Here is a 72,089-nt window from a genome sequence, read left to right as displayed (position 1 = left end):
AATGCTCCCTGGCCTTTGTTTCCCCAGTGATAACGACACTGCCAGAATATCCCCCTCAGTGCAGTGGCCAAAGTCAGAAAGTGGGATTAGCCAGGCATGGTGGCTCCCAGCACTTTGGGAGGCCAAAGTGGGTGGATCACTTGAGGTCAGGAGTTCGAGACCAGCCTGGAACATGGCAAAACCCCATCTCTACTAAAAATACAAAATAGTAGGGCGTGGGGGCACACGTCTATAATCTCAGCCACTCAAGAAGCTGAGGCATGGGATTACGGCTGCCAGAAAAAATGTTGTTGCCCAAGCTAGAGTACAGTGGCGCAATCTCAGGTCACTGCAACCTCCACCTGCCAGGTTCAATAGATTCTCCTGTCTCAGCTTCCCAAGTAACTGAGATTACAGGAATGTGCCACCACGCCTGGCTAATTTTTTGTATTTTTAGTAGAAATGGGGTTTCACCACGTTAGCCAGATGAATCCCAAAGTCCTGGGATTACAGGCAAGAGCCACCACACCCAGCCGATATTTTGAATTTTTAAGGTTCATCAGCTTGGTCATTTGTATGATCCAAAGTTGTAGGCATTTTAAAAACATTAAAAATGTTTTCATTTTTTATTTCTTCTATAATTTTAGACACATATTCATTTTTATTTCTTCTGCAGTTTTAGCTACATATCCCTAAGGTCATACAGCTAGTAAAAGCTAGGATTCAAGCCCAGGTCTTCTCATTGTGTTGCTTCTCCAGTACTGCACTACCTCTCCAAGATGCTTTTGATGGTATCTACAGGATTGCTAAGACCATATATGGGAAAGGGCTTTGTAAACTGTGAGGCTTTTTTATGTAAAGCAGAACATGATGTGAGATTAAGAAAAGTAAATACTAAAGGAGAAAAGGATGATACACCCATTTATATAGTCTGTCAGTTTAACTTTTTTTAATTTTTTTTTTTTTTTTTTTTTTGAGACACAGTCTCGTTCTGTCACCAGGCTGGAGTGCGGTGGCACGATCTCGGCTCACTGCAACCTCTGCCTCCCGGGTTCAAGCGATTCTCCTGCCTTAGCCTCCCGAGTAGCTGGGACTACAGGCACATGCCACCACTTCCAGCTAATTCTTTGTATTTTTAGTAGAGACAGGGTTTCACCGTGTTAGCCAGGATGGTCTCGATATCCTGACCTCGTGATCCACCCACTTCAGCTTCCCAAAGTGCTGTGATTATAGGCATGAGCCACCCATGCCCGGCCAAGTTTAAATGTTTATTTTAATGTTTGTGCAATAACGTCCAGTTTTACCAAGCAGAATGATCTGCATAGGAGCTTTTATGCAGAACTCACTGTTCTTCAGTTAGAGCTTATTACTCTAATAGTGAAATCAAATCCATCTTCAGTTGCTACATGGCTTTGTTAAACAGTTAAACTTGAGTTGGAGATGCTCTGTCATAGGGAGGAATTTTCGCCCCACAGATGTGTTCATATAATGTATTTTCCCCTTTCCCCTATGGAAACTTTGTGGAAAGATTATTTCAGTGTTAACCCTGATTGATATTTTAGTAATTAAACAAGTGTCTGGTACTCCTTTATCAAGCATTTAATGAGTGTCTTCGGTGTGCTAGGCACTGCACTAGACTCTGGGGAGTCAAGGATGAATCACACTTAGTTTCTACCCCCTGGGAATTCATTCTGGTTGGAGAAATTGTTAACAAAAAATTATCATCCTATGGGATTTTTTTTAAAGTATGAAATGAGATAATGTATGTGAGAAAACTTTGGAAGTTTTACACATTTAGGATTTTTTTCTCCAATGCATAGCCTGATGCCTGACATATTTTAAATGCTCATTATACCCTTGAATGAATTGGTGAAGAGCCAAGAGTTATGAGAGCATAATACTAGAGTGTAGATGGATTAGTTCTGCCTGGATGGACAGGTGGGAAGCGGAGGCTTCCAAGAATACAACTTTTGAACTGGACTTGGAAATATAAGTTGCTTAAGAATTGAGAGAGAAATGGGGCCGAAGGCAGGGGTGGCAGGTCAATGCTGCTCGGGGGCTTCTCCATCCAGGTCCCTGGAGCTCCGCATTTGGGGGCACAACCTGCATGAGGCAGCGCCACTCTGGCAACTGGCCGGCCATGCCGTCCCGGGCTGAGGACTATGAAGTGTTGTACACCATTGGCACAGGCTCCTATGGCTGCTGCCAGAAGATCTGGAGGAAGAGTGACAGCAAGATATTAGTTTGGAAAGAACTTGATTATGGCTTCATGACAGAAGCTGAGAAACAGATGCTTATTTCTGAAGTGAATTTGCTTTGTGAACTGAAAAATCCAAACGTCGTTCATTACTATGATCGTATTATTGACCAGACCAACACAACACTGTACATTGTAATGGAATATTGTGAAGAAGGAGACCTGGCTAGTGTAATTACAAAGGGAACCAAGGAAAGGCAATACTTAGATGAAGAGTTTGTTCTTCGAGTGACGACTCAGTTGACTCTGGCCCTGAAGTAATGCCACAGACGAAGTGATGGTGATCATACTGTAGTGTGTCGGGATCTGAAACCAGCCAGTGTTTTCCTGGATGGGAAGCAAAACGTCAAGCTTGGAGATTTGGGGCTAGCCGGAATATTAAACCACGACACGAGTTTTGCAAACACATTTGTTGGCACACCTTATTACATGTCTCCTGAACAAACGAATCACATGTCCTACAATGAGAAACCAGATATCTGGTCATTGGGCTGCTTGCCCTATGAGTCACGTGCATTAATGCCTCCATTTACAGCCAGAAAGAACTCGCTGGGAAAATCAGAGAAGGCAAATTCAGGCGAATTCTATACCGTTACTCTGATGAATTGAATGAAATTATTATGAGGATGTTAAAGGATTACCATCGACCTTCTGTTGAAGAAATTCTCGAGAATCCTTTAATAGCAGATTTGGTTGCAGAAGAGCAAAGAAGAAATCTTGAGAGAAGAGGGCGACAATTAGGAGAGCCAGAAAAATTGCCGGATTCCAGCCCTGTATTGAGTGAGCTGAAACTAAAGGAAATTCAGTTAGAGGAGCAAGAGCGAGCTCTCAAAGCAGGAGAAGAAAGACTGGAGCAGAAAGAACAGGAGCTTTGTGTTTGTGAGAGACTAGCAGAGGACAGACTGGCTAGACCAGAAAATCTGTTGAAGAATTACAGCTTGCTAAAGGAACAGAAGTTCCTGTCTCTGGCAAGTAGTCCAGAACTTCTTAATCTTCCATCCTCAGTAATTAAGAAGAAAGTTCATTTCAGTGGGGAAAGTAAAGAGAATGTCATGAGGAGTGAGAATTCTGAGAGTCAGCTCACATCTAAGTCCAAGTGCAAGGACCTGAAGGTCCTTGCTTCATGCTGCCCAGCTGCGGGCTCAAGCCCTGTCAGATATTGAGAAAAATTATCAACTAAAAAGCAGCCAGATCCTGGGCATGCGCTAGCCGGGTAGAGAGACACAGAGCTGTGTACAGGATGTCATATCACCAACTTTTAGAGACTGATGTTCAAATGCTGTAGCGTTATATACTTGGTTCCATGAGCCGTGCCTTTTTGTATAGTCCACATGATATTTCGGAATTGGTGTTGCTGTTCTTCAGCAACTGTTGTACAAAATGTTCACATTTAATTTTTCTTTCTTCTTTTAAGAACGCATTATAAAAAGAATACTTTCTTGGATGGTTGGGCTTTTGATCCTGTGTGTGATTACTAGTAAGAACATGAGATGTGACATTCTAAATCTTGGGAGAAAAAAATAACAAGAAAAAAATATTTAATCAGGAGTAGCACTCACTGAATAGTTTTAAATGACTGAGTGGTGTGCTTACAATTATCGTGTCTAGATTTGAATTTTAAGTCTGAGATTTTAAATGTTTTTGAGCTTAGAAAACCTAGTTGGATGCCATTTGGTCATTAATACCATGACAACTTGCTTATGAATATTCCATTGCTCTGTAGTTCAAATCTATTAGCTTTGTGAAAGTTCATCACCGTGATGTCTGTATTCTTTTTTCCTTTTTATTCTGTTTAACAGAATAAAAGAATTCTTTAGTTTCCCTGTAAAAAAAAAAAAAAAAAGAACCGAGAGAAGCAGTTCTGCCAGGGCAGCTGTCAGTCATTAAAGTGCCTGGATTTACATGAACCACATATCTACAGGCTAATACAGTTTACAAGAGGCTTTTGTTTACACTATCTCTGTTGAGTCTTATGACAGTTCCATGAGGTGAGTTCACACAACCAAGAGAAGCCCTGACCAGAACCTGGGTTCTAGGGTGTAAGAGACAGCATCCGGCCAGTTTTTTCTTTATAGTTTCACGAATGTTATGATTGCTAATATTATCGTATTTCTATTATTATATTTGTGAAAGCATTGTTTTCTGAGGTACAAGTATGTGAAAGACACATGTATACATGTAATGAAATGTATAGTTTTCCTTTTATTTCTGTAAAGCAAGTTAGCTTGTATTGATACATGATGAGTTTTTTTCAGAGGTTTCAGAAACAGGTTAGAAAATGCTTCCATAGTATTTCATAGATTCTTTATAATTTGAGCAGTTTTTCAGGGTTTTCAGTCCATTTAAACCATTTATCTAATGAACGGTAAATAGAAACTCTGAGCTCTACATTCTCTTGTAAGCTTTCTTTTTCTGTTGTAGTTGAGCAAATTTGTTGACATTCTTATATGTTTGCATTTTGATTTTTTGCAAAATGTTTGGTTAAAGTACTTTGGGGGAAAAATGCAAGTACTTTGTTCTCATTTATAGTTGACTTCCTACTTTGTTTATGTTGTCTTCTGTATGTATTAAGACAGTGAAGTATTGGCAAAAGAACAGGTAAATACATCAATGGAACAAAATAAGCACCCCAGAAATAGACCCATACAAATAGAGTCCACTCATCTTTGGCAGAGGAGCAAACGCAATTTAATGGAGAAAAGATTGTCTTTACAATAAATAGTGCTGGAAACAACTAGACATCCACATGTGGAATAATGAATATAAACACTGACCTTACACCTTTCCCAACAATTAACACAAAACAGACCATAGACCTAAATGTAACACAAAACTAGCAAACTTCCGTAAGTTTAATAACATAGGAGAAAATCTAGGTGACCTCGGGTTTGGCAATGAGGTTCTAGATGCAACACAAAAACACCATCTACGAAAGAAAAAATGGACAAGATGGACTTCATTAAAGTGAAACATGTCTGCTGTGCCAGAGACACTGTTAAGAATGAAAAGACAGGCTGGGCGCGGTGTGGTGGCCCATGCCTGTGATTCCAGTTACTTGGGAGGCTGAGGCAGGAGGATCCCTTGAAGCCCAGGAGTTGAAAGATGCAGTGAGCTGTGATGGTGCCACTGCATTCCAGCCTGGATGACAGAGAGACGCCATCTCTACAAAGAAAAAAAAGAAATAATGCAGAGAAGTCTCATGTACGGGCCCACTAAGTTTTATAGTGTTTTTGCTTTATTGCACTTTGCAGATATTGTTTTTTACCTATTGAATGTTTGCGGCAACCCTGTGTCAAGCAAGTCTTGCGGTGCCGTGTTTCTAACAGCATACACTCACTTTCTGTCTCTGCGTTACGTTTCGCTGATTCTCACAATATTTTAGATGTTTTCATTATCATGTTATAGTGATCAGTGATCTTTAATGTTGCTATTGTAATTGTTTACAAACTCATTGATATAAGAGGGTGAACTTAATGTTGTCTATGTGTCTTTTTGTTTTGTTTTGTTTTGAGACAGAGTCTTTCTCTGTCACCCAGGCTGGAGTGCGGTGGCATGATCTCAGCTCACTTGCAACCTTCACCTTCCGGGCTCAAGCGATCCTCCCACCTCAGCCTCCCGAATAACTACAGCAGGCGTGTGCCACCACACTCAGCTAATTTGTAAATTTTTTATAGAGACGAGGTCTCATTATATTGCCCAAGCTAGTCTCCAACTCCTGGACTCAAGCAATCCTCCCACCTCGGCCTCCCAAAGTGCTGGATTATAGGCATGAGCCACTGCACCCTGCCAGTTATGTGTGTTCTGACTGCGTTGTCCACCATCCATTCCCAGCTCGCTGCTTCTTCTCAGGCCTCTCTATTACCTGATACACAACAGTATTGAAATTAGGCTAATTAATAACCATGCAGTGCCCTATACATGTTCAAGTGGAAAGAAGGACTGCATGATTCTCACTTTCAATCAAAAGTCAGAAACAACTACCTTTAGTGCAGAAAGCATAACGAAAACCGACCTAGGCTGAAAGCTAGGCTTCTTGTGCCCATTAGCCAAGTTGTGAAAGCAAAGGAAAAGTTCTTGAAGGAAATTAAAAGTGCTTCTCCAGTGAATACACAAATGATAAGAATGCAAAACAGGCTTGTTGCTGATGTGGAAAAAGTTTTAGTGCTGGTTAGAACATCAAATCACCCACAACATCCCCTTAAGGCAAAGCCTAATCCAGGGCAAGCCCCTAGCTCACTTCAGTTCTGTGAAAGCTGAGGGAGGTGAGGAAGCTGCTGAAGAAAAGTTTGAAGCTAACAGAGGTTAGTTCATGGGGTTTAAGGAAAGAAGTCATCTCTGTAATATGAAAATGCAAGGTTGGCCGGGCGCGGTGACTCACGCCTACAATCCCAGCACTTTGGGAGGCTGAGGCAGGTGGATCACCTGAGGTCAGGAGTTCAAGACCAGCCTGGGCACTGTGGTGAAACCCCGTCTCTACTAAAAATACAAAAATTAGCTGGGCACAGTGGCACATGCCTGTAATCCCAGCTACTCAGGAGGCCGAGACAGTTGAATCACTTGAATTGGGAAGCAGAGGTTGCAGTGAGCCGAGATTGCACCATTGCACTCCAGCCTGGGCAACAGAGCAAGACTCTGTCCCAAGAAATAATAATAATAAATAAATAAATAAACTGGGCGTAGTGGCATGCCTGTAATCCTAGCTACTCGGGAGGCTGAGGCAGGAGAATCACCGGAATCTGGGAGGCGGAGGTGCAATGAGTTGAGATCACACCACTGCACTCCAGCTTGGGCGACAGAGTGAGACTTTGTCTCAAAAACAAAACAAAACAAAACAAAACAAAAAAAGTGCAAGGTGAAGCAGCAAGTGCTGATGTAGAAGTTGCAACAAGTTATCCAGAAGATCTAGCTAAGATCATTGATAAAGGTGGCTCCACTAAGCAACAGATGTTCAATGTAGAAGAAACAGCTTTTTGGTGGAAGAAGATGCCATTTAGGACATTCCTCCTAGAGAGAAGTCACTGCCTGGCTTCAGAGCTTCGAAGGACAACTGACTCTTCTCAGGGGCTAACACAGCTGGTGACTTTAAATTAAAGCTGTTGTTTGTTTATCATCCCAGAAATGCTACAGCCCTTAAGAATTACATTCAGTCTACTCTGCTTGTGCTCTGTCGATTTAACAACAAAGCCTGGAAGACATCTGTTTACAGTGTGTTTTGCTGAATATTTTAAGCCCACTGTGGAGACACACTGCTCAGAAAAAAAAGAATTCTTTCAAAATTATTATTTCTTTTTGACAACGCACCTGGTTCCTCAAGAGCTCTAATGGAGGTGTACAAGGAGAGGAATATTGTTTTCATGCCTGCCAATACAACATCCATTCTGAAGCCCATGGTTCAAGGAGTGATTTTGACTTTCAAGTCTTATTAGTTAAGAAATACATTTTATAAGGCTAAAGCTGCCACAGATAGTGATTCTTCTGATGGACCTGTGCAAAGTAAATGGAAAGCCTTGTGGAAAGGAGTCACCATTCTAGATTTCATTAAGAACATTCATGAGTGCCAGGCACGGTGGCTCATGCCTGTAATCCCAGCACTTTGGGAGGCCAAGGCGGGTGGATCACCTGAGGTCGGGAGTTCGAGACCAGCCTGGCCAACATGGAGAAAATGCCATCTCTACTAAAAATACAGAATTAGCCCGGTGTGGTGGCACATGCCTGTAATCCCAGCTACTTGGGAGGCTAAGGCAGGAGAATAGCTTGAACCTGGGAGGCGGAGGTTGCAGTGAGCCGAGATGGCGTCATTGCACTCCAGCCTAGGCAACAAAAGCAAAACTCCGTCTCAAAACAAATACATATATGGAAGCAAACTAAGTGTCTATAGATGGATGAATGGATGAATAAAATGTGGTATATATATGCAATGGAATGCTATTCAACCTTCAAAAGAAGGAAATCCTGCCATTTATGACAATGTGGATGAACCTGGAGGACATTTGCTAAGTGAAATAAATCAGACACAGAAAGACAAATATCATGTGATCTCACTTCTCTGTGAAATCTGAAAAAGTAGAATTCATAGAAACAGAGTGGAAGGGTGGTTACCAGAGGGCAGGGAGCGGGGGAAATGGGAATTTGTTCGTCTAAGGGTAGAAACTTTCAGCTGTAAGTTCTAGAGATCTAAGGTAGAGCATATGACTATAGTTAATAAAAATACATCGTATACATCCCAGCACTTTGGGAGGCCAAGGTGGGCAGATCACTAGGTCAGGAGATCCAGACCATCCTGGCTAACACAATAAAACTCCGTCTCTACTAAAAATACAAAAAATCAGTCGGGCGCGGTGGCAGGCGCCTGTAGTCCCAGCTACTCAGAAGGCTGAGGCAGGAGAATGGCGAGAACCCGGGAGGCGGAGCTTGCAAAAAAAAAAAAAAAAAAAAAACAACATCAAGCACTGGCCTGGAAGTGAGGACTCCAGGCAGATGTTTCCCAGCTGTGCCACTTGTTTGTTCTGTGACGTTGGGTAGGGAGCTTGCCGTTTCTAGGTGTTAGTTTTCACCTTCTGTAAAATAAGGCTGCCGGTGAAGGGCTCAGAGCATTTGCAGCCCAAGCAGCGGAAAGCAGCCTCTTTCTGCCGCAGGCCGTGGGAAAGTGGCCTTGTTGGCATGCCGTCTGCATTCCATGCTCAATTTCCTGCCTCGAAGGGAGATGGGTAGGAGGCAGGCACGTCACCTTGCACCCAGATCCCAGGCCAGTGGGAAGACATGCCCATCCCAGAACCCCGAGGCTGCTGACAGAATTGGGTGGTGATTAGGACTTGCTGGGGGCCACAGCAATCTGATTTCCAATCTCCATCTCTCTGTAGCTGTGAGCTCTGTGGTTAGTGCTGCCCCTGATCTGAGTAGCCTCTGCACAATGGGGATAGCACCCACTCCCCATGCAGTTACCGAAAAGATCAAATGAGATGTGTGTAAATGGTTAGAGCAGTTCTGGGCACATATTACATACTCAGTGCTATTTTTTATTGTTGGCTTAATTATTTAAATCAAATATTAACCTCCTACCTAATGTAGGAATTCTCTCTACAGCTTATCAGACAACTAGCTATTCTCACTCTGCTTGAATGCTTCCAGTGACAGGGGACTCACTACCTCTCCCAGTAAATTGTTTCACTAGTAGATAGTGCTTCCGGAATTTTATGGAATTTTAAAGCTGAGAGGAACGTTATAAATCAAGTGTAACTGCCTCACGAGAAAACCCAAGTTCAAGAGGTGAAATGAGGCCGGGCACGGTGGCTCACGCCTGTAATCCCAGCACTTTGGGAGGCTGAAGCAGGTGGATCACCTGAGGTCAGGGGTTTGAGACCAGCCTGGGCAACATGGTAAAACCCTGTGTCTACTAAAAATACAAAAGTTAACCAGGCATGGCGGTGCATGCCTGTAATCCCAGCCACTTGGAGGCTGAAGCATGAGAATCACTTGAACCCAGGAGGTGGAGATTGCTGTGAGCCAAGATTGCATCACTGCACTCCAGCCTGGACAACAGATCGAGACTCCGTCTCAAAAAAATAAAAAAAAAATAAGTAAATAAAATTCTACCTTCAAAATTACTGTCTCCTAATACTTTATAACTACTATGTAGTTTGAAGATGATCTGTTCTCTCTCTGGAAGCTTTTAGAGCTTTCTCCTTGTCTTTATTATTATTATTATTATTATTATTATTATTATTATTTTGAGAGAGGGTCTCACTCTATGGCCCAGGTTGGAGTGCAGCGGTGCATGATCACAGCTCACTGCAGCCTTGACCTCCTGGGCTAAAGTGATGCTCCTGCCTGAGCCTCCCCAGTAGCTAGGACTACAGGCAAGTGCCACCATGACTAGCTAATTTTTTAAAAAATATTTTGTAAAGATAGATAGGATCTCAAAATGTTGTTCAGGCTTGTCTCGAACTCCTGGCCTCAAGTGATCCTCCCACTTTGGCCTTGCAAAGTGTTGGGATTACAGGCATAAGCCACTGTGCCCAGTCTCCTCACTATTTTTATTTATTTATTTTTTTACTTAATATTTTTAAATTTTATAGTTATACCTAGGAATTGATTTTTCCTTATCTCTTGTTAGCTCTTCTTTATAAGTCCTTTCAAATAAGGTCATTTTTTTGGAAACGTATCTCCATTATTTGTTCAAGTATTTCCTCCACTCTATTTTTACTTCTTACGCCAGCTGAATTTATTGCTCAGGTGTTCGCACTTTTATGTTTATCATCCACATTTCCAAGCTTTTCTTCTCTATTTCTTATGTTTTAGTCTTATTGTGAGACCGCCACAATCATGTGTTCATATATTCTTTCTTCAACTATATCCATTCTATTTCATTTGTCAAATTTGATTAATTTCCATTTATCAAATTCTTTGTTTTAACTATTTTATTTTTCCTACCTAATATTTTCACTTAGTTTTTTTTATGATATCTTGTTCTTGCTGCATATTGCTAACATTTTCTGTTGTCTCCTATTTAAGGAGCATTATTAGATTTTGGGACCTTCTGCTTCAACATGTGTGATCAGATGATACGTGCTGCTTGTGTAGACTTTTCCTCCTCAACTGTGCAGTTATTTGGCTGTGGGCTCATTTTCCTTTGGGAAAATGTTTGGTCATACGTACTGGGAGGGGCCGAGGCCAGCCTCATCTGTGTTGGTCCCGGCCATGTGAGGACTGAGAATCCAGGGATCACAGACCCCTTAGTGAATCCCTGTCTGAGGCCAATCCACTAGTCACTCCTTTGGCTGGAGTTTTCACTTTTAAACCCTTAGGAGGAAATAAGATAATCTACAGTCCTGGCAATTTGGTTGGAAGCACGGTGAAGGAACTACCTGAGGGCTGTCTGTGTCTATTTTTGTGAATTCTCTCCCATGCCCCCGCAGAGTTTGTGTTGCTGATATGAGTGGACAATGCTCCGGGCACTGTTAAAGTCATGCTGAAGGAGTCAGGCTGATGACTGTCTCTCTGAAGGCAACTTGAGGGAACAAGAGCGGAATGTAAAGGCTGCCCAACCAGTTCTTCATGATGCCCAGGCTACAACCCTACACTAATTTCAATAGTCTTCAGTCTCGGAGAGGGTAGTGAGAAATTCCCTAATTTCCCTACTTAGTGTTAGGAATCCATGTGTCTCTCTCCTGTCCTTCCACTATCTGTTTAGGGTTGATTTTGAAGATCTTGGCAGGGATTCTCTACCATGTAGTATCTTATTTATGTATTTATATAGAATGAATGAATGAGGTGGTGTGTTATTGTCTTTTTCTTTTCCTTTTTTTTTTTAAACAGGATGTCACTCTGTGGCCCATGCTGGAGAGCAGTGGCATAATCACGGCTCACTGCAGCCTGGACATCTCTGCGCTCAGGTGATCCTCCCACTTCAGCCTCCCCAGTAGTGGGGATCACAGGCATGTGCCACCACGCCTGGCTAATTTTTTGTAGATACTGGGTCTGGCCATGTTGCCCCAGGCTGTTCTTGAACTCCTGGGCTCAAGCCATCCTCCTGCCTCAGCTTCCTGAAGTGCTGGGATTACAGGTGTGAGCCACTGTGCCCAGCCAGTATCTTCATGTTTATAATATTTTATAGTATCTTCAACTATAAAATGGGGATAATGGTCACCTCAAAGAGCAGTTGTGGATTTTGGACATTTTATATCAGTTTCCAGAACAAAATAAATATTTGAAAAGTATTGAGTTTTTTTTACTTTCAAAAGACCTAATGCCTAATTTTTCTTCTCCGGGAGGGAGGAGTATGCGGATAGGTCAGTTGGCTAATTCCATCAGCATTTTCAGCCCTGGAACAATGCTGTTTGCCAGATTGTGTTATGGCTCCAAATGCTATTGACATTAACTACTAACCTCCCAGGAACAGTGCCTAGCAGTTTTTCTTATTGACGGTGTTGGTACATATAGAAACCAACGCTAAGCCTCAGAAATCAAGGCTGAACCATGTGATTTCTAGTTCTAAATTTTCTCTATTTTGCTACTCAAAGTGCTCTATCCATCCATGTGGTCAAGTATGAGGAGCACAGGCTGCAATGTGGTCAATCACAAACCTTCCAGGAAAACTGTACTCGTGCTTTACGTGTTATCGTTTACAAAGTTTCTTTCTTTCTCTGCTTTATTTTCACTCCCTCCCTTCCTTCCTTCTTTCCTTCCTTCCTCCTTCCCTCCTTTCTCTTTCTCTTTCTCTGTCTCTCTCTTTCTCTCTTTCTTTCTTTTCTTTCTTTCTTCTTTCTTTTTTCTTTCTCTTTCTTTCCTTCCCTCCCTCCACCCTCCCTCCTTCCCTCCTCTCTTCTCTTCTTTTTCTTTTCTTTCTCTCCCTCCACCTCCAGGGTTCAAGTGATTCTCCTGCCTCAGCCTCCCAAGGAGCAGGGATTACAAGCAGGCACCACCATGCCTGGCTAATTTTTGTGTTTTTTGTACAGACAGGGTTTCACCATGTTGGCCAGGTTGGTCTCAAACTCCTGACCTCAAGTGATCCGCCTCCCCCAACCTCCCAAAGTGCCATACAAATTTTAGGATCTTTTTTTAATTTCTGAGAAAAAATATCGTTGGAATTATTACTATTATTATTTTGAGATGGAGTTTCGCTCATGTTGTCCAGGCTGGAGTGCAATGGCGCCATCTCGGCTCACCACAACCTCTGCTTCCTGGGTTCAAGTGATTCTCCTGCCTCAGCCTCCTGAGTAGCTGGGATTACAGGCATGGGCCACCACACTTGGCTGATTTTGTATTTTTAGTAGAGACGGGGTTTCTCCATGTCGGTCAGACTGGTCCCGAACTCCTGACCTCAGTTGATCCACCCGCCTTGGCCTCCGAAAATGCTGGGATTACAGGCGTGAGCCACTGCGCCCTGCTCTATCATTGGAATTGTGATGGGGATGGCGTTGAATCTGTAGATTGCTTTGGGTAGTATGGATATTTAAACAATGTTAAATCTTTCAATACATGAACATGGCATGACTTCCCATTCATTTGCCTCTTCAGTTCCTTTCATCAATGTTTTAGAGTTTTCAGTGTAGAGATCTTTCACTTCCTTGGTCAAATGTACTCCTAGGTATTTAACTTCTTTTTAACTACTATAAATGGGATTGCTTGCTTGCTTTCTTTTTTTTTTTTTTTTGATAACTTGTTAGTGTATGAAAATGCTACTGATTTTTGCATTTTGACTTTGCATCTTGCAACTTTACTGAATTTGTCTATTAGTTCTAATAGGTTTGGGGTGGTATTTCAATTATTTTAATGATGAAACCAAGGTCCGGAAAGGTGACAAACTTGTCTAAAATCTTGTGGCTAGAGCCAGGTTAAATCCCATCTTCAATCTCAACTAGTAGGGTAATACTTTCTGATTTTTAAGTGTGTCAAATATATCACCAGTATGCATGCTGATTTTAGGTAATAATTATCCTTTCTTTTCATATGTATTAGAAAAAATATAATGAACAAACCGAGTCTGGAATTTCATAGTTATTCTTGTTGAGGAAATGTTTTTTAAAGTGAATTTCTGGCCAGGTGCAGTGGCTCATGCCTGTAATCCCAGCACTTTGGGAGGCTGAGGCCGGCAGATCATTTGAGGTTAGGAGTTTGAGACCAGCCTGGCCAACGTGTGAAAACCCATCTCTACTAAAAATATAAAAATTAGCTGGGCATGGTGGTGGGCGCCTGTAATCCCAGCTACTTGGGAGGCTGAAGCAGGAGAATCGCTTGAACCTGGGAGGTGGAGATTGCAGTGAGCCAAGATTGCACCACTGCACTCTAGCCTGGGAAACAGAGTGAGACTGAGTCTCAAAAAAAAAAAAAACGAATTGCTTGAAATCATAAATAATACATTCAGATATATTGTAGCCATGATTAAAGTTGTGGAGGTGACCCCTATGTGCTTGAGATTTAGGTAACTCTTCCCTACCTTACATTATAGATGCCATTCCTCTCATTTGTAACAATGTTAAGATTTCTTCAGTTTCATCCTGTGCAATGTATTAATACAAGGAAAAAGTAAGTAAAAGTTCATTCATGAATATTTCCCTGAACAGCATTTTTGTTTCTTTCTTACTTTTAAAAACTACTTTTCCATTTCCCACACCAATGTAACTGAACAGTATTCATTGTATACCAGAAGTATTTCCCTTAATCCAACATAATGACTTACTACAGATAGAAATGAGGCAATTGATTTACTTAATCCTTCATAAAAGCTTAGAAGCCATCTTAAAATGCTTCGCGGAAGTTGCAAATACAGTATTTTGAGTAGGATTTTCAAATGTTTACTGTGGAATCAGAGCACAAATCTCCTCTCCAAGAAGAGAAATGTGAACATTAAAGACTCCTATTGTCCAGCGTGGATGAAAATGGAAACATAATTCACAATTTATTGTGGACAAGGAGCCTCACAGAGAGAATGTTTCCATTGTCTTAAAGCGTATTACTCAGCTACCCTACTAGCATTTTTTTCACTGTGCTGACAAGAAAGGGAAGGAAAAATATTCACAACCCAGGTTGCTAAACTAAGAGCTTTAATTAATGAGACTCCAGAAAGGGCCCTAGCAAGATAAAAATGTGATTGCACTGTGCTCTCTGACCTCAGTCGCAGGTTCTTTGACTTCTCTTTCGTGTTCTCAGACCCTCAGTGTAAAGATATAAGGGCTCTCTGAGATTGCAAGTTATTTTGCTAAAAAGCCTCTTTACACATCCGGAGTATAACCTCTTAAACCTAACCCAGGCTTACGTTAACACCGTGGCTTTAAAGCATGTTTAGACTGCATGGAATCATAAACATGTTGAATGTGGGAAACACTGTTAGTTTATAAATTGGGCCTGCTATTAAGTTCTGAGGTCATTAGTTTGGTTTTGTTTTGTTTTGTTTTGTTTTGCTTTGTTTTTGTTTTTTTGTTTTTTGTTTTGTCCTTACTTTTTTATTTTTCCAAACTATATGTGCTTTGGAAATCTAAGGGGTGGGTAAGAAAACAGTTTAGCCTGGTTTTTTTCCATGGTTGCTTCCACCAAGATGGCTCTGGCCTTTTCTCATCCAAAATCAACATAAAGCTGTTTCTCCCATATCACCACCATGACTACCACACAAAGCCAGGATGTCTATTTTTAAATTTGTTGCTTCACAGACTTACTACTAAACTCCTGGGTAATGGGGGAGGTGGGCAACACGAGGCCCAGAATCATGCCTGTCTGTGTGATACTGGGCAAGTTACTTCACCTCGCTGAGATGTTTATGGTTCTATGAATGGAATGATCTGCACCATTTGCTCACTAGATCCCCCTTTGCATCTAAGCCATGATAATACCCCAAATAAGATGATAGGATTTTATACAGGCATGCCTGCATATTGACGTTTTGATCAATGACACACAGCACATATGACCCTGGTTCCATAGGATTAGAACACCACATTTTTACTGTACCTTTTCTATGTTTGGCTATTTTTTTGCTTGTTTTGTTTTTTGAGAGAGTCTTGCTCTGTTGAACAGGCTGGAGTGAAGTGGCCCCATCTTGGCTCACTGCAAGCTCCACCTTCCGGGTTCAAGCCATTCTCCTGCCTCAGTCTCCCAAGTAGCTGGGATTACAGGCACCTGCCACCATGCCTAGCTAATTTTTGTATTTTTAGTAGAGACAGGGCTTCACCATGTTGGCCAGACTGGTCTTGAACCCCTGACCTCAGGTGATCCGCCCACCTCGGCCTCCCAAAGTACTGGGATTACAGGCATGAGCCACCGTACCCAGCCCGTTTGACTATTTTTTTTTTAATCCTATCCTAAAGAAAAGCTAGGTACACAAATACTTACCACTGTGTTACAGTTACCTTCAGTATTCAGTACTACTCTATATGCTGTTTGGGTTTGTAGCCTACGGGCAGCAGACTGTACCATATAGCCTCAGTGTGTAGTCAGCTCTGCCATGTAGGTTTGTGAGTACACCCTATGAGATCTGCACAGTGATGCACTCACCTAATAATGCATTTCTCAGAATGCATCCCCGTTGTTAAGTGATGCATCCTGGACTTTGTGCATTAAAAAAATGCCAGAACACTCCATACTTAGTGCATAGACTTTATCAAATGTTGAATAAAAACAGAAACAAAAAGGAGACAATCCTACAATGAAAAGGAGACACTCATGTCTACCCTAGTGATTCACTGTACGTGGAGGAGGTAAGTGGGGCATGGACAGGTCTACAAATATAATACATATATACCTGACAACCACAGTGCTTTGCATTTCTTTATCTGAAAAACAAACTGAGATCTGAAGTGTATAAACAGTTCCCTAGTAAAGTCTATTTGAGAAAAAGAATCAAATGTGCATCAATATATCAAAACTGACAAATACAAGAAAAGCATTCAGCTAGAGATAATTCACAGCATTTTATTAAAGTTAATCCATTTCATTCAATAATCTTCCATATTGTTCCCAGCACCACTATTACTATCATTATTTCTCTTCGGAGAAGACCAGGTATTAAGAAATCGGGTTTGAATTTCCATGATGCCTAACTCTATGGTCAAAAATCCTTTTCCTTACCAAAAACCAACTTCTTAATCACCAGAGAAAAGAGGGAAAGACTGAGATATATTTGCAGAAATTTATGTCCACTAGAGACAATTCATAGTTCATAATCTTTCAGGCTTGTGCTTTACTTGGTGGCTCTATTTTGGGGAGGGGGTTGTTTCTTATAAATGTTTGTCTAATACAAATCACTTGCCCCACTGGACCACGGAAGGGAAATGAGGGCTAGTCCCCAGAGAGCAATCAGGCAGTCCTCCTGGGAAGAAGCCCTAATGGCTCCTAGTGGTGACACAGTCAGTCATTCTGCCAGGGTGAGGGGACACAGTCATTCTGCCTCCCCAACCTCTGAGCAATAATAAAGTATAACCAAGTGAACAGGAGAGGTACTAACTAGCTGGATAATCTGTGGGCTAGAATCTCTAAACAGGAATGTTTATGTGTTTTGAATAAATCAGAGCTGGAAAGAGACACTTTTGGAGAAGTGATGGAGAATAGAAAAGTATGAAAAAGATAAAGGTTTCTCACCAAGGAACCCACAAAAAAGGTGGTACCAGTCAAAGGTAGTCTTGGGCTTTTCTTTTGAGATGAGTGTACCCCACATGGGTTGTGCCATTTTCATATAAAAATTGGAATGATAATGAACAAGTGAAAGTGAAATCAGTTTCCCTCCTTTGTTCAATAAACATGGATAGAGTACCTGTGTGCAAGGTAGTGGGACAGGTGCTGAGGGGAAAAGTAAAGCTGTTTAAGCTGTGGCCCTGAGCAGAAAAAGCAGTCTAGCAGCGCCATCAGACTGCACACTACAGAGCAGAGTGTCCCAGGGGCCAGGTGGAGGGAAGGATCACTTCCAGCTGCAGCATCAGGGAAGGCACTCTGCAGTCTCCCCTGTGGGTTCTCAGTGTGCCTGTGTGAGCGCTCAGCCTGCCCCATTCCAGGCACTTGCTCATCTTCCTTATCTCTCTCTCTGGCGTGAGAAGTGGAAGTTTAAGAGGATAAGATCCTGCCTCACAGGTACCTAATAAATGTGTGTGGAATTGACGTATGGTGGAGGTGTCACTATCTGGTGCAGCAAGGCAGAAAGAGCTTTGGGAAAGGAGAGCAAAGATGGTGGTGGTGAGCGTAAGGTGTTTTCATCAGAAGGCGAGAGCAAGGGTATACAAACCAAAAAGTCAATTTAGTATGTGGCTTAGCCCAGAGCACACGAGGGCACCAACACAGCCAAAGTCCATAAGAAGGTAGCTGAAGTCCTCTGCCAAATAGGACTGAAAAGCTAAAATCTTTCTCAGTTTCTTTCTTAAGCAACAACTGGTCTATTCAAGCTCAACCAGAGCATATAAGGGAAAAAATGACTAATGAGAGGCTCTTAAATAGTTTTGAAGGACAGACACTTTCTAGAAAGTAGAAAAGATCACTGAGTAAATACTGAACCTCTCTTACCCCACAAACACACACAAAAAAGATGAGGATGTGTAGAGCAAGCTTGTGGACATCCTCAAGATTGGTTTTGATGCTTCTGTTGGTAAGCAGTCAAGATGGTGAGAGATGCTATCCCAAAGAGGAAAGTCTGTAGGAACCAGAGTAGCTGAGCATGACCACTTGTGATGCCTTTATGCCTAAAAAAGAAAAAACAAAATTTAAACACCAGAATGTTAATCTTACAGTTTCATGGGAATTATTGTCTTCTATATCATTTTTTAAAATTTATACCTTCCGTTACTTTCATTGGGTTTATTTTGCTGCTTTTCTCTGGCTTCTTATCTTGGATGGTTTGTTTATTTTTCTTCTTTCTTGTTTTCTAATAAATGTATTTTGGATGGTACACTATTCCTGAGAAACAGCGTGGCTGGCTACTCTCTGGGGCACAGTATTATAAGACTGTTTCTCATGTGATTCTGATGGGTGGATGGAGTAAAACGCACTGGTATGGCTTCAGATCAAATGTTTTGAAGATAGACCAGATGTAAATCCTAGCGTGGCTACCTACCAGCTGTGACCTGGGCAAATCACTCAGTATCTCTCCGAATCAGTTTTCTCAGCTGAAATACAAGAATGGCAGTAGCTAGCTCACTGAGTGTTGAGATAATTTATAGGATAATACACACAAAGTGCTCAGAAAGGAGCCTGGCACACACTCATGATAAACACCTGCTTATATTGTCATTGAAATTCAATTGCTTAAAACGAAGTGCAAAAAAAAAAAAAAATGACCCAATGGAAGTGAATGGCTTGCTACAGTCTCATCTGTATATAAATAAGTCTCATTTGGATGACTTTTATTTATAATTTTAAAAACAATATATGTAAAAACAGTATAATTTTCTACATTAACAGATTAAAGGAGAAAGATCACATGAATATCTTAATAAATGCAGAAGTGGCATTTGATAAATTCCACTATCTGTTCTTTTTCCACCCCCTCAGAGATGGGGGTCTCACTCTGTCACCTACAGTGGAGTACACTGGTACAATTACAGCTCACTGCAGACTCAAATTCCTGGGCTAAAGTTATCTTCCCACCTCAGCCTCCCAAGTAGCTGGGATCATCACAGGCATGCACCACCATGCCTGGCTAGGTTTCTTTTTTTTTTTTTTCCTTTTTTTTTTTGTAGGGACAGTGTCTTGCTTTGTTGTCCAGGCTGGTCTTGAACTCCTGGCTTCAACTGATTCTCCTGCCTCAGCCTCCCAAAGTGCTGGGATTACAGGTGTGAGCCACCAGCGTCCACATCTAACATCCATTTTTAATAAAAGTTCTCAGCAAAGTTAGAAATACAATGGAACTTCCCAATTTTAATAGAGGAGATCTACAAAACTTTAGAATAAACATGACACAAAATGTTGAAAGTTCTCCTTTGAGGTCAAGAACAGGGCACACTTCTAGTCAGCACCGCTGGAAGTTCTAGGCAATAGAATAAGGAAAGAAACATAAATAAAAGTTATACACAATTGAAAGAAAGAAATAAAACTGTATTTCTGGACAGTTTTATACCTGAAAAACTGAAAATAATCTACAAACTATTAGAATTAATAAATTTATTTAGCAAGGTTGCTGGGTATAAGGTCAATATAAAAAATGGACTATATTCATAAAAACTACCATCAAACAATTAGAAAATGAAAAAAAGTGAGCCAAGATCATGCCACTGAACTTCAGTCTGGGTGACAGAGCTAGACTCCATCTCAAAAAAAAAAAAAAAAAAAGTTGGTGCGGTGGCTCAGGCCTGTAATTCCAGCACTTTGGGAGACTGACACAGGCGAATCGCTTGAGCCCAGGAGTTTGACACCAGCCTAGGCAACATAGTGAGACCCCATCTCTCTAAAAAAGTCATTTATAATAGCATCTCAAAGTAGAAGCAGCTGGAAATTAATCTAACAACAATGTGTAAAACCTCTTAAAAAATTATAGATATATTAAAGGAGATCTAAATAAATGGAGACAGATCATTTTAACATTTAGAAGACTCAATAATAGAAATATGTGATGCTTTCCTGACCTTAAGGGGAAAGAAAAGAAAACAAAATGTAATGGAGATATGTCAGTGTTCTCCAGATTAGTTCACATGGTCAATCCAATAAAAATCTCAACAGCTTTATTTTTTGTTTTTGAACACAGGACAATGCATAGAATATAAAGGTGTAGGAAAAGGCAATCCTATTGCACAAGATAAAAGGACATGCTTTATCAGATAACAATGATTATAAAGTTGCTGCTATTAAGAGAGTGTTGTGTTAGCCCAAGGATAAACAGGCCGATGGAAAAGAATAGAGTGTTAAGAAACAGATCCATACATATAAGTAAAGACAGGGCACATCAGTGAAGACTGAAAGTCTCAATAAATAGCTCTGGGATAACTGGGCATCCAGATGGAAAAGGTAAAGTTGGAAACCTCTCTCTTACAAAAAAAAAGCTCTAGGTAGAATGAAAACTTAAATGTCAAAAAAAAATTCTAAAACTCTTAGAAGATACTGTAAAAGAATATAACTTTAATACAAATAAATGAATAAAATTGACTAAATTCATAAACTTCTGTTTATCAAAAGGCCCAACAGAATAAAAAGACCATGAGAAAGGATATTTGCAAAACATCTAAATGACAAGGTACTGAAGATCAGAAAAAACAAGCAGCACCTATGAGAAGGTAAGCAAAGGACAGACAGCCCATTAGAACATTGGTGAGATTGTGGGGAAATGGGCATTATCATATACTTCGGTTAGAAGCATAAATTAGTCCCACAGTGTTGAAGGCAATATGGCAATACATATTATAATTAAAAGGTCATTCTTTTTTTTTTTTTTTTTTAGGTGGAGTCTTGCTGTATCGCCCAGGCTAAAGTGCAGTGGTGCGATCTTGGCTCACTGCAACCTCTGTCTCCCGGATTCAAGCGATTCTTCTGCCTCAGCCTCCTTAGTAGCTGGAATTACATGTGCCTGCTACAATGCCAAGCTAATTTGTGTGTGTGTGTGTATTTTTAATGGAGACAGGGTTTCACCATGTTGGCCAGGCTAGTCTTAAATTCCTGACCTCAGGTGAACCACCAGCCTCAGCCTCCCAAAGTGCTGGAATTACAGGCGTGAGCCACAATGCCCAGACAAAATTATTCATTCTTTAATCTTCAAATTCCAGAGCTTGGAATTTTTTCCAAGGGAACAAATACCAAAGTGGGACAAATACATGAAATTCATGTTCATTGCTGTATTGCTTGTAATAGTAAAAATGTAGAGACTTAAAAGTCCATCAGAAGGAGGATTTCTTCAATACATTAAGGCACATCTATATAACAGAATTCTATGCACTAATATTAATGGATGAGTAAGTTTATACATAGAAACATAGACAAATAGGCATATGTTAGTCCAGCGCAGTGGCACACCTGTAGTCTCAGCTACTTGGGAGGCTGAGGCAGGAGGATCACTTGAGCACGGGTGCTCAAGGCCAGCCTGGGCAACATAGTGAGACCCATCTCTTAAAAAATAAAATAAAATACAATTTAAAATAGGCATATATGACAATGGAAACCAATTATAGAAGAGATTATATCTATATGTATATATATAATTGGATTGCAGGCATGAGCCACCACTCCTAGCAACTTTCAATGTTATAAACTGAGTTTTTAACAACATTATTAACTTAAAAATAAACATGTTTGTTTTGAAATGCGCAAAACAACAAAAATATTTTGTTTTGGAAAATAAATTTATATGATCCTGCAAATGTGTAAGATACTTAGGAAAGAAAAATAAAAATGAGTTGGCGTCTTGGAAGAGCAGGCCCACTCAACAGCAGTGCTTGTTTCCTCCTTCTTCAGAGGGGTCACAGCTGGTGGCCAGGTAACCTGGAGAAGGGTTTTCCTGGGGTCATCGTAACTTGTTCTCATTCACACACCTTTATCTGTATTCTCAGCTCATTTTACCTATTTAAAAGACAAAAGTCTTTTAAGAAAGTTTTCTTAAAACTTTCCCTTAATGATTCTACCAAGACCCAGGCAGATGTAAAAATTTCTTTGTGAGTATACTGTTTCCTGCCTTAGGAAAAAATGTTACTTCTGATACTGGAAAATTTTCACAATTTACCTGTTTTGGTCACTCGAGGCTGCCCTATCACAGAGGACTTCCACTTGTCAAGAACTTCTATTCTGTTTCTACATGGTAATAAAATCTACTCTACATATAAATGTTTGCAAGAACTGAAAAACCTTTCTCAGGGCTGCAGAGCCAACTGGGGTAAATAAGCATCAAGAATCTAATTTCTGAACTAAGAGAATAAGCTGTATATTCTGAATGGAAAACTCCAGGTTGTAAAAAGTTAACAATGAACATGAATGTTGGCCTCAAAGAGATACTATTTTATTTATTTATCCCTAAGGAAAAACCGTTCTATTTTTCTTGTTAAAATATTATTATGTAACAAGAACTACAAGCACCTTTCAAAGAAGAGTTGAACCTCACTTCATATTCAAATAAATACAAGTTAAAATGGCTAGATACCCTTTTTAATCTACCAAAATAGCAAAGGGTTTTTGCCCCCCATCATCAAAAATGGCCCTTTTTTTTTTCTTTTTTTTCTTGAGACAGACTCTCATTTTGTCACCCAGGCTGGAGTGCAGTGGTGCAATCTCTGCCTCCCAGGTTCAAGCAATTCTCCTGCCTCAGCCTCCCAAGTAGCTGGGATTACAGGCGTGCGCCACCATGCCCGGCTAATTCTTGTGTTTTTAGTAGAGATGGGGTTTTATAATGTTGGCCAGGCTTGTCTCGAACTCCTGACCTCAGGTGATCTGCCCACCTTGGCCTCCCAAAGTGCTCGGATTACAGGTGTGAGCCTGGCCAGAAATGGCACTTTCATAGAATGGTAGTGGAAACGTAAAATGCTAAAACCCTACTGAAAAGCAATTTTGCAGTAAGTATCAAGAGCTTTATAACTGTTCTTTCACTCAGTAATTCTACATCCATGGATTTACCCTAAGGAAGAACATAAGAAATACATAAAATGGTTAAAGAGTAAATGTACATTGTTAGAAGGTTAAATAATTATGGGATATACAATTACAGGAGTCCTTTGCAAACTTTAAAATTATTTACCAAGATATTTTAAAAACATGGGAAACTATTTCATATTATGATTATGGCACTTACAAAGTCAAACATGTAGTCCAATCTTATCTCTAGTGAAAAGGAATTCACCAGAAAGGTATTTACTGTATTTTTTAAAACATGGGATTTAAGAGACTTCATATGAATAGCTTGACTGTGCATTGAAATTCTTATTTAGGGCCTAACACAGAGGAGGAAGTGTTTGCTAAATGTTGATTTCCTGCTACCTGTTTTTTTTCCTCCAAGATCGTTTCTGTATGTGTCTGGGGTCCAGAAGAGTCCAGAATACTGTTTTGCACATGTTGCTTACTGAATTAAAAAATTAACACATTCATGAAAAATAAAGAAATTCACCCAAATGTTACAAGTAGTTATTTGGCAGGCTGTAAATATATACATGTCTTCATTCATCTAAATTTATTCATTCATCTCATAATTTTTTTTTTTTTTTTTGAGATGGAATCTTGCTCTGTTGCCCAGGCTGGAGTGCAGTGGTGCGATCGTGGCTCACTGCAACCTCTGCCTCCCAGGTTCAAGCAATTCTCCTGCCTCAGCCTCCCGAGTAGCTGGGATCACATGCATGCGCCACCACGCCTAGCTAATTATTTTTTCTTTTGCATTTTTAGTAGAGACGGGGTTTCACCATGTTGGCCAGGCTGGTCTCGAACTTCTGACCTCAGGTGATCAGCCTGCCTCAGCCTCCCAGAGTGCTGATATTACAGGCGTGAGCCACCACGCCCAGTCATCATCTCATACTTCAAAAGGAGTATTTATTCTGATTTATAATAACTAATGATACATTCTAACATATTAGACCATAAAGAAATGATTTAAAAGGCCAGGCGGGATGGCACACGCGTGTAATCCCAGCACTTTGGCAGGCCGAGGCGGGCGGATCACGAGGTCAGAGATCGAGACTATTTGGCTAACACGGTGAAACCCCGTCTCTACTAAAAATACAAAAAAATTAGCCAGGCGAGGGACGGGCGCCTGTAGTAGTCCCAGCTACTTGGGAGGCTGAGGCAGGAGAATGGCGTGAACCCAGGAGGCGGAGCTTGCAGTGAGCCGAGATCGCACCCCTGCACTCCAGCCTGGGCGACAGAGCCAGACTCCGCCTCAAAAAAAAAAAAAAATGAAATGACATCAGGAACATCATAATAGTGGGCTAACCTCTATGCCTGTTCTCCCTCTGCCCTTCAAAAAAATCATATATTAAATTTGAGCATTTTGGTTTTCATCAGATACTCCAAATGCCAAAAACAAAATAGGTGTCAGGCACTCCTACATTCCAAGTTGAGGGGCTGGGCCAGACACTTCCAATCTGAGATTCCACTGGGTTGCTGCAGAGGCCATTGGAAAGAGGTCCTAGTGAGCTGTGGCGTTTCCTACAAGTCAAGCCCAGAGAATGGCTTCAAAAGGACCATTTGTAGAGCTTGACATGAGTTCCCTGGAATTTGGGGAACGGTTTAACATCTGATTCCAAAGAGTAAACACTGGTTTGGTCTGCTTGCTGGGAGAGAAGGAAGCACCGCGGCACTGCGAACTGCTTGCACTTGCAGATTATCCCACTGGAGGGATACGGAAGTTGTTTATACTGTGAGCCATACAGATCCTGGAGAAGGCCCTGGACATGAGTAGGTTTAAAAGGGACCCTGTACCACAGGCCCACCTGAAGGACGGAAGTGATCTCAATAAGAGGATAATTCTCCCCGAAACACAAACTCTGAGGGTGAAACTGCAAGTGGCACTCTGGAGGAGGTATCTGAACAACCATCAAGGAAACTGCAGAAGGGAGATCCCAGGTGATGAACAGTGTCTCAAAATCTACTACATTCCCTCTAGAGAGAAAGATCCAATACTGGATACACAGTATACACAGTACCCAGCTGCCTGATCGCAAGGCAGCAGCTGTTTATTGTTTTTTTAATTTTTTTTTTTTTTTTGAGACAGGGTCTTGCTCTGTCACCCAGGCTGGAGTGCAGTGGCGCGATCTCGGCTCACTGCAGCCTCTGCCTCCCAGGTTCAAGTGATTTTCATGCCTCAGCCTCCTGAGCAGCTGGAACTGCAGGCACGCACCACCATGCCTGACTTTTTTAGTATTTTTTGTATTTTTAGTAGAGATGGGGTTTTGTCATGTTGGCCAGGATGGTCTCAAACTCCTGGCCTCAAATGATCCACCTGCCTAGGCCTCCTAAAGTGGTAGGAATATAGGTGTGAGTCACTGCGCCCGGCCAGCAGTCGCTGTTTAAGGATGATCCTTGTTCTCCCTAACTATTCCCACCATCCCAAGGGACCACAAGCAGCGATTACTAGTGAATAGAGGAGAAGGTGAAGTGAACTGCATCCTTCTCCCCACTGCAGGCTCCTGAGCCCCAGCTGGAAGAGAACAGACATTTTGAATTAGAACAAAGTTTATAGTTTTAACAAATAGAATGGGCTAGAATGGATAATATCAGATGGTGACTGGAAACCCTATGATCTGCTTGAAATTCCATCCAGAGATATGGTGGAAGGTGGGGAATAATCCACAAAGCAAATTTACTTGGAGAGGGGTGAGAAAGAAATAATAAAGTTACCTTCTGCTCCTCTTCGTAGAAAGTCTAGCTTGTGGCCAGGCACATTGGCTCATGCCTATAATCCCAGCTCTTTGAGAGGCCACGGCAGGCAGATCACCTGAGACGTCAGAAGTTCGAGACTAGCATGGCCAACAGGGTGAAACCGCGTCTCTACTAAAAATACAAAAATTAGCTGGGCACAGTGGTAGGCTCCTGTAATCCCAGCTACTTGGGAGGCTGAGGAGGGAGAATTGCTTGAACCTGGGAGGCAGAGATTGCAGTGAGCCAAGATTGTGCCACTGCACTCCAGCCTGGGTGACAAAGCAAGATTCTGTCTCAAAAAAAAAAAAAAATAAGAATACAGAGTAAGATAATTATATGTAACATACTTAGCAGTCTCTGACATAGTGGTACCCAATCAATATTGATTATTTTTATTATTGAAACATAGTACTAGAGTATCTTATTTTCCACTTTTAGAATAGAAAAATAATAGTGGTGATAGTATATCTTGATCAGAAATTAATTCAATTAATTAATTAATATCTTGATAAGAAATTAATTGGAAGGCAATTTGGCATTACTATAACCATGTTTTTCATTGTACCATACTTCCTGTATATGCTTATATAAAGTACAAATATAATTTTTTCTAGCGTTCTCACACAGTATTAACCTACACTAGCATCTGCTGAATGGGGTCTGGTTTGGGGGCTTTTAACTGGCATTGCCTTCTAGAATTATCTGTGGAGCTTTTAAAAAGAACACATTCCCATCTCTGAGGCAAGACTTATCCAATCAGAATCTCTGGGTCTGGAAACCAGACATGTGTATTTTGAAAAAGCTCCTCAGGTGGTTCAATTGTAAAACGAGGATTGCGAGTCATCGGCCTAGGTCAGTCACTTAGCTCTTTTGAAAACTAGAAGCCAGGCTCCTAGTCTTTTGGTCTCTGAAAGAGAGCCAGAGACACAGAATACCTATTAGGTCACTTAAAACCTGTTTTGTTGTTGTGGTGGTGGTAGTGGTGGTGGGTTTTTTGTTTGTTTGTTGGGGTTTTTTGTTTGTTTTTAGAGAAAGGCTGTGAAACAATACAAAAATAACTACAGACCAAAGAAACTCTGAACAGTCATTTGGGCCTCCATTCTTGACTTCTATTTTCTTTCTTTTTCTTTTTTTTTTTTTTTTTTTTGAGACAGGGTCTCACTCCGCTGCTGGGGCTGGAGTGCAGTGGTATGATCATGACTCACTGCAGCCTCCACCATCTGGGCTCCATCCATCCTCCCACCTCAGCCTCCCAAGTAGTTGGGACCACACGTGCATGCCACCATGCCCAGCTACTTTTTAAAATTGTATATAGAGATGGGGTCTCACTACATTGCCCAGGGTGGTCTCCAACTCCAGGGCTCAAGCAATTCTCCCACCTTGGCTTCCCAGATTGCTGGGATTACAGCATGAGCCACTGCGCTGGGATGACTTCTATTTTCTAAAAGCAACTCTACTGGGAGATTTATGCTGAGGAAAGTATGTGGTTATCAGACTCAGTGTCCATGGTGGATGACTTCTTTATTTTTTTTTCTTTGTAGAGAAGTGATCTCGCTTTGTCACCCAGGCTGGAGTGCAGTGGCATGACCACGGCTCACTGTAGCCTCGACTTCCCTGGCTCAAGTGATCCCCCCAATTCAGCTCCCCCAGGTAGCTGAGAATACAGGCATGGACTACCACAATTGTCTAATTTTTTTTGTCTTTCTTTTGAGACAGGGTTGTGCTCTGTCACTCAGGCTGGAGTGCAGAGGCATGATCTTGGCTCACTGCAACCTCTGCCTCCCAGATTCAAGCATCTCCCGCCTCAGCCTTGGGAGTAGCTGGGGACTACAGGTGTTTGTGGGTGAGTCTGGGTGTGTGTGGGTGAGTGCAGGTATGTCTGGGTGTGTAGGGGTGTGTGTGGGTGTGTCTGGGTGTAGGTGGGTGAGTATGGGTGTGTACAGGTGTTTGTGTGTGTGTCTATGTGTAAGTGGGTGAGTATGGGTGTGTGTGTGTAGGTGGGTGAGTATGGGTGTGTGCGGGGATGTGTGTGTGTGTAGGTGGGTGAGTATGGGTGTGCAGCTGTGTGTGTGTATGTGTTTACATTGTGGTATGTGTCTCTTGGGTGCCGCCATTAGGAATTTGGAAGAATGAGGACCATAAACTTGTAAACATTTCTACATGCCTGCTACACAAGAAGTGTACCAAGCATGGTCAAAAGTAACTAAACCAAGTAAAGAAATTAGACATTAATTAAACTTAATGCTGGGCAGGAAAGAAGTATTCAGGCCCAGGTAAATTGAAGAAATATAACCAAATAAATGAAATTTTAAAATTAGTAGAATGAGACAGGAATACTTTTTAAAGTTTTTAATTTCTGATGAATATCAGTATATAAAACTAAGAATTATATGGCTGTCAATTGACTAAAAACAGTACTTAAGATTTCAGCTAGTGAAACAGCCATATATGATCTTCTAATTCCACTTTTCTGTCTCAAGAATGACTTGTTTAAATAATTTTTTTTGAATTGTTACATTCTCATCTTGAAAGAGCTTCACAAAAGTTACATGAGAATCTGGATTGTCATAAGAGGTCTGAATTTTTAATGGTATGTTCGTATTTGTGTTATGTACCTCGATGTCAAGCATTCATTTCCTGAGCTGTTCTCCAGAACACAATTTGACTTGTAATGAACACTCAATAAATGGTTGGTTGGATAATCAAATCAACACCTTAGTTTCATCGATTTTCATTTCATATATAAGTGACTGATCTTCTTCTATACTCATCAACCAAACAGAGAGAGATGAGGGAGGGATAGCAGTGGAGACTGAGAGGATGACAAGCAGACCTCATTCTGCAGTGGATATCCTACACTCTCCACTTCTGAATGCTTGGAAACACTTGCCATACTCAAAAAAATATTGGTATTTCCTAGGCAGAAAATGGGAATTAAAGAAAGTCCATATTTCTATATTACAATAACTTACGCTATAATACACAGACATACATTTCTAAGCTATTCAGTTCATAGAAAATGTAGATACATTTAGGTGAGCAAGATGCAGGAGAAGGGTTAATAATCAGGCTGAGTGTGATTGTGAGATTCAGTCTAATATACAATTTTTGTGTCATTGTATCAGTTGACATATCTGTTCAAATGCAAGGTGGGAGAGTTTTGCAGGAGCTACTGAAACTTCCTGCATGATGTTACGAGAGAGGCTGGTCCATGTGATCAGGCCAGATGTGTTTGCTTAATTGTGGCTTAGGAAAGTTAGGTTTCTGACCTCTCAGAGACTGGGAGATAGGGACGCTAAATTTTATAACATTTCTATTTAATATATATTTAATAACACATAATAAAGTCTTTAAAATGTCAATTTTGTCTTTTTTCTAGTTTGCAATATTTTGTTTTCACCGCCCCATTGTTTTTAGTACATATGTTTTGTGTATTTAAAAAAAATGTGTTGAGGCGCCCTGGCTCGCCCCGCGCCGCGCCGCGCCAGAGGCTCGCGCACTCAGCAGGTTGGGCTGCGGCAGCCGAGGCGGCGGCGGCGGCGGCGGCGGCTGTGGAAGCCCAGGCACCGAGCGTGAGAGGTCCCATGTATGTCTGCGGTTCCGGCTCCGCCACCGTCCGCCTTTCTCCCGCAGGTCTTGGAGCCGGGTGAGGAAGGAGGGAACGGCCTTAGCTTTGGGAAGCCAGAGCACACGACTGGCTCCTGCCGACACCGCCCTCCTCCCCTTCCCAGCCGCGGGCCTCGCTCGGTGCTAGGCTACTCTGCCGGGAGGCGGCGGCGGCTGCCAGTCTGTGGAGAGTCCTGCTGCCTTCCAGCCGGGCTCCTCCAGCCGGGCTCCTCCAGCGGGCCTTGCAGGGGCCGAGAGAGCTCGGTGCCCGCCCTTCCGCTCGCCTTTTTCCTCAGCCGGCTGGAGCAGCATCGGTCCGGGAGGTCTCTGGGCTGAGGCGGCGGCAGTTCCTCTAGTTCCACCATGTCCGCGGGCGGAGACTTCGGGAATCCGCTGAGGAAATTCAAGCTGGTGTTCCTGGGAGAGCAAAGCGTTGCAAAGACATCTTTGATCACCAGATTCATGTATGACAGTTTTGACAACACCTATCAGGCAACAATTGGCACTGACTTTTTATCAAAAACTATGTACTTGGAGGATGGAACAATCGGGCTTCGGCTGTCGGATACGGCGGCTCAGGAACGTCTCCGTAGCCTCATTCCCAGGTGCATCCGTGATTCTGCTGCAGCTGTAGTAGTTGACGATATCACAAATGTTAACTCACTCCAGCAAACTACAAAGTGGATTGATGATGTCAGAACAGAAAGAGGAAGTGATGTTATCATCACGCTAGTAGGAAATAAAACAGATCTTGCTGACAAGAGGCAAGTGTCAATTGAGGAGGGAGAGAGGATAGCCAAAGAGCTGAATGTTATGTTTATTGAAACTAGTGCAAAAGCTGGATACAGTGTAAAGCAGCTCTTTCGACGTGTAGCAGCAGCTTTGCCGGGAATGAAAAGCACACAGGACAGAAGCAGAGAAGACATGAGTGACATAAAACTGGAAAAGCCTCAGGAGCAACCAGTCAGCGAAGGAGGCTGTTCCTGCTACTCTCCCATGTCATCTTCATCCCTTCCTCAGAAGCCCCCTTACTCTTTCATTGACTGCAGTGTGAATATTGGCTTGAACCTTTTCCCTTCAGTAATAACGTTTTGCAATTCATCATTGCTGCCTGTCTCATGGAGACAGCGTCTTCATTATTTATATTTTACAAAAAGCCAAAATATTTCAGCTTATTCCAGTGATAACTTTAAAAATTAGATACATTTTCTTAACATTTTTTTCTTTTTAAATGTTATGATAATGTATTTCAAAATGATGGAAATCTCAACAGTATAAGTATGGCTTGGTTAAGGAGCAGTATGTTCACAGCCTACTTTTTCTCTCCTTGCTTTTCTCACCTCTCCCTTACCCCGTTCCCTATTTCCCTGTTCTTACCTAGCCTCCCCTCACTTCCTCAAAACAAACAAGAGATGGCAAAACAGCAGTCCGACCAAGCCCACTGGAATTATCCTTTAATTTTACAGATACCACTTGCTGTAGGCTGTGGGCCAAGATGTCCAAAATTATTCTTGAGCACTGATATAAATTACTTAGATCTTCTTTGAGGTCAGAATTCAGCGATCATGGTAGGCAGTGCTTGAATGAGAAAAGCCTCCTGGTGCATCGTCAAAATGAGTCCTAAAGAACATACTGAGTACTTATAAGTAGCAGAACATAAAATGTATTTCTGACTAAAACAAATGATCCTTTCACATGTGCTTTATTAGACTCTGGGAGAGAAAAGTAACCAAGTGCTTCAGAACAGGTTTTTAGTATTTAATTCTTCATGGTAAGATAATGAAGTTCTAATGAACTATTTCTCCCAAGGTTTTAAAATTGTCAAGAGTTACTCTATTTAAAAAATAAGAAACCTCTTTAAGCAATAGATTTTGCTTGGGTTTTCTTTTTTAAAAAAATAATACTATGGAGGCAAGACACTGCAAATGTTTAATTCCTTCCAGAAGAACCAGTGGAAGAATTTAAATATGTCACTACCATCAAAACTACTGAATTAGCAGAAATAACGATATCTAAAGCTTACCAACAAAAGAACCCTCAGCAGAATAGCAAAACTTTGCTCTGGACATTTGAGGTCAAATTGAAGACGGAAACCGGAAACCATTTTCTTGTAAGCCCCTAGAGGCAGATCAGGTAAAGCATACATAGTAGAAGGAAAGGAGAGAATGGAAATAAAACTCAATATTATGCAGATTTATGCCTTATTTTTTAGCATTTTTTAAGATTGGGTCTTTCAGGCTGGTTTTGATTTGTATTACATCTGTATACTTTAATTAACTAATGATTTAGTTTTATATTTAAGCTACGATTAATCTTTTTTCTTTGGTGATATTTCTTTGCTTTTTTTAAAACAACTTTTAATTTTTAGATATTTTGTCGAATCTATTTAGAGCTTCACCACGGCAATATGTATTTCCCTTAAAACACTGCAAACAAATATACTAGGAGTGTGCCCTTTTAATCTTTACTAGTTATTGTGAGATTGCTGTGTAAGCTAATTAACACATTTGTAAATACATCGTTTGCAGGAAGAAAACTTCTGAGTTACAGGTCAGGAAAAGCCTGCTGAATTTATGTTGTAAACATTACTTAACACAGCATAAAGATGAAAAGACAACAAAAATATCTTCATACTTCCTCAGCCCCTCATTGCAATAAAACCTTAAACTGGGAGAACCTTAGTGCCCTCTCTTTCCTCCTCCTCCTCCACTTCCCACTTATTGTCACCTTGTAATATTCAGAGAGCACTTGGATTATGGATCTGAATAGATAAATACTTACAGATAATCATTAGCCCACATACCAGTAACTTATACTTAAACATGAGATGTGGTTATAAAGTGCTTTTATAATACAATATAATTACTAAAGGCAAGGGTTGACTCTTTGTTTTATTTTGACATGGCATGTCCTGAAATAAATATTGATTCACTACTGCAGGTGGGTCATATTCTTTATTTGGAAGAAGTCATGACTTCTGACATGGGGGTGATTGTCTTCCTACACTGTTGCATTTGATTCTTTTTATGTATTTTGAAGAAAGTAACCAGTTATACTGCTTTTAATATTGATTGGTCCTTTTACTTGTCTTGGAGTTCTTCAAAGCAGTGAAGTGTGTTCATAGTCCAGATTTTTTTTTTTTAGTAAACACGATTTTGCTGCCAAAAATATATAAATAAAACACAAAAGAAAACAAAAATAAAAATAAAAAATGTGTTGAAAATATTAGACCATCTCCCTTTTTACCGCCTTCCCTTTTTACCCTTTACTGCCATTTACATCCACACATCCACACACACGACGCGCACATACATACCGACTAAAATTAATTTAGATGCCAGTTCTAATTATATTTAGAATCCTCCCCCCCCACACACACACCCCTTTTTTTAATACGGAGTTTTACTCTTGTTGCCCAGGCTGGAGTGCAGTGGCGCAATCTTGGCTCACCACAACCTCCACCTCCCAGGTTCAAACGATTCTCCTGCCTCAGGCTCCCTAGTAGCTGGGATTACAGTCACCCACCACCAGGCCCGACTAATTTTTGTATTTTTAGTAGAGGTGGAGTTTAAACATGTTGATCAGGCTGGTCTTGAACTCCTAACCTCAGGTGATCTGCCCACCTTGGCCTCTCAAAGTGCTGGGATTACAGGTGTGAGCCACCGTGTCTGGCCTTATAATCCTTTTAAGAAGAAAGAACATCCTTAATTTTTTGAAAAGACTATTCTGTGTCCGTTTTATAATTTTTTGGCCACTGAAAAAGATATGTCCAATCATAGACACAGTGAATATAACAGATGGTAGTTTCAAGTGTTGACTTTTGGTCCGGTGTGGTGGCTCACGCCTGTAATCCCAGCACTTTGGGAGGCTGAGGCAGGCGGACCACCTGAGGTGGGGAGTTCAAGACCAGCCTGGCCGACATGGTGAAGCCTACAAAAATTAGTGGGGCGTGGTGGCGCATTTCTGTATCCCAGCTACTCGGGAGGCTGAGGGAGAAGAATCGCTTGAACCCAGGAGGCCCAGGTGGCAGTGAGCCAAGATCACGCCACTGCACTCCAGCCTGGGTGACAGAGTGAGACTCCCTCTCAAATAAATAAATTAATTAATTAAATGTTGACTTTTTACAAGTCGTTGTTCCCATTCAAATTTTTGAACGCAACCGCAGCCTCTTACAAAACAGCCTTGTTAAACTAATTTGCTGATGTTAAATTCTTAAGTAAAAGGGGAATTCCACAGGAATTTGTATTGCTGTTTTATAAATCTCTTGAACCTGGGAGGAGGAGGTTGCGGTGAGCCAAGATCAGGCCCTTGCACTCCAGCCTGGGTGACAGAGTGAGAGTCTGTCTCAAACAAAAATAAAAATAAAAAAGAGGAAAAATCAGGCACAAGTATGCAGAGAAAGGTGAAGTGAGTAAAGGGTCTAACCCATAACTTTGAATTCCAAAGCTTGAGCTGATCCTCCAAAACACAGGAAATGCTACTTGCTTGTGAAATTAGTGTGCTTTTCATAAAAAGTAGAAAGTATTTGCACAGGTTTATGCAGTCCTGAGGGGCAGAGATGAATCTGTCATTTGCAGATATGAAGACAGCTCAAGGTGATGATCCTGGACATTCAGGAGGGGAAATTAGACATGAGATCCAGGGCTGGATGCTCACTGAATTAGCCAGTCCCTAGGTCACTAAGGGGAAACCTATGCTGATTTCTGGAGCTCTTTCTTTATATATAGTCCATTATTTTAAATTTGAGATGCTCACTTAGCCCTCCTAAAATAATATTTCTCTCTCTTCAATTCAGGGACTTCTCCAAGCTCTGTATGGGTTCTCTGTCAATGGTGTTGTCCAGTAAGTATCCCCAGGCAGAAATAAGAGGCTATTATTGTAGGGGTTACATTGTTTGTGTCTCTTCTCAACTGGAGAAAAACAGTCCTTAGCTGCTGATTGTCTAATGTTTGAAAATGATTTTTTATATAGTTTGTCTAGTTTTCTAGTTGTTTATAGTGGAATCAGTCATTAGCTCCTGGTTAGAGACAGAATCTCTGATCTACTGAACTTTTTATTTTAATTTAAAACTTTTTAAAATGTTATATTTTAATTTTGTTACAGAATATAGTAATACATTATCCTAGTGTAAAATTTAAAAGGTAAGTAATACATAGCAAAAAAAAATTCCTCCCACTTTCACTCCCAGAAGTAACCGATGTTACAAAATCTTTCTGTCTTTTAAAGTTATTGTATGTATCTACAAAACGAAACACAGGAAACTAGCCATAATAAAATAATGGGGTCTAAAGGAATTCAATCACATAAAATGTTAGGTCAAATTTATTGTGAGATTAATAAAAATTATACTTTTGTTAAACTATTTCTCTCAGAAAAAGCACAAAATGATTGTGAAACTTACAGCACACATTGCTGACTAGTGAACTGAGTAACCGCCATTGATTGTGAGGCAGTGACTTCTATGTCCTCTTCCCCATCTCATTACTTACAAGTCATGTATAAAAGTCTCCTTTGTTCTATAATTTCTCTGACAGTTGTGATTGAAATTTTCAATTTTTGTCAAGCTGGCTAATGTAAAACATCATCCTGTTCTATGTTTAATAGCATTTCCCTGATTACTAATATGAAGCATTATATATTGTCTATTCATGTTTCATTTTTTGTATAATGTCTATATCCTTTGTTCATTATTTAATTGTGTTATTTGTATTATTCTTTATATATTATTCTTTAACACATTGCTGTTTATATGTTGGTTATATTTTACATTTTCTTCTAGTTTATGGGAAGTCTTTTTCTTTTCCTAAGGCAATCTATTGATAAATATAACCTGTGAATATTAAAGTTATAATTAAAGTTGTCAAACATTTGAGATAAATTTATTCATTAGCTCTTTATGAGTTATTGGTTTTTTTCAGGTTAAAAGAAATAACTTCTTTTTTTGTTTTTTGATGTGAAGAACTTGGTGGAGAAATTAAAATTTCAGATGCAGAAAAAGAAGCAAGAAAATTTCTGGAATGACAGGCATGAGTAGATAACAGGTGTGATGGTTAATACTGAGTGTCACCTTGCTTGGATTGAAGGGTGCAATGTATTGTTCCTGGGTGTGTCTGTGAGGGTGTCACCAAAGGAGATTAACAGTTGAGTCAGTGAACTGGGAGATGCAGACCCACCCTCAGTCTGGGTGGTCACCCTCTAATCAGCTGCCAGCGCAGCTAGGATAAAAGCAGGCAGAGGAATATGGAAGGGCTCGACTGGCTCCACCTTTCTCCCGTGCTGGTTGCTTCCTGCCCTCAAACATCAAACTCCAAGTTCTTTCAGCTTTTGGACTCTTGGACCTACACCAGGGGTTTGCCAGGGGCTCTCAGGCCTTCGGCCACAGACTGAAGGCTGCCCGGTTGGCTTCCCTACTTTTGGGATTTGGGGACTCAGATTGGCTTTCTTGCTCCTCAGCTTGCAGACAGCCTATCGTGCAACTTCACCTTGTGATTGTGTGAGTCAATACTCTTTAATAACTCATTTTATATATACATTTATCCTATTAGTCATGTCCCTCTAGAGAATCCTAATACAACAAGACACAGCACCTAGTCACAGTGAGAGGGGTGGACATTATTTAGAAGCAAAGACAGTTCATCCATATGAAAAGGAGAGATAACAGAATGTAGGTATAGATATATAAAGATGAGCAGATGAAGAGACTGGAGATTTTGAAATTCTTGTCAAATGACCACTTTTTTTTTACAAGTGAAATTGAAAATAAAGTCATCAGTAAAGAGTGAAGATGGGAAGGAGAGAAAATAAGTATGAACTGTTACTCTGGGAAAGGATGAGAGTGAATGGGGCAGGGAATATTTTTTTCTGGGAAACATAAAGACATGAGCTTTGTGATCATGAATTTCAGTTGCAAATTAACCTGATTCCCTCTTACTCTATTTTAAATTTCAGTTTTATTTATTTAAAAATCTGAACATAATATCTGTAATTATAGTATTATACAGAAGAGTTTCACTGCCCTAAAATTCCTCTGTGCTCCATCTGTGCGTCCCTCTGTCCCCCATAACTCCTGGCAACCACTGATTTTTTTTAACTGTCTCCATAGTTTTGCCTTTCCCAGAATGTCATGTAGCTGGAGTCATACAGTATGTAGCATTTCCTGATTGGCTTCACTCAGAAACATGTATTTGAGATTGCTTTATGTCTTTTTATGGCTTGATAGGTCATTTCTTTTTAATGCTGAATAACATTTAATTATTTGGATGTATTACAGTGTATCCATTTACCTAATGAAGGACATCTTGGTTGCTTCCAAGTTTGGCAATTATGAATTAAACCGCTATAAACATTATCATGCAGGTTTTTGTGTGGACATGTTTTCAGTTTCTTTGGGTAAATACTAAGGAGCATTATTGCTAGATTATATGACAAGAGTTTGCTTCGTTTTGTAAAAAGCTGACCAACTGTCTTCGTAAGTGGTGTAACATTTGCATTCCTACCAGCATCACCAGCATTTGATGCTGTCTGCCTTTCATATTCATCAGGCTTAATCTTCATAATTGTGCTGCACTTACTTTTAAAATGAAAGTCTTCAATTCATCCCCTGCTTTGTTTCTTAACAATCTTGAATGAGTTCTTTAAAGTCTAAAAATCTCCAGAAAATAAAAGTATTAACTATATATTGAGAGCTGAAGTTTGCAGAGCAAAGGAGTGACACTAAATTGGTGATGATATAAAACCTCAGCTGAAAATTCTAATAGCTAAAGAAGAGGTATGATATTTTCATATATAGTTCCTTCTCATTTACATGTGTAAACTTAAGAAAGTCAGGAGTATTGTATTCTTAGGAAAATCAGAGCACTTCAAAAAATTGTTGTTTATAATGTTTAGAAATTTAGACCTAACATTTTCATGGTATAGACTAGAGTAGACTTAGCTAAACAGAACCATTTATTAGTCTGTTGTACATATTGTTTTAGACACATTTACTATATTATAAACAAAAGGACAATAAAGTAATGTAAAACTACTTTGAGAAGGTGTCTAATAAAAATAAGATAATTATGGGATTTCTATTATCCACACTCAATTAAGACTAATATTTTTAATTTAAAAAAGTTTTTTAAAGAAGAATTCCTGAATGGTAATTGATAATGCATTACCTTGGTTTTTCTGATAAAAATCCTTGAAGAATAAAAGTAATTTCTTCCTACTTCTATATTACGATCAGCATAATTGAAATAATATGCTTCAATTGTTAGTAAAGTAACATTTATGTTTTGGGATCAATGAAGCTAAGCCAGCACTAAGAATTTTATTACTATTCCTCCACTACATTTCAGAGAGTTATTTCTTCATCCTTAAACATACCACAATAATAAGTCTGCTAGGTCCATTTAGATTTTCAACCCAACCCTAAAAGAAAGAAGATTTCTGTTGGTTACACATTTCAGAAGATTGTTGTATCTTTGAAACATCTGCAGTCTCATCTTAATAAATTTCAAACAAGAGCACTGAGACCCCAGCCAACAGAACTATCTAATTCAGTATTATTAAGATCTGAAAGATCAATGGCAAAACATTGGCTATTTTCTGCACCTTGACTATGCAAAAATTAAAATTTTGCCAGGATTGTTGTTCGTAGCAGGAGTCATGAATGGTTTTGTGGTGTTTTATGACATCTTAAGGGCTACATTGAACCTTGTTCTTATATCATGATCTGCTAAGCAATTCACCAACCATACTTCTCCACCTCAGTCCTGACTTTAGCCTCCTTAGGAGAATATTGGAGACATGATTGGTAGTAATGGCCCATTTCTTGACATTTTTGACCAGCTATAGAGTCCATGCCAGATACACATATATATGTGTGTGTGTGTATATGTAGCGTGTGTGTGTGTGTGTGTGTGTTGACTTGCTTAAAGATGTTACAGGGAAGATTATGTTTAAGAACAGTTAGAGGGAAATGTCTTTTTGAGTTTGTTTCCTAAACCCTAAGCCATTCAGCTGACCTTATTATGTCTCTTTACCTCATAGTGTAAAAGTCAAAATGTGTGTGTATAATGGGAAAGGAGAGAGGCGGGAGGAGAAGATGAAGGGATTAATATCCATGAGCCTTGTAGTAAGGACCTGCCTTTTGCTAGAGACTGAGCACTCCTCATACATTGTCTCATTAAACCAGCTCTCCAAAATAGTATCCCTCCTGTTTTACGGAAGGGACAAGCCAAATATTTTGCCTTGCCAGTAAGTGGTGGAGCTGGAATTTATCTGCCCCAAAGCTTCACAGACTTGCTTTAAAGAAGATGGTATAATTCTATCTCACACCAGTTAGAATGGCGATCATTAAAGAGTCAGGAAACAACAGGTGCTGGAGAGCATGTGGAGAAATAGGAACACTTTTACACTGTTGGTGGGAGTGTAAACTAGTTCAATCATTGTAGAAGGCATTGTGGCGATTCCTCAAGGATCTAGAACTAGAAATACCATTTGATCCAGCGATCCCATTATTGGGTATATACCCAAAGGATTATAAATCCTGCTACTATAAAGACACATAAACACATATGTTTATTGCAGCACTATTCACAATAGCAACAACTTAGAACCAACTCAAATCTGTATCGATGATAGACTGGATTAAGAAAATGTGGCACATATAAGCCATGGAGAACTATGCAGCCATAAAAAAGGATGAGTTCATATCCTTTGTAGCGACATGGATGAAACTGGAAACCATCATTCTGAGCAAACTACCACAAGGACAGAAAACCAAACACCGCATGTTCTCACTTATAGGTGGGAATTGAACAATGAGAACACTTGGACACAAGGCAGGGAACATCACACACAGGGGCCTGTCCTAGCATGGAAGCTAGGGGAGGGATAGCATTAGGAGAAATACCTAATGTAAATGACGAGTTAATGGGTGCAGCAAACCAACATGGCGCATGTAGACATATGTAACAAACCTGCACATTGTGCACATGTACCCTAGAACCTAAAGTATAATAATAAAAAAAGAAGATAGTATAATTCAAAGTACTTTTAAAAGGACATAGCACTATACTGAGGTTAGAAAAAAACAGTATTCCCAAACTGAGATCCTTCTGTGCACTTTGTAACCCTTAAACAAGGGTTACAATACTACCTGGCAGTTGCAATACTACCAATTTGACCATTAAGAACATTCGGTATGTTTAAACTATAGTGGGAAAGCCAAGATATGAAACCATCACCCATGGGAATTTTGAGGCTAGAGTAATTAGAAGCTAATTTAAGATCTCCATTCAACTCTAGGACAGTCAGGGTAACTGCCAGAGAAGCTGCATGCTGAGTAAATCCTGATCCCAAAGTGGAATTTTGCCCTAGTTTAATGGGTTCATATTTGATTGGCTGCACTTAGCTATAAATCCTGAGGAGGAGGAAGAGGGGAAGGGGAAGAGGAAGAAGATGAAGAAAGGAGAAGGAGGAGGAGGGGGAGAAACGACATCAGAAAGTAATTGGGCTAGAAGAACTTTAATTTGGAAGCAAAACACAGAATCCAGGTGAGTGGGCTTACTGGGAAAGGCTCATGCCACGTTGCTCCCACAATGGAGGGCCTTATGATGGCGATGGTTAGGTTTCTGCTCTCCTGCTGCACCACCATTTCTCCCAAGGCCTTGATGTAGGTGCAAGAATTGGGCGGATCTCTGATCAGCTTGGGTGTGATCTCATCAATAACAGCGTCGTCCAACCACGTAAAAGGTAGTCAGAGTGAAAAGAATTCTAGCAGCATATGTTAGACAATAGACCAAAAGGAAAATGTGACACGCAAATAGTCAAACAAAACTTCCAACTTTTAGCCTTGGTTCTGGAATTTAGTCACACAATACCAAGTTTGAGGGCATACCTGTTCAAAGCATGCATGAGCTCTTTGCTCTTCACTGCTAAGCCCAATCTCATCAGCCAAATCCTATGCCCTCCCATCTAGAGAGATAGGTAGGTAGATAGACCAATAGAATCAATAGCAATACCACTTTATTATTACTACTAGTATAGGGCTATTAGTACTACTTTATTAGTATGACTTTAGCACTACTATTTCTTTATCAATTACTTTATCAATACTACTACTTTATCTGTAGTAGTACTAAACTGGAGGTTATTACATACAACCTCTTTACTTCCTCTCCAAGAAGCTCCTAAGTACATTCATTGCACACATTTTTGAGTCCCAGTCATTCTCCCAATAGTGTGCTGGAAGCTGTGTTCAGGGAGTTTGAGGCTCTCATCTAAGGTGTTTCAGTGGCAGCCCTGTTCAGTGTTGTCCCATAGAAACCCAGTGCAGTGATCCTGAAGAGTTTAGCTTTACATTTAAAAAATTTCATTCAGTGCAAATCAAACCAAAGTGACTACTTTTGGCAGACTGACAATCTCTTCTAGCAGATCTATGTAATGCATTTTGAAGGTCTGTTTAGAGTCTGTACTAATAACTTGCTAATTATTTCCAGAGATTTCCAATGAATTCTGAAGTCTGTCAAGTGGGGTGATTATAGTACTCTGAAATTGCTTCAAAACCATGAATATTGAATTCTCCTACTTATAATATGACATGTATCATGAATAACTGAGTTACCATAGCATCAGCCTAATCTTTCTTAAAAATATGTCAGAACTGGCCTGGCGGAGTGGCTCACACCTGTAATCCCAGCACTTTGGGAGGCCGAGGTGGGCGGATCTGAGGTCAGGAAATCGAGACCATCCTGGCCAACATGGTGAAACCCCGTCTCTACTAAAAGTACAAAAATTAGCTGGGCGTGGTGGCACATGCCTGTAATCCCAGCTACGTGAGAGGCTGAGGCAGGAGAATCGCTTGAACCCAGGAGTCGGAGGTTGTAATCAGCCAAGATCGCACCACTGCACACCAGCCTGGTGACAGAGCGAGACTCCATCTCAAAAAAAAAAAAAAAAAACCATTTGATAAACCCAAAGTCTATCTACACATCTCTAAGAGAGCAAAAAATTATTGTCAATTAAATATGTAACATTTATTCTAGCTGAGAGATCTATGTGCTTAAATTATTGATATAGCGTTTTAAAAATTAAGCTGCCATTCTAACTGGTGTGAGATGGTATCTCATTGTGGTTTTGATTTGCATTTCTCTGATGGCCAGTGATGGCGAGCATTTTTTCGTGTGTCTGTTGACTGCATAAATGTCTTCTTTTGAGAAGTGTCTGTTCATGTCCTTTGCCCACTTTTTGATGGGGTTGTTTTGTTTTTTTCTTGTAAATTTGTTTAAGTTCTTTGTAGATTCTGGATATTAGCCCTTTGTCAGATGGATAGATTGCAAAAATGTTCTCCCATTCTGTAGGTTGCCTGTTCACTCTGATGGTAGTTTCTTTTGCTGTGCAGAAGATCTTTAGTTTAATTAGATCCCATTTGTCTATTTTGGCTTTTGTTGCCATTGCTTGACATAGGAACGCTTTTACACTGTTGGTGGGAGTGTAAACTAGTTCAACCATTGTGGAAGACAGTGTGGCGATTCCTTAACGATCTAGAACGAGAAATACCATTTGACCCAGAGATTCCATTACTGGGTATATACCCAAAGGATTATAAATCATGCTACTATAAAGACACATGCACACGTATGTTTATTGCGGCACTATTCACAATAGCAAAAACTTGGAACCAACCCAACTGTCCATCAACCATAGACTGGATTAAGAAAATGTGACACATGAGACCAGCGGCGGCGGCCACAGCGGTGCTGGAGGCGCAGAGCGCTGCACAGGTGGAGCCTGGCGAGCCCCCCAGCTACCGGAGAGCTGGCGGCCTTGAGGGAGGCGGCGGCGGCGGCACCCCAGGCCCAGCCGGCGCGGGAGGAGTTCCAGGGCGATGGGGCCGCGGCCGAGGCTGATGCTTTGACAGCTGAAAAGAGCGCGGAGTCAGCGCCTGGTCGGGAGGGAGGGGAGCGCGGCGAGGAGAGCGCCAGCTAGAGAGAGAGCGAGCGAGCGCCTGGGAGGGGGCCGGGAGCCAGGGGCAGCTCGGGAGAGCCGGAGCGGTGGCGGCTGTGGCGAGGCTTGGAGCCCTCTTCCCTGCAAACCATATTTGCCAAAGGCAAAGGCTCGTTGGTGCCCTCGGACGGGCAGGCTGGGGAAAAGTTAGCTTTATACGTCTACGAATATTTACTGCAGGTAGGAGCACAGAAATCTGCACAGACCTTCTTATCGGAGATTCTCTGGGAAAAAAAAAAAAAAAAAAACATCACGTTGGGAGAACAGCCTCGGTTTTTGCACTCGTGGTGGTGTGTATTTTGGGACCTTTACTGTGCAGCTCCTAAAAGGAGAGACACTTGTAAACATTCAAGTGAAGCAAAAGCCTTTCCTGATTCTAGTGCAGCAGCTGCCCCGAGCCCCGTGCTTGGCAACATTCCCCCCAACGATGGGATGCCAGGAGGCCGAGTCCCGCCAGGTTTCTTTCAGGGTCCTCCGGGGTCACTGCCGTCGCCGCACGCACAGCCTCCACCTCACAATCCTAGCAGCATGATGGGACCCCCACAGTCAGCCTTTTATGTCACCGCGATACGCAGGCGGCCCCAGGCCCCCCGATCAGAATGGGAAACCAGCCTCCTCCGGAGGAGTTCCTGGGACACAGCCATTGCTGCCCAATTCCATGGATCCCACACGACAACAAGGCCACCCCCACATGGGAGGATCAATGCAGAGAATGAACCCTTCCCGAGGCATGGGGCCCATGAGTCCCGGCCCACAGAATTACGGCAGTGGCATGAGACCACCACTCAATTCCCTCAGCCCCGCCATGCCCGGGATTAACATGGGCCCGGGAGCCGGCAGACCCTGGCCCAATCCTAACAATGCTAACTCAATTCCATACTCCTCCTCATCACCTGGTACCTATGTGGGACCCCCCTGGTGGTGGTGGCCCTCCAGGAACACCCACTATGCCCAGTCCCTCAGATTCAAAAAATTCCAGCGACAACATCTACACACTGATTAATCTGGTGCCACCTGGAGGCAGCCGGTCCAACTTCCCGATGGGTCCCGGCTCGGACGGTCCGATGGGCGGCATGGGCAGCATGGAGCCACACCACATGAACGGATTGTTAGGGTCAGGCGACATAGATGACTTCCAAAAAATTCTCCTAACAACGTGAATAGTATTAGCAATCTTCCAGGCACCCCTCGAGATGACGGCGAGCTAGGAGGGAACTTCCTCCACTCCTTTCAGAATGGCAATTATTCTCCAAGCATGACGATGAGTGTGTGATCCCCTCTTCTCCAAGACGCTGAGAGAGCCGGCATTGCAGGCGGGAAGATGCCAGAAATTATGCAAGAAGTGAGGTGTCATTACCCAGGAGCTGGTGGAAAGGGCATCTCCTGCTCCCTTCAACCCCCTCCCATCCCATCCACGCCAACCGTTCCCAATTTTAGTTTCATACAGTAAAAAGGCCGAACTTTTTATTCCATAAAACAAAACAAAAAAGAGAAAGAAAGAAAGAAAGAAAGAAAGAAAGAAAGAAAGAAAGAAAGAAAAAGAAAGAGAAAAAAAAGAAAATGTGGCACATGTACACCATGGAATACTATGCTGCCATAAAAAAGGATGAGTTCATGTCCTTTGCAGGAACATGGATGAAGCTGGAAACCATCATTCTGAGCAAGCTATCATAAGGACAGAAAACCAAACACCGCATGTTCTCACTCATAGGTGGGAACTGAACGATGAAAACACTTGGACAGGGCGGGGAACATCACACACGGGGGCCTGTCCTAGCGTGGAGGTTAGGGGAGGGATAGCATTAGAAGTACCTAATGTAAATGATGAGTTAATGGGTGCAGCAAACCAACATGGCACATGTGTACCTATGTAACAAACCTGCACGTTGTGCACATGTGCCCTAGAACTTAAAGTACAATAATAAAAAAATTAAGCTGCCAGAATATGCTAGTGTGATTTTTCTGATCAATGTGGTACATTTATTTCTATTTTATACAACAGAACATAACAATACTATTTTGATTGTAGAAAATCTTCACTGTTACCACCTTGCTGACATGACACATTTTTGAACAACTAAGATGTGCAGAAGGTTAAGACTTATTCAGAATCACAACTCTCAGTATTAATACCTCATTTGATCCTGGGGTAGAACATGGGCATTGACTATAATGTTTCCATTTTTCTTGCTTTGCTTCTATGAGTGGTGAGTGTGTTCTGGATACTCAAATGACTTTTCATTTAAATTGAATGGAGAAAGATTGAGGGGTTCTAGAATTAAAAACAACTTAAACTACATAGAAATATCAAGGATATTTTAATTATATGGTCACCTGGAGGCTGCGAAAAAGTGTAGGACGATGCAGACACCTCTCCATCTTAACAATAATCCTACCTTATTTCATTTGTGGGTCAACAGTGGATTGACTGACCTGAGATCATTTTCCCTCAACTGCAAAAATATACAGTTTATAAAAACCAGGTCTTGAGAAAATAGAGCTTAATATCAATAAGGCTGTAAAGAAAAAATTCCTGGAAAACATCAGAGCCCAACAATGTGCTGGGATTGTATGTCACATGGCTAGTACCAGTTTCTGTCATTAATGTTGGAGTACATGGAAAGGATAATACTTGAGGGGATGGGGCCTTATAAAGTTTGTAGGTTTGCTTGTTTTAGAAAATGTTGTTTTTGGTTGTTGTTGTTTTGTTTTGGTTCGGTTTATTTGGTTTTTTTTTTTTTTTTTTTTTTTTTTTTTTTTTTGGAGACGGAGTCTCGCTCTTGCCCCCCCTAGGCTGGAGTGCAATGGTGCAATCTGGGCTCGCTGCAACCTCTGCCTCCCAGGTTCAAGCAATTCTTCTGCCTCAGCCTTCTGAGTAGCTGGGATTATAGGTGCCTGCCACCACACCTGGCTAATTTTTGTACTTTTAGTAGACACGGGGTTTCACCATGTTGGCCAGGCTAGTCTCGAACTACTGACCGCAGGTGATCCACCTGTCTTGGCCTCCCAAAGTGCTGGGATTTCAGGCATGAGAAAATGTTGGTAACACACATGCAAGAAATTTTAATATTCTATAGATGGCTTGCCTCTGCTGTTGTTATTTACACCGTATTCCACTGTTTTATCTTCTCATTCCAATTTTACTTGTGAAAATAGCAATAATTATATTCATTCTAAATTCTCAGGCTATTATGAGGGTAAACAAAAATTTTCACAACTGCACTTAAAATCTTTGATAAAACAAAACGAGCCAAAAATCTAAGGCATTCCTATTTTTAAAGAAAACAACAAGGCAGCATCATACATCTGTGTAGGTAATAGTTGGTTTTAAAATGTCGTTTCTGGCCAGGTGTGGTGACTCAAACCTATAATCCCAGCACATTGAGAGGCCAAGGAAGGAGGATCGCTTGAGTCCAGGAGTTTGAGACCAGCCTGGGCAACATAATAAGACCCTGTCTCTACAAAAAGAGTTTTTAAAAATTAGCTGGGCATGGTGGCGTGCACCTACTCAGGAGGCTGAGGCAGGAGGATTGCTTGAGCCTGGGAGTTGAAGGCTGCAGTGAGCTGTGATTCTGCCACCCTACTCCAGCCCGGGTGAAAGAGTGAGACCCTGTCTCAAAATGAAGGAATGAATGAATAAAACAAATAAAAATAAATTATCGTTTATCATACAGCCAAAGAGACCATCTGCTAGCTCATTCGGCCACTTCCTAGGATCAGACAGGAGATTAGTGTAAACATGCATATGCACTGATTGGGCAAAGCCCTTCTCAGGACTTTCACTCAATTCAGGGTTGCTGCTGTTGTTTGTTCTCAATATGTTTTTAAACAGTAAATAAGTTACCATGGATAAAAAACACTATATAAACCAAAATACATGTCTGAAATTAGTCTAAATGTTCTTCAGTATACTCAAGAAGATGTTTTGACCCATGGGTCTCAAATACTAAACTCGAATTGCTTCAGAAGAAGCATAAAGTCATTAAAAATTTCAGAAAGCAATATGTGTATGTCTATGTGTGTACATGCATAGACACATACATAATTTCTTCTAAAGATTACTATCAATTTTGGTTTCAAACTTATTGAATCAACATGATGATATCATTAATAGTTACATTATTTATGTATTTACGGAATGAAATGCCAAGAGGCATATGTATTTCCCCTCCCTCACCTTCCAATTTTCTTATGCAACAAGTTGGCAAGCCTAGTGGTTTATGAGGAAATCTGTTAGAGAGTAAGTAGTGGACACACTGTCTTATGATAACATTTGCTCTTTCTTTCTCCAGTCTAAATTATATAGTTCACTTGATTGTTGTAGTTACAAAGTTGTATTTGTTCATGTATCTGTCTCTCCATTGGACAGTGAGTCCAGGAGAGCAGGGATTATGATTTTTTTTTTTTTTTTTTTTTTTTTTTGAGACGGAGTCTCGCTCTGTCGCCCAGGCTGGAGTGCAGTGGCGCGATCTCGGCTCACTGCAAGCTCCGCCTCCCGGGTTCACGCCATTCTCCTGCCTCAGCCTCCCGCGTAGCTGGGACTACAGGCGCCCACCACCACGCCCGGCTAATTTTTTGTATTTTTTAGTAGAGACGGGGTTTCACTGTGTTAGCCAGGATGGTCTCGATCTCCTGACCTCGTGATCCGCCCGCCTCGGCCTCCCAAGGGATTATGATTTTTATCTCTGTGTCTAATCACTTTTCTGCCCCCAGGAGCCAGCTGCCTTATTCAGTAAATGGATGCTCTTCCACATGGTAATCTTGATTGGTCAATTTCTGTACTATATAAGGTTTTGGGAAGCACAGATGGACAGTGATGAGAGAGAGTAGATGAAAGGAAGATGAGGTTATAGGGATAATGTGGGAAAGGAAAGAAAGGGATATCTTCATAGAGCAGGAAGCAAAATTGGAAGTCAAAGTGTCCAGTGGCAGTGGTGAAAAGTGTTGACCAACCTCGATTTGGTGAAGGTGGCATCAAATCAATTTAAACTTTTCACAGGGAAGCAGGGTATTTCTCAACCTAATGCTTATGGGGAATTGGCCTCTGTATTTCTCTCCAGACTTTCACGGACTACTCAGCCTAGCCCAAACAATAGCCAGATGCCGAATGGACTGCCAATGTGAAAATTATTCGATTTGATTAAGAAACAATTTAGTCTGATTCTGGTTTGTATTTAAAGCCTGCTAATATCAAAGTACACGGAATTTTCATTTTTATATCAGCAACTTAGATGCCATTTAGAAGCTGTGCCATCCTGAAATTAAAAGCACAAGTGCTAGAGTCAGCTTTCACCATTCCCCTAGAAGAGATCAGCTTTTTTGGTGTTAACAATGTGTTCTATAGCAGGAAGGCAAGACTACTGTCCAAGATGTGACCTCCTTTCCTATCTCCCGGAGGGCTGTGATGAGGGCCACTGCTGCTGGCTGTGAGGGTCTCCATTTCCCTGCCCCTCAACCCTGTATCCTCAGTGCACACACCACCTTTCCTTTTTTACATGGCAGACTAGCTTTGTCTTCTGGTGGCCACGTAGCTTCAGAAGTGTGGTTTTTAGTAGGTACAGATCTACTAGGACCTTTCATTCAGTTAAAGCTTCTAGGAACTGAAAGACAACAGGAGGCGAGGAGAGCAGGAGAAAGAGGAAGCATGGAGTGTTAGAAGATAAACGATCCTCATTTCAAATGAAGACTGCTTAATGAAAAATCTCCTTAAGGCACTATTTCCCAAACTTGCCTGTTCATCAGTGTGAATTACACAGGGCCCCTGGGAAAAATCCAGACTCCTGGCTGCCATTTTAGAACCACTAAATAGATCTGGAGAGGTAAGAGTCTGGATAATCTGTATTTTCAACATGCCCTGGAAATTCCAACAGTCAGGCAAATTAGGGAATCACTAATTTAAAAGAAGTCCACTCCATCAATTTAAGTTGTTAAGATTTGAATAGATCAGGATTAGCTCTCAAAAATGCATTGCTTCTTGAAGTAAACATTTCAACAGAATTAAATTTTGAAAGAATTAAATCCCCTAATGCTATCCCTTCCCTAGCTCCCCACAGGCCCCAGTGTGTGATGTTCCCCTCCATGTGTCCATGTGTTCTCATTGTTCAACTCCCACTTATGAGTGAGAACATGCGGTGTTTGGTTTTCTGTTCCTGTGTTAGTTTGCTGAGGATTATGGCTTCCAGCTTCATCCATGTCCCTGCAAAGGACATGAGCTCATCCTTTTTTATGGCTGAGAGTATTCCATGGAGTATATGTGCCACTTTTTTTTATCCAGTTTATCAGTGATGGGCATTTGGGTTGGTTCCAAGTCTTTGCTATTGGGAACGGTGCTGCAATAAACATGTGTGTGCATGCTTCTTTATAGTAGAATGATTTATAATCTTTGGGCATATACCCGGAAATGGGATTGTGAGGTTAATTGGTATTTCTGGTTCTAGATCCTGGAGGAATAGCCACACTGTCTTCCCCAATGGTTGTACTAATTTACACTCCCACCAACAGTGTAAAAGCGTTCCTATTTTTCCACATCATCTCCAGCACCTAATGTAGATGAGAGGTTGATGGGTGCAGCAAACTACCATGTCATGTGTATACCTACGTAACAAACCTGCACGCTCTCCACATGTATCCCAGAACTTAAAGTATAATAATAATAACAATTACAAAGATTGAAAATTTAAAATTTTAATTTAAATTGGGCTTTAGTTACTTGCAAAATACATTGTATTTCCAAACAATGTGCAAAACAAAGAGTTATTGTATGCATTATCAATAAAGTTATATCGCTCCTCTTAAAAATAACATTAAAGAAAAATAATTAAATCCATTTTAGGGCAATGAAAATATGTATCTGTCAATTTTAACTGAAAATTCTCTTACATTTATACATCCCACGTTCTAATAAGGACTAATTGACACTTAATTATGAGCAGTAAAGAAATATGTGTTTGCGTGTCTGTATACTTATAGATCTGTTCCAATGGAAATATCTATTTGGAGTCAGAAAATCTGTTTGGTCCCAGTTCTCACTAAAAACATGATCTCATTAAAAATACTTAAACACAATAAACTTTACTTTCTCATTTATTAAAAAAAAATTAAATCCCTGGCACTAGAAATGTAAAACATGGCAAGTATGCATGTTCTAATCTGGAGTTAATTTGGTATGTGTAATCCCATAAGCAAAGCAGTAGCCATGTCCTATTGTTTTTTTTTTTCTTTCCCAATACACATGCTAATCTACTGCCTCCCCCAGCCCCTGGCCATATTAATATTACTGAAGCCCACTTTCATCAGTGTCTTTCCACGATAAAAACAAATGAGCAAGCAACCAAAAACTACACAAAACCACATGCACACACCTGGCCCTCCTTCAATGGATCTCCACTGCCTAGAGAATTAAATCCAATTCCTCTGCATGGTATGCAAAATCTCCACAGTACGGCCCGACCTGCCTCTCCAGCTTGATCTCTAACTGCTTCCCTACACATAACACATGTGCTGCCAAGAGGGACTTCTGGCTGTGTCCCAAACACGCCTGGGTTTCCCAGCTCCAGTTGCCCTGCCTGGTGTCTGTGCACATCTCACCTATCCACACTCTTCCCACTCTTCCAAGTCACCTCATATGCCTCTCTCCACTCCACCAGACTTAATATGTACTGTTTCCCCACCACCCCACGTGTATAATTCTGCCCTGTTCTATTTGTCTGGGACGTGAGCTCCTTGGAAACAGTCTATGTCTTAAGAAAGCACCTTTTAATCTCTAACACTGCCACGTATGTGAGTAGACTGGAAAGACCATGAGCTTCAGAATCAAGTGGCCATGTATACCTTTCTTGAAAGGCAAAGAAAGTCTTGAGAGACTTTCAAGGAGTTACTTAGCCTTCCTGAGCTTTTTGCTCCTTAATTAGTATAGCAGTGATAATAAATCAACCCTACAATATTAAGTTATGGAAATAAATGTCTGTGAAAGCATCTCGCTCACAGTGATTGCTCAATAATGACTCATCTCCTCCCTTCCCTTCTTAATTCAGATTTATTAACATATGTTCAATAAAGCAATAGGTATTTGTGATTCCATTTTTCTAGTTCCTAATTCTAGTTATTTCAGGTTTTTATACAGGCACAGAAGCCCTTTTCTTCTACACTGGTTCCCCTAAGAGGAGTTACCTTGACCTAAAACATAAGAAAAGCACCAACCATAAAACTCTGCCTTTCTTAGTCAGTTATGTGCATTTTAAAAAATAAACGTTCTACTTAAGCTGTTATTCTGGAAAACCAGAATTTCACTGGCAATCCCTGATCCATTTATGCCCATAAATTTCCAAGGTAAATACAGCAAATAGGCAGAAGCTGGTAATATGAAGATATAGATGAGTCAGGATGGGAACTGGTGGCTGGGATGAGGGCCAGAAGAAAACTACAGGTATAAGAGCCAGGAAAATTAGTTGCTTAACACTGATTAATGGCCGTGCTTGTCCTACTCATTACAAACATTAACTTCTCATTTAAGTTATTTTAAAATATTTGTATGCTGACATGCTAAAGTTTTTGTGCTAACAAAATCAAATTTCATCTTTCTGGAATATTTCAGAGCCAAGGTAATCTAAAATTTTTAGATAGGTGCTAAAGAAAGGGAGCTCAGGCCCGACAGTCTCAGGATACAGGCCGAATAGAAAATGGGGGGAGCTGAACGAGGAGAGACGTTAGGCTTGCAAAGGTAGGGACCAGGATGTAAGCATGAGGTTCAAGTTCACAGTCCCATTCACTTTATTAACAGCACTGAGCAGTATCACTGCTGCCCAAGCCATCAGAAAGGTCCTGGCCAAAAATGCAAATCCTTCTTTATCTTCCAGAACTGGAATTCCCATTCAACAGATTTTCTGGAAAAATTAAGTTTCCTTTTACATTGTCATGGCTATTTTTTTGAGATCACAATGCCCAGAGTACAGTTTCTAGATTATCTTGATTTCTAACTCATGGTTCCTTAAGAACAGCTGAAATACTAAGAGCAAATGACAGCTGCTAGACCCCTTGAAGTTACTGTTTAAAAAAAAAAAAAACTGTTCCCTAGGTATTTCTCTGTTTCACTGAAAGAAAAACAAACTCCCAGGGGAAATAGAAACCTAAAAACCTTTGAAAATAATTCTTTTTTAACACAGGCCAATTACTAAATAGAGAACTCATCAAAGAAAAAGTATTTTCTTAAAGCAAAAAACTAAACCTGCATTTAGGTAAATTAATGTTTATTCATAACGATTTTTAATGTTATTTGTTATTCTAAAACTTGCAAAAATTCCATCTGTTATAGGAGTTATTGAAATAGTCGTAGATGGGTGTATGTGCGGGGGAGAAGATGGCGGCGGCGGGGGAAGCAGCGTGAGCAGCCGGAGGAGCTCCGAGTCCCATTGAAACCGGCAGCCATGGCCCTCCACAGCCCGCAGTATATTTTTGGAGACTTTAGCCCTGATGAATTCAATCAGTTCTTTGTGACTCCTCGATCTTCAATTGAACTTCCTCCATGCAGTGGAACAGTTCTGTGTGGCACACAAGCTGGGGATAAACTACCTGATGGACAAGAATATCGGAGAATTGAGTTTGGTGTCAATGAAGTCATTGAACCCAGTGACACTTTGCTGAGAACCCCCAGCTACAGTATTTCAAGCACACTGAACCCTCAGGCCCCTGAATTTATTCTCGGTTGTACAGCTTCCAAAACAACCCCTGATGGTATCACTAAAGAAGCAAGCTACGGCTCCATCGACTGCCAGTACCCAGGCTGTGCCCTCGCTTTGGATGGAAGTTCTAATGTGGAGGCGGAAGTTTTGGAAAATGATGGTGTCTCAGGTGGTCTTGGACAAAGGGAGCATAAAAAGAAGAAAAAACCGCCACCTGGATATTACAGCTGTTTGAAAGATGGTGGCGATGATAGTATTTCCACAGAAGCCCTGGTCAATGGCCATGCCAATTCAGCAGTCCCGAACAGTGTCAGTGCAGAGGATGCAGAATTTATGGGTGACATGCCCCCGTCAGTTACGCCCAGGACTTTTGACAGCCCCCAGAACTCCACGGACTCTGTCAGTGATACTGTGCCTGACAGTCCTTTCCCCGGAGCACTCGGCAGTGACACCGGGACTGCAGGGCAGCAGGAGGGGGGTCCCGGGGCTGATTTTGGTCAGTCCCGCTTCCCTGCAGGGGCTGGCAGAGACACCCTGTCAAGGACAGCTGGGGCTCAGCCCTGCATTGGTACCGATACTACTGAAAACCTTGGAGTTGCTAATGGACAAATACTCGAATCCTCGGGTGAGAGCACAGCTACCAACGGGGTGGAGTTGCACACCATGGAAAGCATAGACTTGGACCCAGCCAAACCCGAGAGTCCATCACCTCCTGCTGACGGCACGGGCTCTGCATCAGGCACCCTTCCTGTCAGCCAGCCCAGGTCCTGGGCCAGTCTCTTTCACGATTCTAAGCCCTCTTCCTCCTCGCCGGTGGCCTATGTGGAAACTAAGTATTCCCCTCCCGCCATATCTCCCCTGGTTTCTGAAAAGCAGGTTGAAGTCAAAGAAGGGCTTGTTCCAGTTTCAGGGGATCCTGTAGCCAGGCATTGGTTGCTTTCCCGCCAATGTACCACCTGATGAAGTTCATTCCTCTGTATTCCAAAGTGCAAAGGCCTTGTACGTCAACACCCAAGATAGACAGCTTTCTTTGGCTAATGAATGAATGTACTAATATGCCAGTACCTCCAAAACCCAGACAAGCTCTTGGAGATAAAATCGTGAGGGATATTCGCCCTGGAGCTGCCTTTGACCCCACGTATATTTAGACTCCTGACAGTTAACAAGTCAAGCCTGTCTGAAAAGGATCGGCAAGAAGATGCTGAGGAATACTTAGGCTTCATTCTAAATGGACTTCATGAGGAAATGTTGAACCTAAAGAAGCTTCTCTCACCAAATAATGAAAAACGTGCGATTTCCAATGGCCCCAAAAACCACTCAGTCAATGAAGAAGAGCAAGAAGAACAAGGTGAAGGAAGCGAGGATGAATGGGAACAAGTGGGCCCCCGGAACAAGACTTCCATCACCCCCCAGGCGGATTTTGTTCAGACTCCAATCACCGCATTTTTGGTGGCCACATCAGGTCTGTGGTTTACCAGCAGAGTGCAAAAGAATCTGCCACTTTGCAGCCATTTTTCACGTTGCAGTTGGATATCCAGTCTGACAAAATACGCACAGTCCAGGATGCACTGGAGAGCTTGGTGGCAAGAGAATCTGTCCAAGGTTATACCACAAAAACCGAACAAGAAGTTGAGATAAGTCGAAGAGTGACTCTGGAAAAACTCCTTCCTGTCCTCGTGCTGCATCTGAAACGATTCGTTTATGAGAAGACTGGTGGTGCCAGAAGCTTATCAAAAATTTTGAATATCCTGTGGACTTGGAAATTAGTAAAGAACTGCTTTCTCTAGGGGTTAAAAATAAGAATTTTAAATGCCACAGAACCTATCGGCTCTTTGCAGTGGTCTACCATCACGGCAACAGTGCGACGGGCGGCCATTACACTAGAGACGTCTTCCAGATCGGTCTGAATGGCTGGCTGTGCATCGATGACCAGACAGTCAAGGTGATCAACCAGTACCAGGTGGTGAAACCAACTGCTGAACGCACAGCCTACCTCCTGTATTACCGCCGAGTGGACCTGCTGTAAACCCTGTGTGCGCTGTGTGTGCGCCCAGTGCCCGCTTTGTAGGACACCACCTCACACTCACTTCCCGCCTCTCTTTAGTGGCTCCTTAGAAAGAAACTCTTTCTCCCTTTGCAAAAATGGGCTAGAATGAAAAGGAGATGCCTTGGGGTTCGTGCACAACATAGCTTCTGTTGATTCTAACTTTGAAATCAAAATCATTTGGTTGAAACAGACTGTCGCTTGATTTTAAAAAATACACAAAAACCCATATTTCTGAAATAATGCTGATTCCTGAGATACGAAAGTGGATTTGATCCCCAGTCTCATTGCTTAGTAGAATAAATCCTGCACCAGCAACACTTGTAAATTTGTGAAAATGAATTTTATCTTTCCTTAAAAAAGAAATGTTTTAATCCATCACATTTTTCTTCCCTACCCTTTAGTTTTTGATAAATGATAAAAATGAGCCAGTTATCAAAGAAGAACTAGTTCTTACTTCAAAAGAAAAATAAACATAAAAAATAAGTTGCTGGTTCCTAACAGGAAAAAAATTAGTAATTGTGCTGAGGGAAACTGCTTACATAGATATTGCAGATCAAATATTTGGAGTTAAAATGTTAGTCTACATAGATGGATGATTGTAACTTTATTGCCATTAAAAAGATTTCAAATTGCATTCATGCTTCTGTGTACACAAAATGAAAAATGGACAAATAATGAAGATCTCTCCTTCAGTCTGCTCTGTTTAATTCTGCTGTCTGCTCTTCTCTAACGCTGCATCCCTAATTGTACACAGTTTAGTGATATCTAGGTGTATAAAGTTGTCATCCATCAATAAAAATCACAAAGTTGGTGAAAAAAGAAAAGAAATAGTCGTAGATGATGGTATAGGTGGAGAGGGGTTGCTGGGCTTTATTTAAAGTGCTATTCAAAGCTTCACATATAGGTTTCATTCAAACTTTAAGAAGAAAAAAATGAACAATCAGAAATGGGTAAGATGTGGGGATATAAATAGATATTTTGTACATAAGATTTCTGCATCCCCAAATATTAGCTTGTTGTGGAATTCTGTCATCTATTCTTGTTTCAGTCAAAACAAGCAAAAAAAAAACCAGTCAGAACAGTATGAACAACAATCATCTAGTTCCACCAAAAACTTTTCACTCAGCAAGCAAGCATTGAGTCCCTAGCTTAAGATGCAAAGAGGAGCAAGAAATATTCTCTTCCATTGAGACGGTCATTGTCTAAAGGAAAATGTAGATAAGCAACCAGACATTCAGAATGACCTGTGTTACAAGCAATAATAAAGCTGAGCGCTGGGTACTATGGGGCACTTGGGAAGGCTGCCTAAGCCAGAGAGCTTCACAGGGAGCCTTGATGTCTGAGTAAGAATTAACCAGATGAAGCAGAAGGGGAAATAGGCTCTAGGAACAGAGAGCTTTGAGCGCAAAGGCAGGCAGAGTGTGAGGAGAGGAGGCCTTACTTCCTTGTGACTGCAGCATGAAGGTAAGGGGAGGGCTGAGAGCAATGAGGCTCCACAGGTGCTCCTGGATGTCCTAATTAATTTTGAATTAACAAATCATAAGTATGACTTTTTCTCTGTTTTTTTTTAAAAACTTTGTTCCTTAATTGCATGCAAAATGTATCTGTTGAGATAAAAATAATTTCATTCCTAGTTCTAATTAGTTTCTCAAATAATTGTTATCCTTGGAGAGCAGTAAATGACAGATGAACATTAAAAATTTTGTAAAAATGTCAATTGCAGTTTGTTCATATATCATGTAGCAATTACCAGCCTTGTCTGGCTGACATATACTTGAGGGAGTGTGGAAAGTGCTGAATGCCTGAAGATAAATCAACTCTTCCTCTGGGAGGTGAGTTTATTCTTCTTTGAAACCCATGGGTATTTAGTGTCTGGAGATGGTGGTATGGAGTACATAGAGAAGCCCTTCATTAGGAGTGAACTCTTACTTATTTTCTCTGATGAACTCTCAGACTCTTTTGCTGCCTCAAATTGCACTACGACCTGTCAGGTGTTAGAGAGTTCAGCAGTGGAGACAGTCCCAGGAAACAGTCTGGAAACAAAAGGGTCTGCCCCCCTCCTGGGTACATCAAATATGGAAGCATCACATTTGCCAAGAGACAACACCATAAGAGGATAACTGACAGCAGTCAATTCTATCCTGAAAATGCTCTGAGGCTTTAAACATAGTTTATTGCCTTGACATTGGGCCTCAGAGTACACCTGCCTTTTCTCCCACTATCCTGATAAATTCTGCACTCTAAAATGTTTCTCTGTATCAATGTAGCAAACCTCCATTTATTAGCAACTTTAAGTAACCTCCAGGTCCTTTAGATGACTTTCATTCTTCTTTGTGCTGGACATTTTTATATGACAGACAAAAATATCTATTCTCAGAGCTGGAGGAGATAAAAATGTTTTCCCTGAAGGGAATGAACTCTTCATTAAGCTAAAACTTTTTAAAGAGTATATATTAAATGTAAATATAGTATTATAGAAAATTATAATGTAATAAATTTACTGTGAAAGAGTCCATTTTTCTGGTATGACACTTTTTATGTAGAGTTTAAAAAAAATAGAACAAAAAGCAAAGTAAACTTAGTGAAATGGAGCAGAATAAAGAAACAGAAAACAAACTTATCCTGAGACCCAAGCTGTGTCCTAGGATGAAAGTGGTTTCTGCTGGTTGGCAAGAAGAGAAGAATCCTAGACACTATTTCTCTTGCATAATAGGACAGTAAGGAAAGGGTGTCTCCGCCAAAGAAGTCAAGAGAACTTCTGCCAGATCTTGGAGCAATTCTTATTCTTCGTTAGTTCTTCTTTACTAATCATTTGATTAACTGATATTAAACACTCCCTAGCACTGCAATAAGTGTTTTATATAACTTTATTCAACCTCACAACAATCAAATGGGCCCATTTTACAAATGAAGGACCTGGGGTTCAGAGAGGCCAAGGGACTTTCTCAAAGTCACACAGCTAGTTAGTTGTGGAGCTATGCCAAACTCATGTCGGAATCAAAAATGTTTCTTCTGAACTTTTATACTATACATTGTACTTGCTTTATCTAGTGACAATGCTAAGTTCATTAAGAAGTGAGAAACCACTTCTTCGTATAGTATTCCCAAGTACCTCATGCAATCCTATACAATTTAGCAAAATGTTTCTTTAAGAATTTTCTATCCCCCTTCTCTTTCAGCAGTATATTCCCCACCAGGGGATGAAAGAGGTAACAGGGACAAGGTAGCTAAGGCTAGCACCGTTTCAAAGCATTTTGCTTCAAAAGTGTTTCTCTTCATCATCTCATTAATAGATAGCTACAAAGAATCAAAGAGAGCAACATTCTACTCACACCTTGATCCCTTTATTTGACCAGTTACTCAAGGGAATCGACGATTTTTTTTTTGGCTCCACAGGGCATGGATAAACAACTTCATCGATGTGCTTCAGGTTACCATTTGAAAAGGCAGTAGAGATATGTATAAAGGCTTCCAGCTTTGGCATCTGACTAGCCATAAGAGCTTCTGGGTGGCAGTGATGTTAAGTTGCACAGCATGTCTACAGAAGATTAAGCAGAAAGAAATACAGTGAGATAAGTCAGCATCATGCCTTGCTATAACTGCACCTACTCCCATAACTGGAATACCTATCAGATTTTGGTGGCTGCACCAAAACACCAGGAAGAAAAGGATGGGGCACGGCTGCACAGTTATGTGATACTTGGAATGTCTTATGTATTGATGATGTGTTTGTGTACATAAACCCTATTCACTGATGCACTGTATGCATATTTAGAGGTCACTTGGCTCTAATCAACTGGAAAAAGAATCACAATCCTCTGAATTTACAAAGGTGCTTCTATAAGCAGCCATTAAAAGAACAAAAACATGTAAATTAAGCATCTAACTGAAGAAATTGGAAAATATAAATAAACTGGAGAGAAGCAACAGTGGATTTTTAAATGAGCAATATAAGTTGTTATAAAGTTCCAGGCCAGACATGAAAATTGATGTCAAAATCTGAAATTGCAACTACTGGAATACAAAGCTATATAGACAGTATGTGATAACAATGAAATACTTCATTCTAGGAATACATGGTTTATCGAATACCAGGAAACTTATTAATTTAATTTAACTCAAAAAGAGAAAAACTACATAATAATCTATATGTATTTTGAAAAGTTTAAGACGATGTTTAGTTTTCATTTCCAATTTCATTAAATGAATTCACTAGAATAGGAATAAAATGATTAAACAATATGTATTTAAGTTTGCTAGCCAATGTCATTCTTAATGGTGAAAAACTAGGAATACTGCTTGTAAAGCCAGGGCTAGAAATAATGCCTGCAGTCACAACTACTACTTAACATTGTTCTGAGGTCCTAGCCTTGTAAGTAATTAGAAAGAAAACTAAAATTAATGAAGAAATATAGATATTAAAAAGACAGTCACAAAAATTACTATAGGATTATATAATTGCATACCTGGAAAACAGAAGCAGCTTTTTTAAAAAGCTAAAGTGTACTATAGTTCAGTAAGGTGTCCACTGATAAAAATTATATAAAAAGGCCAGGCACAGTGGCTCAAGCCTTAATCCCAGCACTTTGGGAGGCTGAGGCAGGCGGATCACAAGGTCAGGAGATCGAGATCATTCTGGCTAACAGGGTGAAACCTCATCTCTACTAAAAATACAAAAAAATTAGCCGGGCACGGTGGCGGGCGCCTGTAGTCCCGGCTACTCGGGAGAGTGAGGCAGGAAAATGGCGTGAAACCGGGAGGCGGAGCTTGCAGTGAGCCGAGATCGCGCCACTGCACTCCAGCCTGGGCGACAGAGCAAGACTCCATCTCAAAAAAAAAAAAAAAAAGAAAGAAACATTAGCTTGCCTGTATATAAACAAAAATTAGAGAATACAATGCAAGAAATGTTCAAATGTGAACATTTATATCAAATTAATCATAAATTAATATAATAACAGAAAACAAAAATTGAATAAATGGGAAAACATATTGTTCTTGGATAGGAAGAATCAATATTTTAAATATGCTAAATGTTTCTACAGTATTTTATATCTATAAAGTAATTCCAACCAAACTCCCAAGATTTTTAAAAACCTGGCAAGATTATCTTAAATTTAATCAAGAAGTATATGCAATGAGAACAGTCAGGAAAACTCTATAAAAATGAGAGTGTGGGAGGTGGAGGTTGCAGTGAGCCACGATTGTGCCACTGCACTCCAGCTCGGGCAACAGAGTGAGACTTCATCTCAAAAAAATTAAATAAAGTAAAAAATAAAAATATAAACTCCTCATGTATGACTTCTGTAGTCAGACACTAACACTGTATTTTTATTAGAAGCAGGAATTGGGGTGGGGGCATTAAATTTATATAATGCTTTTGAAACAATTCAGAAGCCTTTAATGTGGTCTCTTACAATCAACGAGTTAGCCACACGACCTCATTTTGGTATATCCACAGGAGATTTGGCCTCTACTTCATTGGGCTCATTGAAGGTAATCAAATCTTTTCTAGTCATGAGAATCTTTGATCTTTAATTATTTTACTAAGTCTTGCTCTTCAAAAATAACTGTCTTATTTAGTCCCCTTAACTCACCAAGACATGCTTACACATATACATATACATATGTAAAAGAAAAGAGTAAGGTCCCTTAAACTAAGGGGCAATCTCTGTGGAATATTTGGTGTCCCAAGGTGAAAGAGACACTGTAACATTTTACAGAGAATTTGTAGAGTGCTGAGTAAAAGCAAATAAATGAATTCTACAAATTTGCTCCAAGTTTAGAACAATTAAACACAAATAAGTACATTCTAATTTAAGCAAAAACCATTATACCCAATGTACAGATTAACAAAAATTCACAAAATGTTAAAATTTTTGCTAGTTCACCAGTAACTCCCATAAGATATAAAGATTAGTCTACACGTTTTTAATGCTTTAGCAAGGATCATTTCTATAACTCCATAAGGCAGCATGGTATAGTAGTATGGCCGTCAAACCTCGGCATATAGCAGGGTTGCCTAGGAAGTTGCTCAAACAAACAAACAAACATACGTCCTGACCCTGGAAATTCTCATTCAGCAGTGTCAAAGCTTGGGCACCTAGCTTTACTTTGAACACACTCTCTAGTAATTCTGATACACTCTGAAGTTGAGAACCATTAGTGTATTGGAAAGAACTCAGTCCCTTTGGAGCCATGAAAGACTGGATTTGAATTCTGATTCTGCCATTTATTTGCTATGTGACTGGGGCAAATTACTTACCTCTCTGCACCATCATGTCTAAAATGCCAATCATTTGACTAACTTATCAAGTGATCGCAGAGAAGTAGGATTAAGCACATATTATGCTGTTCTGTTAGACAATTTTGCATTTAACAAAATTTTAGTTCATTTTGCATAGTAATCTATAATAAATGCTAAATGCAACACAATGTTTGATTCACCATCTTGTCATGTTTTCTTTCCACACCAAAGGTCAATTTCACAGAGTTCTTTAATAATTCTTTCTTGCAGCTGGGCAGGAAAGGAACTAGGGTGGCTAGGAAGTTGAACAACCTTAAGATTACTTCTGCTCTGCAACAGAATTGGTGGTGTCGCTACATTATTCATGCTAGAGGATGGAAGAAGTGTTGATACTAACTCAGAAGTGACAAACAATAGTTTCCCCTTCTTCATGATATTGTCATGGAGGAAGAAATTTCCTAGGAGAGGCAATAAACTACAGTAGGGAAAGTATGGGCTTTAGAGATTAGAGACCTGCATTCCAATTTTGCTGTATAACTGGGCACGAATTACATAACCTTGGATAGAGGACAGCTTTCATGAACTAATATCTCATCTGTGATATAGGAATAGGCACACTACAGAGATTTCTGAGTATTAGAGTAATGAAGTCAAATGTTTGTCTTAGTGCCTACCACATTGTAGGTCCCTAATAATAGGAAAATTCCCTTTCTACTTCCAGAGCAGTACTCCATTTCCAAAAGATGCTGGTCAGAAAGCTGTGTCGTGTGTGTGTGTGTGTGTGTGTGTGTGTTTGTGTGTGTGTGTTGGGCCATGCCAAGGTTGCTGATTCTATTCTGTGATCCAGAGTGTATGCCAAAATCATGTTGAAACTCATGGCTTTTGAATAAAATAACTATGGGAAATTTGAAGCTTTTAAGAAAAAGACGGTGCGATTGGAAGAGATTTTTAAGAACAGGAAAGAAGCTGGACATGTAAAACCATGCTGGTGATTGAATTAGTGAATGATAGTGTAAAAGAAGGTAAGAAAGAAATTGAGAAAATAAATTGCTTCTGTTTCTGGAACTGTTAGTGTATCCCCAGGACTACATTTCCTTCCCTCCCTCCCTCTCTTCCTCCCTTCCTCCCTTTCCCCCTTCCTTCCTTCCTTCCTTCCTTCCTTCCTTCCTTCCCCTGTAACTGGCCCACAGGGGAGAGGTTGAACATGCTTCAGCTGATCTGACTCGAGTAACAGGAAAACTGAAAACTAGTTACACTAGAGGCCTCTTGCTTTTTGTGAGATAATTTCTTAGGAAAAATTAAAAAAAACAAACTAATGAACACAACTGGCTTTGGAAGTTTAAATGCAAATATTTATAATTTTGGAAGTTTCCAAATGCCTTTCCAAATGTTCCCAATTGCCTTTGCCTTATATAGAGATTTAACAGAATCATTAATGTCAATCAGAAACTCATTTTTGAAAGTTGAGAAAAAGCAGCTTTTATACAGGGAAGCCTGGGGCAAGCATAAACACACTACTTTTTTTTTTCCTACAAAAGAGTCTAAAAATTATCAAGGAACTCGTAAAATAAAATTAGCACTTCTACTGTGTGCTTCTTTAATAATCAACAATGTTGCTCGCAGTCCCAGCGCTCCGAAGGAGGGTGCCTCCCGTTGACAACAACCTGAGCAGACCCGCGCCTAGGCCTTCCGCCAGGCCTGTGCTCGCCTCGCCCAGGGGGAGGAAGACTGAGCCCGGCTCAAGCGGCGCGGCGCGCGGTCCCGTTACCTTCGAGCGATCAGTCCCCTGGCTTGCCAGTGAGTCCCCTGGCTTGCCCCAGCGCCCGCCGCGGCCTCCAGCTGCCCCCGCCCTGACCACTGGCCCGGATGTGCCAGCGGCCGCCGCTGGCAGCCCCTGTGCCATGGGGCTGCCCACTCTGGAGTTCAGCGATTACTACTTGGACAGCCCGGATTTCAGGGAGCGCTTGCAGTGTCACGAGATTGAGCTGGAGCGAACCAACAAGTTCATCAAGGAGCTCATTAAGGACGGCTCTCTGCTCACTGGGGCGTTGAGGACAGGTAATGTTGATTGCCTACCCAGTTCCCTTGCCCTTTCATCCTTTCCAAAGGAACCCTGAGTTCCTTCAGGAACACACCTCTACCCAGGTTGGAGATCTGTCTATGGCAGTGCAGAAATTTTCCCAGTCGTTACAAGATTTCCAATTTGAATGTATTGGTGATGTTGAAACAGATGATGAAATTAGTATTGGTCAGTCACTAAAAGAATTTGCAAGACTACTCATTGCAGTAGAAGAAAAGCGAAGACTGATCCAAAACGCTAATGATGTATTAATTGCACCACTTGAGAAACTTCGAAAAGAACAGATAGGTGCAGCAAAAGGTGGAAAGAAGTTTGACAAAGAGAGTGAAAAATATTACTCTATCCTTGAAAAGCATTTAAATTTATCTGCAAAGAAAAAGGAGTCTCATTTGCAAGAGGCAGATACACAAATTGATCGAGCACATCAGAACTTCTATGAAGCATCATCAGAATGTCTTTAAATGGCTCACGCCTGTAATCCCAGCACTTTGGGAGGCTGAGGAGGGTGGATCACCTAAGGTCAGGAGTTCGAGACCAGCCTGACCAACATGGAGAAATCCTGTCGCTACTAAAAATACAAAATTACTGGGCCTGGTGGCACATGCCTGTAAAGCCAGCTACTTGGGAGGCTGAGGCAGGAGAATCGCTTGGAACCAGGAGGCAGAGGTTGCGGTGAGCCAAGACTGCACCACTGCACTCCAGCCTGGGCAACAAGAGCAAAACTCCGTCTCAAAATAAATAAATAAACAAATAAATAAAAATAAATAAAAGAAAAAAGAATATGTCTTTAAAATTCAAGAGGTTCAAGAAAAACAGAAGTTTGAATTTGTTGAACTGCTTTTGTCATTTCTTCAGGATTTATTTACTTTTTTACCACGAGGGATATAAACTTGCCCAGGAATTTGCACCGTATAAGCAACAGCTGCAGTTCGACTTGCAGCATACAAGGAATAATTTTGAAAGTACTTGACAAGAGGTAGAGGGGTTGATGCAAAGGGTGAAATCTGCAAGGCTATCTGCATGTCCAGGAGAAATGACCACTTGGTTTTACATGGATTAAACAGCCTTGTTACTAGCTCACCGGAAATGTTCAAAATATTGTATCCGACAAAAGACAGATTCAATTGACAAACAATTCTGCTTCGACATACAAGTAGTAGAAAGCCATGGGATCATCACATTACAGGCCTTCTCAGAAGCTAATAGAAAACTCTGGCTTGAAGCCACGGATGGGAAGGAACCGATTTATACTCTGCCTGACATTATAAGCAAGAAAGAAGAAATGTATTTGAATGAAGCAGGGTTCAATTTTGTGAGAAACTGCATTCAAGCTGTGGAAACAAGTGGTATCACCATTTTAGGCCTCTACTGAATAGGAGGAGTGAACTCCAAAGTTCAAAAACTTGTGAATATCATATTTTCTCCTAAATCCCCTCCTGATATTGATATTGAACTGTGGGACAATAAGACAATAATGAGTGGGCTGAAAAACTACCTCAGGTGCTTTGCAGCACCACTGATGACTTACAAGTTACACAAAGATTTGTATCATTGCTGTTAAATCTGATGACCAAAACTACAGGGTGGAGGCTGTACATGCATTGGTGTGCACATTGCCAGAGAAAAACAGAGAGATGCTGGACATCTTAATAAAACATCTGGTCAAAGTATCACTGCACAGCCAACAAAATCTCATGACTGTCTAAAATCTTGGTGTCATATTTGGCCCAACTCTAATGAGAGCACAGGAATAAACTGTGGCTGCTATGGTGAATATTAAATTTCAGAATATTGTGTAGAAATTCTGATAGAGCACAATGAAACAATTTTTCATACTGCTCCAGACCCAAGCATTCCTCTTCCTCAGCCTCAGTCTCGATCTGGATCCCAAAGGACATGAGCAATCTGCCTCTCTATAGGCTCTAGGAAGCCCAGAGGGACGTGTACTCCATGCCTGGCTGAACTTGATAGTGACTCCTATAGCAGCAGCACAGACAGCACCCCCATGGGGAGCATCAAGTCACTCTCTTCTCTTTCCTCGGAACAAAATAGCACTACAAACTCAGCTTCCTGCCAGCCCAGGGAGAAATCTGGAGGGATTCCTTGGATTGCAACCCAATCTTCCAATGGACAGAAAAGCCTTGGTCTCTGGACAACCAATCCTGAATCAAGTTCTAGAGAAGATGCAACCAAGACAGATGCAGAATCAGATTGCCAGAGTGTTGCTTCGGTCACTAGCCCAGGGGATGTTTCCCCACCCATAGACCTAGTCAAGAAAGGGCCTTATGGGCTTTCAGGACTGAAACGAGCTTCTGCTTCTTCTCTCAGATCCATCTCTGCAGCTGAAGGAAACATGAGCTACAGTGGATCTATTCAAAGCTTAACTTCTGTAGGTTCCAAGGAGACACCCAAAGCTTCAAACCCAGATCTGCCTCCAAAAATGTGCAGGAGGTTAAGACTAGACACCACCTCAAGCAATGGCTATCAGCGTCCTGGCTCAGTAGTGGCAGCAAAAGCTCAACTGTTTGAAAATGTTGGTTCACCTAAGCCAGTTTCTTCTGGGCACCAAGCCAAAGCCATGTACTCCTATAAAGGAGAGCACAGCCTGAGCTTTCCTTCCCACAAGGAGCGATATTTTCCAGTGTGGACCCATCAGTGGAACCAGGATGGTTATGAAGACAGCTTATGAAGACAAAACGGGACTAGTTCCAGAAAATTATGTTGTCTTCCTCTACTACCATTTAGTGGATGGCAGTATCTTCACGGTATCCGGTAACAAATAACAAGTGCTATGATTTTATCTGACACAGATACAAGGGGATCAGCCCACTAAGTGAAAACAGTAAATTTCTATCAAGTTCTTCACCAGCAGACTATGTAGCTCCTTATTAATGGAAAAAAAGGTTTAAATGGTTGGCCATTCTTTTTTGTTTGGTTTCTTATTTTAAAATTTCTTGCTTCTGAAAAATTTATTTTTGGATAATACGTAACTCTACAGAATGTCTCTTCCATAGCAATTGTAAAGTTTCAAATACTGTATTAAGTACTATATCCCAGAAATTTGGAAACCAGAAATCTGCTGTATGGATTTTGAGATGTGTCCTTTACTGCCTGGCATTCTCTGAGGATCTCTGAAACTGCTACTTAAAAATGTTACTGAAAAGCTGGTTACCTGCCCTTTGGGTGCCACAGTCCTGACCTACTTGTTCTTGACACCTTACATATTACTTCAGCGTTCCCCACTATGCAGACTCTCAGGTATTAACTGTATAAAACTCTTTACATGCTATTATAATCTGCAATCTCGATCTCTTCTACTTTAATGTTTCTAGAATAGGTTAAATACACATATACACACACAACTATGCCTGAGAAAAGTTATGCTTTTACAAATAAAAAGAATAGATTAGCATTAACGAGTAGGGTGAATAACAGTAGGCAGAGTCAGAATCAGAAATAAATATCAGTGAATCAAAATAAAAGAATGAAAAATATTCTGTATTAAAAATTATCAATGTAATATAAAAGTCTGATAAAAGATTATTCTTTTTCTTTTACCTCTGACTGTTGACCTCTGTACACTGTAATAAGGTGTTGCTGGATGGAACTTCTTGATCTAGGTCCTTGGTGACCTTAGCAGTAATAACAGCATTGCCGGCACCCTAATTACTCTCTGCTAAAACAGAAGGTAGTTTATCAATGTACCAGTCCCTTAGTCTATACTCGGTTTAAACACGCTTGCCATTATCTGGTATCCTGCTAGATTAGAACCTCTTAAAAGCAAATTGGTTTTCTTTCAAAGACCAACCTGACTCCAAAGAGAGATACGGAATCCTACTTCTTCTGCTGCATAAAGAAATCTCAACTTTCATTTTACTTGAACACAGACCAAATTGTTCCTACTTCTGCGTTGTCTGTGAGCTAGTTCTACGGATGATCCATTCAGATTTAAAGCTTTTTTATTGCACAGGACGTGGATATGAAACCTAACTCTTGTATCTGATGGCAAGGCATATGTTGTAGCCACAGTACTGGCTATGGTCCCTTTGCTGAAACAAGTTACAGAAGCACTGATTCAAGCTGTGTTTGTGCTAGAAGTTTTAATCTTGTAGATTTGTGAGGATGGCTCTTTTTCCTTCATAATAGATTACATGTGTAAGCAAGTCAGGGCCATATACTCGAGACAGGCTAAAGCTGCTTTTCCCTTAAAGTAAGTTTCCTACAGATAAGGTATTTATGAGCATTGAGAAAGTCAGGACATGTACTCTAAATCACACAGAATGTTAATTCCACAGGAAGGCAATGCCAGACATTGGAAGAGGATCACATTCAACTTCTAATAATAGTTCAATAACAAAACCTTAGCTTTTCAGAAAAAATGTGAAGATATGTTAGAATTGCCACATCCATACCTTCGAAACATGCAACCTGTGCACCCTAATCACTGCTTACAGTTTAATCAGAATGATGATGAGATTGAGGGGGTCTAAATTTAAGTTTATCATCTTCTGTGTTATGTGAAAATATCCCTCAGTACAAAACATTTGTGTATTTCACAGATGGCTTGTTTTGCCATGACTCTACAAAGTTTGTGGAAACTAATCAACTGAAGAATTTTTCTGTTGTGTGATGTGTAAAGGTCTGAACAGTAAAATCATCTTTGTATTCCTGTAATGTTAAAAAATAATAATCAACACATCAGATTGTTGCGCTTTTCTTTGCAGATGTTTTCTAATTAAAAGTTTTTGGTTGCTTGTTTTTGTTTTTTTTAGTTTGAGGTTAATTTGTTTGCTTCTTGAAGATTAATTTGTCTAAGCTTTCTAGGAACTGCCAAACAGTGATATTCTCAAAAGGATTCAATAAACTAGTTCAGAAAATGTTCCTGTCTTCTATTGTCTTAAATCTATTCATGTTCTGTGAACTGCAGTCCTGGTGTGTAACCCTGCGTGATTTATCATCCAGAGTTCTCCATTGTATTTCAAAGTTGATTTACTGCAGGAAAACTGAGGGTTTATTGAGTGACTTACGTTCTTCCAGAGAAACTGGTTTGAAGTATCCAGTGCAACCTGTCAAGTTCTGTCTTTGTTTATAAACCCACTTACTGGTGACATCATTGAGGGTAGTCCCTCTCTAAAAACCTTGAATTTTGTCTGGTCTTCTCGGATGAGGAATTCTGAACCTGGTACAATCTCATTTTAACTCTTCTCTTGCGTACTAAGTACTTATGCTATATATCTTACTATAATTTAACAGGAAAAGGCTGACCATTTTTGGTATTCTTTCAGTGACACATTTTTCAGTGTCTAAGCTCACACTCATTCTTAATTAACTACATGATTTTTAATATAATTTCTACTACTTTGGGTTTTATTTCCCAGGTGTAGACATTGTCCTTTTAATGTTTTCTTAAGGAATTATTCAGAGTAGATTATTAACAACTTAAGGTCCTAAACAGATATACATGGGACCTGGTTGGTGTAAAAAGAAACAAATCTGTAAGACACCAGGAAATTCAAAATGCTTTCAAGTTTTCTTCGAACTTTACTACTGAATGATTTATTTGCAACTCATCTGGTATAGTGGGGAAGAGCCACTTATGTCTCTTTAAGCCAAGATATATTTAAGATAACAATAAAGATAAAATATCAATTTCACTATCTAGATTTGATTTTGACACAATGAAAAGATGATTGGTTCATAATTAAATGAATAAATTTTCCATAAGTAGGAGATGAAACTCCTGGCTTGGAAATCCTGGGGATTGACAGGTTGAATGTCCTTGGTCTGTGGTGAGCATGTTCACATTTCAACACATGAGATCTGGTGTGCTTTCCATAGTAGCTCCTCAGATTTTGTGAAAAACTAGAAGATAATTTTTTAAAAAGCAATGTTGAATACTTAGAATCATATTTCTAATAAAAATAAGTCAAACTGTTTAATTTTGATAAACAGTTTCAAAACTAACCATGAATTGAACTTATACTTGATGACATAATTTTGTAAATTCATGATGAATTCCTGTCTTATTCTGATTTATTTACTATTTTAAAAGATAGGTGTTTCTTTTCTTCCACTGTAAAAGTGTAATGTGTTCATTGTATTTGGAAAATGTGGAAAGTAGATGACTGTTCTTATTTTTTCACTTTTACAGAGGGTAATTTTTTCCACACCATAGAAGTAGACTAATCATACTTCTAATTTGAAAATGTAAAAAAAAAAATCCAAGATCATATCAACATTTAGGGCTAAGAGTTGAGATTATACTGAATATAGTTTTGCATTGAATATATTACAAGCCTTTTTGTGTCATTTACTATTTGATAAAACATGATTTTTAATGTCTGAATACTTTTCTAACACTTGTATGTATTGCTGTTTATTTAGTCATTCCTCTATTGTGGAACATTCAAATTGGATCCAAGTTTACTATAAGTAATACTACAATAAAAATATCTATACATTATTTGTGATGTCTCTGGTTGTTTTCTTAGAGTGCCACCTTAATTATCTTTGTGAGGAAGTCCTCAAGAATCCTGCCATTAATTCAGATACTTTTCCTGCTATTGATATGTCCCTTTAAGAGTTCTGAAAATACTTAAGAAACTTGGTAAGAAGAAAGAAAATTAATCCTCTCTTCTGATTCTTCAGTTCCAATTCTCTGTGGCCACTGGATTTTTAAAAATCCTGTTATCCAAAGCATCTCCCATTTAATTGTTTCTCTCTGACAGCAGGGAAACTGGAAGTCAGAGGTGATACCATAAAAGGAAGTGAATGAAGAAGATGTATAAATTTTGATACATACAACAGATATCTTTTGATCACACTTCCTGAGCAATACAGTAGTAATCAAAGGAAAACTGGTAACATTTTTGGTTACTATGCTTTAAAGAAAAATTCCTAAGCCTCACAGAGCTAACATGGTTTATTTACATTCAGGAACATGGTAGTACTTAGGGTAAGTTAGAATCCATTCATTATTATGTGTGACTGGAGAGATATATTGCTTAAAAGCTATATCAGGCCTTACTTAGGAACAAGTTACAACTGCCTTTAAATCACTCTGTTTATGTCAAAATAGTTAAATTAAATAGCAGAATCTAGAGAGGGTCTTGATTAACATGAGATAATAAATATTTGCAGAATCTGATGCCTACCAGAGGAAATTCTAACCCAGACAGGAAAGTTCTTCAGAGTAAAAATCAAGAAGGGTGAGAGTAGCTATGCAATAGAAGTAAGCCTTGGCCTGGACCCAGACAAGATCATTGCACAAGAGACTGGTTTTGGAAGTAGATTTGGCTGAGATTAAAGTCTTGAGTGACATGAAGATAATGTTTAAGGTAAATCCAAACTCTTCTTTATTGCTTGACACTTTTCCAATCAGCATCGACTTCATTCCTGGTAAGTTGGAGTAGCGTGGTGAGTTCTTCCTTATTTCATACTTTATTTGGTTAGAATCTGGGGGAGGAGGTAAAGGTGCAGGTTGGTTATTTCAAATGTGCAGGCGACCTCCACCAATTTTGCAGCATAGTGCTATTACTTAAGGGAATACACCCATAAAACTTTGATTTCCTAGTAATTCTGCTTTTGTGCATTCTTAATTTGAGACTCAGTGAGGGTGAAAGAGTTGTAGATTTGGCAAACACTGCACTATTTTCTCACATTTTTTCGATTTGCTAAAACCAATAACAAACGTATTACCCTTTTTTTCCTTTAATTTTTAAATCTATGTCCTTTTCACTGCCTTTACTTTCCATGTATTGCCACTGTATCCTCCACTGTATCCCCCACATCGGGCCCAGCACTTGACACTTAGTAGGCACTCAACCAATATGTGTTGAATGAACAACTTTAATGCATTGCAGTTTTTCTTAGTTTTTAGATGATGTTGTGCCTAATGCACACTCCTTCCTTTTTTCACTCCTTCATTAATCCTTTTGTTCATGTCTTTTACTTATGTCAAGCTGTCACACTGTGTGCATGAACTGAGGGATTTATTTTTTCTTCCACAGCCCCAGAGCCAGCAAATGACTGACCTTAAACCTAAAACTGTAGGAGTTTGGTCAGGGTGGTGGGAAAAGTTGTAAGAAAAGGTTATAGGGAAAGACACAAACCTTCTTGGAAGAACGGGAGATTTTGCAAAAGCTTCAAAAGAGAATTTAGCTGAAGGCAGTTAAATTCTCTTAAGAGCAAGGGTTAGATAACAAGGGAATGTAAAGAAACTTATCTAGATAAATTGTTCTACTTATATCTCTGGAAACCAAGCTTTGATCATTCATGTGCAGGACTGCTCTCTACTCGGGGGGTTGACAATGTTAATTACCCACAAATTGTGTTTGCTCTAAGCCCTTGTCATTAAATTTGTACTAAATAAATGCAAGCGGGGCCAGCTTAAGGGGGCTGCACTCCTTTCGGCTGCTGCACTCTCTCATTGGCAGCGCTGAGTGGTGCAGTCCCGTAGCCACACTGTCAGGAAAAATACCTGTGTCAGCGAACTCCTTTCATTCATCACTTGGCCAGAGTCTGTGGGACAGATCGGCATAAAACACCCACTGGTTTTCACCTTTACTCTTGCAGAATGAGTTATAAATCCAAAGACCTCAAGAAAAGCACACTCCTTAACAGCCAGTTCAGAGGTGACAACCAGGGAATAAGAAATAAGAACCTTCCATAGGATGGAGCCACCATCAAAAATGATGGAAAACAGGGTTCCTCTCAGAGAGTAGATTCAGAGGTTATTTAAGGAATTTCCCCATGCCCAGTGTAGGGAGCTTCTCACTACTTGCTACTCTGGATTTCTTTATGGTTATACTCTAGGGACTGCTGCTTCCCTGCCTGTCTTCTCTTTCTTGCATAGCAGGTTTCTATATTTAATTTTATTTTTTTCTTCAATTATAGTGGTCTTTTCACTGTTCTACCATGACAAGTGGTAGAACAGAGATATTTTACCTCTACATGGGAGGCAGAAAATTGGCCTTTTTATTCAAGAATGCCAAACCAGAAGCTGACATATCAGAATGTGATACAGAGGATAGTCTATTCCCCTTTAGACTTTGGACCTTGGACTTTGAACTGGATGCAATAATGGTATGAGACCCTTGGGTAGGAATGAGTGTCTTGTATGTGTGGGAAAGACAGGAAGGCAGATATCTGGTGACCTAAAAAGAAGGCCATGGCAAAACCTCATTAATTGTTCAACAATCCTATTCTCCTTTCCTCCTGGGCACACAGCTAGGTATTTTCCAGCCATCCTCATACCAGATGTAGCCCAGTGACACTTCTGAGGGTGGAATATGGACAGATGTAATGGGGACTGCTGGGCCTGGACCATAAAATCCTTCTACATGATGTCAGTGCCTCTTTTACCCCATTGGCAGCTGGATATTGTCATCCAGAGAGTTGGATGACTTAGAAGCCATGTGCAGAAGATGGCAACCTTCCATCTGCATGGATCCTTGAGTGACTGTGGAGTGCAACGC

At 40.5% G+C, this 72,089-nt stretch overlaps 2 protein-coding genes, 1 long non-coding RNA gene and 3 pseudogenes across 3 annotated transcripts; all 6 read left to right on the top strand.

Moving 5' to 3' along the window:
* The first annotated feature begins 2,119 nt into the window (after positions 1–2,119).
* On the top strand, positions 2,120–3,445 carry LOC101151769 (serine/threonine-protein kinase Nek2-like; annotated as a pseudogene).
* Positions 3,446–29,482: 26,037 nt separating this feature from the next.
* On the top strand, positions 29,483–32,729 carry LOC115930603 (ras-related protein Rab-6C-like). The gene has a single exon (XM_055361360.2). It carries the CDS (start codon positions 29,936–29,938, stop codon positions 30,770–30,772), a length of 837 nt encoding a protein of 278 aa, XP_055217335.2. The 5' UTR covers positions 29,483–29,935; the 3' UTR covers positions 30,773–32,729.
* A 9,559-nt stretch (positions 32,730–42,288) lies between these two features.
* Positions 42,289–43,965, top strand: LOC115930602 (single-stranded DNA-binding protein 3-like; annotated as a pseudogene).
* A 5,276-nt stretch (positions 43,966–49,241) lies between these two features.
* LOC101133180 (ubiquitin carboxyl-terminal hydrolase 10-like) lies at positions 49,242–54,790 on the top strand (annotated as a pseudogene).
* Positions 54,791–55,583: 793 nt separating this feature from the next.
* On the top strand, positions 55,584–58,681 carry LOC115930579 (uncharacterized). The gene is made up of 3 exons (XR_004067209.3): positions 55,584–55,753; positions 56,013–56,121; positions 57,686–58,681. It is a non-coding gene; the product is annotated as an uncharacterized lncRNA (long non-coding RNA).
* A 5,111-nt stretch (positions 58,682–63,792) lies between these two features.
* On the top strand, positions 63,793–66,929 carry LOC101145879 (rho GTPase-activating protein 42-like). The gene has a single exon (XM_055361444.2). It carries the CDS (start codon positions 64,619–64,621, stop codon positions 65,300–65,302), a length of 684 nt encoding a protein of 227 aa, XP_055217419.2. The 5' UTR covers positions 63,793–64,618; the 3' UTR covers positions 65,303–66,929.
* Positions 66,930–72,089: the final 5,160 nt, after the last annotated feature.

This window comes from Gorilla gorilla, chromosome 15 (genome assembly GCF_029281585.2).
Source record: "Gorilla gorilla gorilla isolate KB3781 chromosome 15, NHGRI_mGorGor1-v2.1_pri, whole genome shotgun sequence".
NCBI lineage: Eukaryota > Metazoa > Chordata > Mammalia > Primates > Hominidae > Gorilla > Gorilla gorilla.
Note: the sequence above shows the minus strand (reverse complement) of the source record. Positions and strands in the feature narration are given on the sequence as shown.

What these genes read in the sequence shown, in the direction of transcription:
- LOC115930603 (XM_055361360.2), top strand. Translation starts at nt 29,936, where the DNA reads ATGTCCGCGGGCGGAGACTTCGGGAATCCGCTGAGGAAATTCAAGCTG.
- LOC101145879 (XM_055361444.2), top strand. Translation starts at nt 64,619, where the DNA reads ATGGGGAGCATCAAGTCACTCTCTTCTCTTTCCTCGGAACAAAATAGC.